We start from the raw sequence: 71,377 nt of genomic DNA, 5'->3' as shown, positions 1-71,377 counted from the left end.
TTTTTGTTTTGTTTGTTGTTGTTGTTTTATTTTGTTTTTTTTTTTTTTAAGACAGGGTTTCCTGTGTAGCTCTGGCTTTCCTGGAACTCACTCTCTAGAGACCAGGCTGGCCTTGAGCTCAGAGATCCACATGCCACTGCCTCCTGAGTGCTGAGATCAGAGGCGTGCACTACCACCACTTGCTGACAAAAAAAAAATGTTTTTAACCTTCCCTTTGTGCCAGGTAAAACCAATCCGCATCGTTTCCTACACAAATTTCCCAAGATACACAGCATGCTCTCACTGGCCCACTGACTGAAATTCTGCCTATTGGCATGTCTATGGGGTGGGGGAGGACTTTAGGTGGTATTGAATGCTTGATAAAATTGCCAGCTACGATCTTTGGCTCATCCCACACATAGTAAATAAAAATGAATTGGATAGTAAGGTATATAAAAGTTTCATGCCTAGGAAAGCCAGAAATAAATAAAATGAGTCATCTCTTAAAATTCTGTGTGAAACTGGAAGATGTCAGCAGAGATGAGATGATCTGGTCACAATGGCGAAGCAGCTCAGGTTCGGCGACATAAAGTGTAATGTTAGGGCTTTGAATAAGTGGGGGAAAGCATCTTGGAAATCTGCATTTTAAATATGACAGCACAGAGGGAAATATTTGTTAACATGAGGTGCTGCATATGTGTTATGGTAAAGGGTTTTCTGGTGGTTACGGAGATAGCTCAGTGGTTAAGGGTACTTCCTGTTCTTGCAGCGGCCTGGAGTTTGGTGTCCAGCACGCACACTCCGGGGGCTCACAAAAGCCGGCAACTCTAGTCAAGGAGATCTAGTGCCCTCTTCTGGTCACCTTAGGCACCTGCACTCACGTGCACACACCCACACACAGGCACACACCCGTGCATACGCACAATTGAAATTAAGGAAGTCCTTCTTTAGTAACAAGGGACTCAGAAGGCAGAAGCCTTCGTAGTTTGTTGACTCTGTTTGTTCCGTCTATAGATGCTTGGCCTAAATAATGCAGATAAGCATATCTTATTGAAGAAATTAAAATCTAACTTAGAACTCCAGAAGTGAGCTAAAGGCATGATTATTCGACACACAGGGTAACAGCAAGCTACGTATGCTATAAGAGATGGAAGCCCTCAATGAAACGGAGGGTTATTATTTTTGCCTACAAAATTAGCTGAGGGTAGAGAAAAAAGTCCTAAGAAAATGCGATGCCCAGATATCTACGTAGGAGGAAATAACTCCTTCGTGCCGCCATTGGTTCAAGCACTCTGGAGACGAGTAGAAATGAGAGCAATGTTTTGGTGGTGTCAAGATGGCCACTACGTGTGCTCTCTGGGAGGCTCCAGTATTGAAGGTGCAGACCCTAGTTGGTGGATACAGCTGTCATTCAACAGCACTCGTGGGAGGAGTTAGAAGCTCAGAGGTGCCGTCTACTTGGAGGAGGTCACGGAGAGCATGCTCCTGAAAAGCATCCTTTCCTCCTGTCTTGTTTCCTAGCTACCACAACCCCAGCAGCATCCTCTACCTCGTGGTCCAGGTGTCCTGATGTTTAGCATCGTCCCACACATAAAAGCAATGGAACTAGCACACCTTGACTTTGCTCCTCCAAGTCAGGTCTCTGGTGTCCGAAGGATAACAAAGGGAAGTGCTGACTTTGTCCACCACCACCACCACCACCACCACCACCACCACCACCACCACCACCACCACCACCACCACCACCACTGGGCAGCCTTTAGTCCTCAGCCTGTGAGGAAAGAAGGAGTGGTCCACTTTTCTGAGGGTGTTACAAGCCAGGGCTGTGGCTTCTTTGTCTCTAGCTATGACTCATAGGAGGCAACTCCAAAAGCCACCATGTCTGGACATGTAGAGAGTGAATCCATGCCAACAGTGGGTTGGTTTGCAGAGAGAAGCCTACAGGCTGTGCCTTCCTGGGTTCTCAACCTCAGTGAGGTCCTCTCTACGTCCTTCTCCCCCCACACAGTGACAAAGAGTAAAGAGTAAAAAGTAAAAGAGTCAGTCTTTGGTTTGCTGCCCTCGATTGGCTAGGGTGGGCCTCCTCTGCTTTGTAAGAGTCTGTGGTTAACCTCTGGTCAGGAAATGTGTAAACTGTTTGTCCACTGCCTCTGAAATCAGCTCTGGTGAAATCTAAAATAGGAATCTGAAGACACTGAAACATGTGGTCGAGGCCAGATATTTTCTATTTTCTTTCCTCCCTCCCTCCCTTCTTCCCTTCTTCCCTTCCTCCCTTCCTTCCTACTTCCCTCCCTCCCTTCCTTCCTCCCTTCCTTCCTTCTTTCCTACTTCCCTCCCTCCCTCCCTTCCTTCCTTTCCCTATAGTTAGTTGTTATAACATAAACCAGTTGTTAAACATCTCCCAACTTTGCAGAAGGAGTCCCGCCCTGGATTTTTGTCCCTAACAATCCAGAGAACTGAGGATCTGGCAGCCTTCAATGCTGAGCCCACCCAAATCTCACCAGGGTGGGGACTTTCACACTGCCACCAGTTTACAAATGAAAAGAGCTTCCTTGAGACAACTTTGGGATCAAAGGGTTTTCAGCCCGGCTCTCCTAACAAAATTCTGTGGGGCAGCCTCCCCTGAATAGCTAGCTCTGTTTGGGAGTCTTTTAGCAGGGAAAGACAGTCTCGTGTGTGTGTGTGTGTGTGTGTGTGTGTGTGTGTGTGTGTGTGTGTGTGCACATGGGAGAGGAAGAAAGAGAAAAAGAAGTGCCCAGGTTTTCTGCAGATGTTCATGATCCGGGCTAGCTCCTCTCCTGCTGCATTTGAAGATGGGCAGGAAGAAACACAACATCGCCAGCTCGATTCCTGTCCTGTGATTCTACCCGCTGGCAGAGGGGCCCCATGCATGCCCAGACTGAGGGGTGGGAGGGGTGGGGGAGACAGAGGGGCAGAGTCTGAAGACTCTTCAGCTGTCTTGGGAATTGTTTTTGGTGACAATCAGGAGCACGAGGACTACTCATACTGACGATGTCATTTCATTTCTAAAAAAAAAGAAAGAAAGAAAGAAAGAAAGAAAGAAAGAAAGAAAGAAATGAAATGAAAGGTTTATGAACAGACCTGTTTTCTGCTAGCTGTTTGGAATAGGAACAGACAACTGGAGCTCCTACAGAAGTCTAACATGCAAGGATGACATGGCAGGGTGGATTCAGTTTAAATCGGCAAGCAAACTTAATACACTGAGTGGTCATAAGACGGAAACCTGCCTATGTCACCCGACTGGAAACTTGGACTTAGGGGCCTTGGAGATGACTCAGCAGATAAAGGTGTTCACCACAAGCCCGACAATCTCGATTTTATCCTCGGACTGACAAGGTGGGAGAGAGAGAACTAACATCTCCTGACAGCTGTCCCCTGGTGGACGCGTGCACGCCCTGGCACATGTGCCCCCTACCCCTCCCTGCCCAGTAAATCGACAAGTGAGTAAGATGTAATGAAACATGAGGCTTTAATTTTATATTAAAAAATGCTGGACAGTACCTAAAAGGCTGAAGCAAACTAAGCCCCACCTTGGCTAGAAACCGGAAAGATATGCCAAATGTCCGCCGAGGTTTTCCTTGTGTGGTAAAGCTGTTCCGAGTTTTACTTCTGCTTTTCTCTGTATTTTCCAAGTTGTGGTCAATAAGCTGAAATGACGGAGCCCTTCAAGATGCATATTTCTTCCATCAGCTCCGAATTACCCCTAGTACACTGATACTCAGAGAGCTGGAGTCACCTGCCCAAAGTCACACAACTGATATACAGAGAGGAGTCAAAACTGGGAACCTGGCCTTTCTGATTTTAGAGCCAAAGTCCCCTTTCAGCCTGATTTTCCCAATAAGAAACTAGATAAATAATTTATATAAAATTATACATACAAAGAATTACATATTAATAGAGGGGCGGGAGAGATGACTCACCGGTTAAGAGCACTGACTGTTCTTCCAGAGGTCTTAAGTTCAACTCCCAGCCATCACACATGGTGGCTCACAACCATCTGTAATGGGATCTGATGCCCTCTTCTGGTGAGTCTGAAGAGAGTGACGGTGTGCTTATATACATAAATAAATAAATCTTAAAAAAAATACATATTGAAAGAAAATTATCATGTGAGCCGTAGACCCACCCCTCAGGACCAGCCCAGGGTGTAGCTCATTTTGGGAAGTTCTTCACTTGTCTCTGGACCCTTGGGCTGTATCTGTGCCATTTGCTGACTTTTACACTGTTCTGTGTTGTCCACCCTTCCTCTCACATGCAGGGCTCTCACGGGCATACCTCAGAGGTTCAGACTAAAGCAATAAAGAGCCTATCACACGAAATCAAGAGCTACTGGGCTTGGGGGCTCTGGTTCAATGGTTTAGAGCACTTGCTGTTCTTGCTGAGGATTTGGATTGAGTTCCCAGCATCCACATCGGGGTTCATAACCATCTGTAACTCCAGTTCCAAGAATCCAACACCCTCTTCTGACCTCTATGCACACCAGGCCTAATGTGTTATACATGTGGGCAAAAATTCATATAAAATAAAGATAAATAAATTAATAAAGAATTACTGGGTCTTCAGTGTTCACGCAAGTTACGTTTACACCATGCCGTAGCCCATTAAGGGTGTCGTCATACAGTGCCTAACAATTTAAGCAAGTAAGAGAACTACTATGAATCACCGGAGCCTTTTCATGTGCTAATTCTACGTTGGTGGGGATCTTGAGGCCGTGTGGATGGCTACTGTCTTATCAGGGTGGTGACTGATGAAGGTTGAGGCGGCTGTGGTAATCTCTTGGGATCCTGTTGCTATGATAGAATATCTGACGACAGCGGCTTCATGAAGGAAGGTCTCATTTTGGGCCCGTAGTTTACAGCCAACACTGTAGGAAGTCATGGTGACTCTTGCTTTTCACAACAGACACTTATGCAGCGGGCAATGGTGCCATCTTAGTTAGGGTTTCATTGCTGTGAAGAGACTCCATGACCAAGACAACTCTTATAAAGGCCAACATGGAATTGGGGCTGGCTTACAGTTTCAGAGGTTCAGTCCATTATCGTCATGGCGGGAAGCATGGCGGCATCCAGGCAGACATGGCGCTGGAAGGAGCTGAGAGTTCTACATCTTGCCCTGGAGGCAGCAACAGGAGACTCTTCCATAAGCAGCCAAGAGGACGCACAGATTTCCACAGTGGGCGGAGCTTAAGCATAGCCAACCTCAAAGGCCACACCCCCCACATCGTGACACACTTCCTCCCACAAGGCCACACCTCCTAATAATGCCATTCCCTGTGGGCCAAGTATTCAAAGGGGTCAAACCTATTCAAACTGCCAGAAGGTTAGAGTTGGCTACCTTATCGAGTGTTAACCAAGCTGAAACTGCTTTCGAAATTAGTCAGCTCTCTCGGACTCTGTCCTAGCAACTGTTTGTATAACACTCTACGTCCTTTGATATGCGTCTCCATGTCTTCTGAGCTCCTGTCAGTGTTGGTATTTTGGCATTCACAAGAGTAACCTCAAGGGGCTGGGGATTTAGCTCAGTGGTAGAGCGCTTACCTAGGAAGCACAAGGCCCTGGGTTGGGTCCCCAGCTCCAAAAAAAAGAACCAAAAAAAAAAAAAAAAAAGAGTAACCTCAAAGACTCTGACCAGAGAGCCCCACAACACACTAATGTTGATGAAAAAGTTTGAAATATTTTGTGGGAATAACCAAAGCATTATTACAAAATGAAATGAGTACATGCTGACAGAAATGGAGCTGGTGGACCTGCCTTGATAAATGCACATACCCAAACATTTCACTTGTAAAGTCACAATTTTCTACCTGACAACAAGATCCAGGTAACACTGTTTCTAAATGAGCAACTTGCCTGAACAGATACCTCTCGAAAGAAGAAATACAACTTGGGGACTAATAGAGGAAAAAAAATACTCATCTTTAGCCATCAGGGAAATGCAAATACAAGCCACAATGTCTCGGAATGACTACCAAAACCAGAAAGCAAGAAGGTAGTAAGCATGAAAAGAAGGAAGGTAGAAAAGGGAACTAGAATGGATTTCCTTTGTGCTTCCTTCTTTTCTTTTTAAAGACTTTTAGAAAATTATTATTTATTTTATGTATAAGTATACCATAGCTTTCTTCAGACACACCAGAAGAGGGCCTCAGATCCCATTACAGTTCGTTGTGAGGCACCATGTGGTTGCTGGGAATTGAACTCAGGACCTCCGGAAGAGCAATCGGTTCTCTTAACTGCGGAGCCATCTCTCCAGCCCCCATTACATTATCTTAAAAACCCAACACTTGATCTTTATATAACATAGTTTTCCCACTTCTGATTACATATCCAAACACAACTAAAACAGTGTATCAACAACATGCCCACATATCTATGTTTATCATGACAGAATTCATAACAGCTAAGTCACAAAGTAACCCTAAAGGCCCTTCCACAGATCAATTAATCAAGAAAATGTGATCTATGCTGTTGGTATCAGGAACCAGCTCTACTATGATTGGTCGCAGATTGCCTCCAAACCCCATGAGCATACATTCCCAGCATTCATTTGGTTTACCTCCCCATGTTTACCTGTGAGCGGTTCCATGGTTCTGTCAAGGCCTAAATAAAAGGCAGACCCTGACCTTCGCCTCTTCTCTCTCTTTCCCCCTTTGTCTCCATTTCCCCCTGTTGTCCCCTCCCCCCACAATAAACCTCTCGCACGTGGAACTGCATTGGCCTGGCGTGGTCTGTCCGGATGTGAGCCGTGATTCAATCACAACATGTGTTCACAACGAAATATTATTCAGCCAAAGGAAGAGTGCCCATAACAAGACGGTAAGATCCCATTGCTGAAAACACCACGCCCGGTGGTTGTGGGCATGGAGACATCAAGCTAGAACTGAGCTGGAATGTTTCCCCTGGCTGGCTAGCTTTGATAGTGCTGGGATCTGCAGGTAGCTGGGAAGGATAAAGGCCACCAACCGTGTTACATGCCCGTGTACACGATATGCTACACTATTGATCTGCCAGGTAAGGTGTGCCCATGCGGGCAATTGTGGCACGATCGCTATAGAGGTAAACAACTGCTCTCTGATTGGATTTGAGGCCTACAGCACAGGAGGAAATTCATGTCTGATACTGTAAATGAGGTCAAAAGTCTGTGGTCCAGAAGGTCGTAGGCCCTAAGGGAGAAGCTACTACAGCTGTTTTCCCAAATGAACTAGGAAGCCCCAGAGCAAGCTAGCTAGCTACCAAGGCTCACCACCACCCTTGCCTCAATGATTACAGTGAAAGAGTGTATTCTACACTCTACAGTGTAAGAATGATTCTAGACATCAACCTTAAGCCTCCACATGCATACATATACATGTGCATGTATTCACACGTGTGTACACACACACACACACACACACACACACAGAGCGGGAAAGAACAGAGAGAGGTTAAGGGAGACATGACTAGAGGTTGGGTGCACACTGCATGAATGTGTGGAAATGTCACACTGATTGCCATTAATGTGGGTAATGCATGTTAATAAAAACAAAAGATCCTCCTGGAAATGAGATTATCTTAAGAGTACAGTGAAGCGAAATGTAATAAACTAGTTGTTCCAGTCCCTCTATGCAGCCCAGGGAGGGAAGGCCACCCTCTCTTCTCTCTTCCCTCCTCTTCTTCTTCTTTTCCTTCCAGCTGCAACCTTGAGGTCATTCAGTCTCTTCACATCACAGAAAAAAACCACACTAAAATTTCAAAATCAGTGTACTGCAGAAAGTTAAGGCCTTACCCAAGATCCCCACATGTTACTTAGCAACACCTTTTCTGAAGTTTGCTCTCCTGGCTACTTCACACTCCATGGACTTATACACTGAGATGGCTTGCCTTCCGGTCTCTGGTCCCACGTGCCCACGGGGGCAATTGTGGCATGACTGCGATGGCGCTAACAACTGCTCTCTGATTGGACTTGAGACCTACACCACAAGAGAAGATTCACATCTGCTACTGTGAACAAGGTCAAAAGCCCATAGCCCAGGAGGCCATAGACTCTAAGGGAAGGAACTACTACTGTTGTAGTAGATGAAACAACAGCCATTCTTCAGTCTCATCCCTCTTGCTCACTTAGAAGGCAGTCTTAGTACATACATATGACCAGAGACTTTGGGGAACTGAAGAGAAACTCAGACAGCTTCTGAGTGAACTTAATCGTTCTGTGAAAACAAAACCAAAGCAAACCCTGGGGCATGGATGCTAGGAAATGTGTTTTCATTGGCTGCTTTGCTTGGTGGAGTACCTCCCTGGGCAGTCCCTCTCCCTCCCTCCCACTGCTTTATATGCACTCACACTCGCATGTGTGCAGGAACGTGAAAGCCTGTATCCTCTCTACTCTGTAATTCTTCCGCTCACACTGGTCCCAGCCTCCAGACTCAGCTGGTGCCCAACTGGACAAAAGGGTTATTGACTATAACAGAACCTTCTCCTCGTGCTCTGTTTATGGAGGGCAAACATCTTTTACATGATTTTATTCATTAACTTTGTGTTACTGCAATGAGTTACCTACAGCAACCAATGTAATAAAGGAGAGTTATTTGCTTAGTTCATGATTTTGGAAGTTGAACTTAAAAAAACAATGGCCCGTGTCTCTGGTAAGGGTGCCAGGTAAGTGGCCACACCCCCAAGCCAAGAAGTAAAGAGTGAGAAAGAATGGGGTGAGCCCTCACCATCCCTTTTAACTGTATGTCCCAATGACCTAAAACTGGCCACTAACTCTCACTATTTTGTACCAACTCCCAATAATGCCACCCTGGGGACAAAGCCTTTATACATGGACCTTAGTAATTATTTGGCATCTAAACTGCAGTATTTGTTTTTCTGTTACGCTTAAATGTAACATGTAATTGAGAACGTTCTATGATGACAAACAAGAACCTAGGGGGAGGGAAAAAACAACTGACAAACTTCAATACCTTAGTCTTTAAGTCCCTTAAAAACTCATAGTAAATGGAAGGAATGGCCCACACAAAGGTGGACAAAAAACACAGAGATTCAAGGGAATAGAGCAACCTATAGATTTGAGCCATTTCTAGTGGCTGTGATAAAAAAATACTCTGGCCAAAATGCAAGTTAGGGGAGAAAGTCACAATTCCAGCTTACAATCTATCACAGCAGAGAAGTCGAGGTGGTAGGAACTTTAGACATCTTGTCACACCACCTCTGAGGTCAAGATCTGAGAGAAATCAGTGCAGGTGTGCACACATGCTTGCTTGCTTGCTTGTGTTCAGTTCTATTTCTCCACTCCTATAGTTCAGTAGCCTCTGCCTAGGGAATGGTGCTGCCCACAGTGGGCAGGATCTTCCCACATTTATTGGCTTAACAAAGACAATGTTCCACAGACACGCTCATTGTAGACCATTCCTCATAGAAATCTCTTCCGAGGTGATTCTAGATTTTTTTTTCCAAGTTAACACCAGATGTCTCTTCAAAATTCAAAGGACTGTCGTGCAGACTTCAGAGTTATTAAAGCTATATGCTTAATCTGATATTTCTCATATCTTCCTTCTAAAGTTTCTTTCTGGAGGCAGCTGCCAAGATTCCTCTTATTGCTTTGCATAATATACAGCATTTGTTGACTGACACAAACCTCATAGTTTGAAAGGTAGAAGTCATTAGGTCTACACTAACTCTGAACCAACCTTCAGGGTACCTTGCGTCTGAAAGCCTCAGTGGGTTGAGCAACAGGGGACACTGAGGACTCTAGAGAGAAAGTGAGTGTGTGCTGAGATGCTCAGGAAAGTTCATTTCCAACTCAAGTTTCCTGTTCCTCTTTTTTTTTTTCCTCCTTTCAACATCAAATGTGGATCAGAGTCGTCCTTTCAGATTCTTTTAAAAGAAGTACTCTGAGGTGGGGTTGCTGACCTCAATTATCACAAAGAATGTTCTGATATCAGTTTCAACATTTTTTTTTTAAACAGAAGAAACTTGTGGCTGTTCTTGGCTTGACTTGAGCTTGAGTTTTGATCATGAAACCATTGGCTGCCAAGACGAATTGCTTTACCATGGTAGTTCCAATGTCTGTGGAGCACATGGTACGTGCTAGTTACTGCATGACTGGCTAAATAGATCTAGTTCGATTTAATGGGAATAAAATATCTTTGTTTTCTAAATGTGATTTCTTCTTATTGGAGGTTGAGTATTAAAAATCAAATATCTGTTTTTAGGATGCTATAGGAGTCTGCTTTTACCTTGGTGTAACATATTTTAAATTTAAAGTTTAAAACATAGTTATTTTTTTAAATAAGACTTAAGACTATGGTTATTTTATTTGGCTTTGACCGCGTGCCTGCTGCCACCAAACATGGGACCTGTGCAAGAGCAATATTTGCTCTTAACCACCGACCATCTCTCCAGCTCCCCAGGTTTATCTCTGTATAAGCGGACTACCTCAGTATCGGTTATAGCAATGAGAAGCATGATTTTGGACTCCCCAGATTCCAGAACTATAAGAACTGAATGTTGTTCATAAGCCACCTAGTCTGTGGCATTTTGTTACAGCATCTCAAATGGACAAAAATGCACATAACACAGTCAACAGCCCCCAAGTCTTCCCTTATAGCTCCCATCAGAATATAATGTATTTATCTTTCTGGTCAGTTACACAGTAGGAGTCATAACATACAGACTATATACTACAACTTTTTCAACTTGGACATTTTTTCCTGTGTACAAATACAGATCTATACCAGTGCTTCGTTGAGTAGCACGGATGCCTTCTGATTGTTGAACCAGTGTTGATGGTGTTTTCCAGCCTCTGTGTGTGTGTGTGTGCGTGTGTGTGTGTATGTGCGCGCGCGCACGCGCGTGCAGCCCATGGTTAACATCAGGTATTCATCTCCATAATAATCACCTTCATTTGTTTGGGACAGAAGGTAGCAGTTATTTTTCTGCTGCTGTAATAAAATATCGTGCCCAAAAGGAACTTAGGGAAAGAGTTCATTTTGACTTAACGGTTCCAATGGGGTAAGAGTCCACCATGGCAGCAGGCAAGCAGCCATGACGGCCGAAGCAGGAACCTGAGTGCTCACATGTTCAACCGCAAACACAAAGCAGAGACAGTGAGCTGGGATGATGCTATGAAATCTCAAAGCCCACACCAGCAACGTACTGCCTCCAAGGCTGCACTACCTAAACTTCCCTAGACAGCACCACCGACTGAGGACCAAATGCATGAGTCTATGACACATATTTTTTTCCTTTTCTTTTATTGGATATTTTCTTTATTTACATATCAAATGTTATCCCTTTTCCTGGTTTCCACTCCAAAAACTCCCTATCCTCTCACCCCTCCCCTTGCTTCTATGAGGGTTTTACCCCTCCCACCCACCTACTCCCTCCCACCTCCCCACCCTGGCATTCCCCTATACTGGGGTATCAAGCCGTCATAGGACCAAGGGCCTCTCCCCCCATTGATGCCTGGCAAGGCCATCCTCCCCTACATGTGCAGCTGGAGTCATGGGTCTGTCCATGTGTACTCTTTTCTTGGTGGTTTAGTACCTGGGAGCTCTGGGGGTCTGGTTGGTTGATATTGTTGTTCTTCCTATGGGGTTGCAAATCCCTTCAGGTCCTTCAGTCCTTTCTCTAGCTCCTCCATTGGGGACCCCGTTCTCAATACAATGGTTGACTATGAGCATCCACCTCTGTATTTGTCAGGTTCTGGCAGAGCCTCCCAGGAGACAGCTTTATCAGGCTCCTGTCTGCAAGCACTTCTTGGCATCCACAATAGTGTCTGGGTTTAGTGACAGGATATGGGATGGATTCCCAGGTGGGGCAGTCTCTGGATGGCCTTTCCTTCAGTCTCTGCTCCACACTTGGTCTCTGTATTCCCCCCTGTGAGTATTTTGTTCCCCCTTCTAAGAAGGACTGAAGCATCTACACTTTGATCTTCCTTCTTCTTGACCTTCATGTGGTCTGTAAATTGTATCTGGGGTATTCTGAGCTTTTGGACTAATATCCATTTATTATCGAGTGCACACCATGTGTGTTCTTTTGTGACTGGGTTACTCAGGATGATATTTTCCAGTTCCATCCATTTGCCTATGAATTTCATAAAGTCATTGTTTTTGATAGCTGAGTAATATTCCATTGTGTAGATGTACCCCATTTTCTGTATCCATTCCTCTATTGAAGGACATATGGGTTCTTTCCATCTGGCTATTATAAATAAGGCTGCTATGAACATAGTGGAGCATGTGTCCTTGTTATATGTTGGAGCATCTTTTGGGTATATGCCCAAGAGAGGTATAGCTGGATCCTCAGGTAGTTCAATGTCCAATTTTCTGAGGAACCTCCAGACTGATTTCCAGAGTGGTTGTACCAGTCTGCAATCCCACCAACAGTGGAGGAGTGTTCCTCTTTCTCCACATCCTCGCCAGCATCTGCTGTCACCTGAGTTTTTTATCTTAGCCATTCTCACTGGTGTGAGGTGAAATCTCAGGGTTGTTTTGATTTGCATTTCCCTGATGACTTAGGATGTTGAACATTTCTTTAGGTAGGTGCTTCTCAGCCATTCGGTATTCCTCAGCTGAGAATTCTTTGTTTAGCTCTAGACCCCACATTTTAATAGGGTTATTTGATTCTCTGGAGTCTAACTTCTTGAGTCCTTTATATATATTGAATATTAACCTTCTATCGGATGTAGGATTGGTAAAGATCTTACCCAATCTGCTGGTTGCTGTTTTGTCCTATTGACAGTGTCCTTTGCCTTACAGAAGTTTTGAGGTCCCATTTGTCAGTTCTTGAGTATAAGCCACTGGTGTTTTGTTCAGGAAATTTTCCCCAGTGCCTATGTATTCAAATCTCTTCCCCACTTTCTCTTCTACTAGTTTCAATGTATCTGGTTTTATGTAGAGGTCCTTTGATCTACTTAGACTTGAGCTTTGTACAGGGTGATAAGAATGGATCGATTTGCATTCTTCTACATACTGACTGCCAATTGAACCAACACCATTTGTTGAAAATGCTGTCTTTTTTCCATTGGATAGTTTTAGCTCCTTTGTCAAAAATCAATTGACCATAGGTGTGTGGGTTTATATCTGGGTCTTCAATGCCATTCCATTGATCTACCTGCCTATGACAAACATTTCTTATTCAAACCATGGCCACACAGGGTCTCACTGAACCTGGAACTCATTCATTCAGTTAGGCTGTCTGGGCCATGAGATCTCTGTCCCCGTTTTCCAACAGTGCAGAGGTTATGGAGATCTGCCTCTGTGCTCTGTGTTTTACATGGATCCTGGAAAGGGGAACTCAGGTCTTTGCTCTGCTGCAGTTCGCATGTCACTAACCACTGTGCCATCTAACCCATCCCAGCCTTGTGTTGTGGGATTTTAAAAACTGTCACAGTTCCTTCCAGAGCCTTGAATACCTGTCTGTAGAGTTTCAAGCTGGCTAGGCTTTCCCCACCCCGACAGGACGAAACCAACAACCAAGCTGCCTGGGCACACCTGTTCCACCTGGTGGTCACTACTAGGCCTAGGCTCAAGTTTTCCAAGCAGAAATAAATAGTCTTGTCTCTACAAACCCTTTTCAAGTCTACCCAGCTCCTGGCCTGCCAGAGCTGTCAACAAATCTCACTCCCACGATGAAAACTCATCACCCAAGAAAACATGTGGCCTCTTACCAGACATACCTCTTTCCTGACCCATTTCATTAATTCTGTAACAGTCTGTTCTCTAGGACACAATGTCCATCTAAACGGTCATATCCTTATACCTGGAGTCTGCCCACTCCAGTCCTACTAAGTATGCTCAACCTTATATTTCCTGTCCTCTCTAAGGTTGTGTGTGTGTGTGTGTGTGTGTGTGTGTGTGTGTGTGTGTGTGTGTGTGTGAGAGAGAGAGAGAGAGAGAGAGAGAGGTGGAGTTGATCCTTTCCCAACAATCTTGGGATATGCCTGGAATGTTTCACGTGACATTTGAAGATATCACCCTATCTGTCTCTGTCACTGAACTGGTCCCTTCCATGTGATAGCTCAGATCAGAGTCAACCCATCACAAGAGCGGCGGATATGCCTGTGGAGGATTGCCCGACTTATGTTCACTGAAGTGGGAAGAAGATTCATCCTCGTCTCGGACAGGCCCATTTCCTGACCGGGATCCCAGATTGGATAAAATGGAGGCAAGGAACTGGATAGCAGTGCTTGTTCAACTTTCTCTAGCTCCTGACCGTGGATGCGATGCGAACGGCTGCTTCAAGCCCCTTCTGCCTTGACTTCCCCACCATGATAGGATGTGTGTACCTTGAACCGTGAACCTAGAGAGGCCCTTTCTCCCTTAAGTCACTCTTGTCAAAGGTGATTTTCTTTTAATCTCAGCAACAGGAAAAGCAGCTGACACCCAGTGACCCTCCTCAATAGACTGGACGGCACTGTGGTCCTCTGGCCACGGTTTCTTCCCTGGCATCTTCCACAGAAGGCTAGAAAGCAAGAGCTAATCACCAGACATGAGGATACACTGCACTGGGAGCACCCATAACCCAGTCAAGCCTAGGGAGCATTTGCATGTGTGAACCTACTGCCCATGACTAAACAACAGGGGCGCAAAGGAGGGTGAGACTTGGCTTGCAGTTCACAGCCATGCTCCATTGTGAAGGTGACTGTCTCAGCAAACACAGACGCTCCTTGCTTCTTACTCCTGGGGCTGGGAGACTCTACGGTTGGCCTCATTTGGAAAGGAAGACATTCAGGCTTTTAGCAAGTGCCTGCTGAGGAGCTGACTAGGCCAGAGAGACCTTCTACAAAGCTATTCAATTACACTTTGTGAGCAAGCAGAAGGGCTAGTGTGTATTGGATGTCTCTCAGGCCCAAAGCGTCTGGTTGCCCTAAGGCAGCCATCTTGGCACTCCTTCCTTCATCCTCTGGTACACCTGTTGCCCTGGCATGGAGTGGTAGTTCCAAGGATGCCAGAGTCTCTAGTTCCATCCAGAGGTTTTCCTGGTGGCTTCTGATGACCCCACGTTCTTCCTCCCGTACCATTCAGTTCTGTCCAACCTTTTCAGCATCGAGCATCGGAGCAGAAAGTTGCATCTCAGGACACCGTGGGGTTTTTTTTTTGTTGTTGTTTTTTCTTTTCTTTTCTTTTCTTTTCTTTTTTTTTTTTTTTTTTTGGAGCTGAGGACCGAACCCAGGGCCTTGCACTTGCTAGGCAAGCGCTCTACCACTGAGCTAAATCCCCAGCCCCTCAGGACACCGTGTTAAGGGAGCAACATGCAGCTGAACAGCAATGGAACCCTCTAACTAAGACACTCACTGAGCTCTCTGCTTGCCCAAACTGCTTTTTGTTGTCGCTAAATCACTAATATTGACTGGGATCAGAACGAGCTTTGTTGATCTGTTTGATGTGTCCTAGAAAGCAGAAGCATTTAGTGGGGAAGGGTGGGCCTAGGAAGGCTGGCTGAAGCGAGACACTGTAACCCTAACTCTTCACAGATGTGTGTGGACAAAGAATATCGATCTTCATTAAACAACAAGAAGAAGAATAACAAAACCTCTGGCTAGTCAGAAGGTGTGTCAGTCCTCCTCTCACAACACAATGAAATACCAGAGACAGTTAATTCTTAAAGCAAAAGGTTTATTTTGACTTGTGGCTTACAGGACCCTACGTGAGGCCTCTGGTGAGGCAGAACACTACAATGGGAGATTATGGCAAACCAAATCGCTTATGTCATGAGCCAAGAACGCACACAGAGGATGGGGGTGGGGTGGAGAGTTGGTTCAGCAATTAAAGATGCTTGCTGCTCTTGCAGAGGACCTGGGCTCAGTTCCCAGAAGCACACCAGGCAGCTCACAGCCACATGTAACGCTAGTTCCAATGTGTCTGACACACTCTTCTGGCCTCCCTGTGTATCTGGATGGGTGTGGTACACATATAGACAATCACACACACACACACACACACACACACACACACACACACACACACGGGAAGAAATCTTTTATTAAGAGAGAAAATGGTCTAGGTTCTCAGACTGTGCGTCACGACCCCTTTGGGGTTGTCAAACGACCCTTTTGCAGGGGTTGCATTTCCGATATCCCGCATAGCATATATTTACATTAAGATTCATAACAACAGCAAAATACAGTTATGAAGTAGCAATAAAAACAATGTTATGGTTAATAGGGCTCACTACAACATGAGGACCTGTATTAAACGGTTGAAATATTAGGAAACTACTGGCCTAAGGTATAGAATCTTCTTTGAGGACATGTCTCACCGTGTCCTAAGGTCCTCCCACTAGATTCCATCCTCTGCAGGATCACCTCCTCCCTACAGCACCATACCAAGGACAGAGCCATCAACACATGGATCCTTGGGGGACATCTAATATCTAAACTGTGACTGGAATTGGCTCATCGCAAATGTCAACTTGCCTGGATTTAAAATATTACAGAAGATGATTCTGAAATATCTCTGAGGGTATTTTTAGAAAGTTATAAGTAAAGGTTAGCCACCCTGAGTATGGACAGCACCGCCACACAGGCTGGGACCCTGGTCTCAATAAACATCAGAATTCCTCTCTTTCTCCTTCCTGACCCCCGTGCTCATGTTCCTGCTTTACCAAGACCCCACTGCAACGAGCCGTATCCCTTCGAAACCCGGAACAGAAAGAAATAAGCCCTGCTTTCCTTGTGTTGTTTTAGTCAAGTATTTCCTTCCATTGCTGTGAAAGGCAACCAGTACCGATAATTGGCACAGACCTGTACCAATAGCAACGGTAGTCACAGCACAGACCTGTGACTCTGACCTATGGCACCTGAGGGCTTAACATTTCACGTTCTTTCAGAACTTGGGGATTACCTCTCACGAGTGTCTCACCCTACATCACATCAAATATTACCTGATTAATTAAAGAGGCATCAAAACGGCAAACTGAGTGCGTACATGCGTGTGTTGGGAAAGGCAGCCTTGTTCACTTTACTGAAGTGAGCAGTGATGGAATTAGTAGCAGACGGAGGGTAGCACGGGGGAGGGTCAGAAGTCAGAGGTCAGAGGTCAGAGGTCAGAGGTCAGAGTCAGCTCCTGCCTTCCAGATGCTCCTACTCCACAGGACCAATGAATAGCTGTGAACGGAAATAGATGTGCTCACAAAGGAGTTTCTAAACAGCACAAGGCCACTACCGCACCTGGGATGGTATTGTTCTGTCTACTTATCTGTCTGATAAATATATATTCAGGGCAGGAAAGTTGAAGCAGAGGTCCACAGGGAGCACAGAGAAGCACAGGATTCCTTCTAAATGTGGGTCTGCAGAAGCTTATGGTACTGGCCGTTGTCTAGACTGGACCTTAAACGATGAGCAGAGATCTGGGGGACCAGTGCCTGCATGTGTGCACATCATAGTAGAACCACAATTTAGGGGGCCTTAAAGTATAGCAGCAAATATGGTGGGGTTTACAATAGTTTTAACAGAGATCTGCATGCTCTTCAACGTTCTGCCCACCTAAGTTGGAGACACATTCTTCTTGAGGATATAGGCCCTAATGATAGGCTCTAATTGTGAAATATGTCGGAAATAACTGTACGAATCCGGAAGCCAGATGAGAGTGGAGGTACTACATACCGCCATCTGGCTTTCTTTCTCAGGATGCATGCACCGGGAATCCACATGTGGCCTATCCTGAAGCCATGGCTCTGCTGGGTGCACAGTTGAGGTGCAGGGCCCACTCTCCCAAGTGCTACAACCCACCACACCTTTGGGGCTGGCTCACCCATGCCTCCGCTATCGGGGCCAGTTCTAATGTTTTGCCCAGGCAAGGTGCAGAGCCTGCTCTCCCAACTGTTGCAGCTAATGAGGGGCCAGCTCTCCTCCTCTCACTACCTTGGGGTCAGCTCTCCTGACTGCCTTAGGTGGCAAGGGCATTTCCCTCTTGCCCATGTCACTTCACAGCAGGTGAGTGGTGGGGCCAGCTCTCCCATGCTTGGGCCATCAGAGCCCCCTCTACTGTGCTGTCCAGGTGCAGGCAAGAGGTGGAACCAGCTTTCCAGGGTGCCACAGCCAATGGGGGGCACGGTCAGCTCAGGCTCTGTACAGCCCCCCCCCAACCGCGGACAGCTATATGGTCCCACGTGGCAGCCCAGACCAGGGATATCTGCACAGCCTTTACTGATAATATGAGCCAAGGACATTGACAAAGACCTAGATATGCTCTTCAGTGGCAGCATGGGCTTGGACTTCACCATGGCCTCAGGTGGCAGGGCTGGCCACTCACATCAGGTCCTCACCACCCTCAAGTCTCTCTTCATAATATTCAGCCTCTCTCTCTCTCTCTCTCTCTCTCTCTCTCTCTCTCTCTCTCTCCCATCCGTCTACCACATACTTTCACATTGTAGTGGCTCCCGCTGTGGGCAGGCCACACGGCTGACAGGCTCCCGAATGTTCTCCTCTGTCTATACCTGTGTGGCATGGTGGCAGGCAGGTCTCTGGGTGTCTTCCAATACCTGCATAGCTTTTTGTGGTGGCCATCAAACTGTTTAAGCCTGGCTTTCTCCCGCTATGTATGCAGGCTATTTCTTCCTCTGAACCTTTTGTCAAGCTGCCTTATCTAGAATGTTCTGATTCCTTCTCTTCTAGAAAGCTTAATTCCTTAAGACAGTGTCAAGCCATCTAGTCCATTAATCCACTTGCAGAGTATGGATGGAAACTCAAATGTTGTACCAAATAGACAGCCATGTAGAGGATGGACAGATGCAGTTCCTATTGGACAAGGGCCTCTGGGAGATGTGGATGTATTTCGAGATGTACAAACAACACAGAAAAGGTATCTATTGCATCTGCTACCCCCAAGAAAACGGGTAACAATTGTTCCCAACATCCTAAATCAGACTGTGTAGATAGACTGGTACGTGAAGCAATCAAAGTTCAGTTTCCTGACTCTTGGCTCCTCTCCCACTCACAGGGAAAGGGGAATACATTTGGAGACACACACGGCAAAGAGTGATAGAATCCATGAGAAAGGACTCAAGTACCTGGGCTGCCTCCTGGGACCACATAGATATCCAAGGACTGTGCAGAGCTGGTGCTGGCCCTGCTGCTTACTGGCTGCGGCATTCTGGAGAGCTGGCTCTGTGGTGCCAGGGATGTGGGGTAAGCTGGTTCTGGTGGCACACGAGAGAGCTGGTCCTGCCACTTGCCTGCTGTGAAGTGGCCGTGGGCAAGAAGGAAAAGCTCCTCCCATCCCTCACCATCAGAGGCAGTCAGAAGAAGCACACCACACAGAGACATAGAGTTCACGGAAAAGGACTAAAATAGGAGCACGTAATGCCTTTTGAAAACTCTACAGGGCTCTCTTCTGAACTTAGTCACTAGGGAAGAGGTTGTAGAGAGAGAGAGGAATGGCCAGATGAATCAAGAAAACTGGAGAGGCTGTGATGTACGGAAGCTTCCAAAGGCTGTGTTTGATGACGAGGTCAGTTTCCAAACAATACAGGAACAGAGGCCTTGAGATTCAGCTCTGTGTTTAGTAACGGAGGTTTTCCAGAAGCTTCCCCAGAATTCTCAAATTTGCCTAAATGCACTTCTTCCACAGTCCCCGAGGGCTTGAGCATTTAAAACCATACTCCAATGAAATCTGCTCTTTACGTGTTGACCCTGGCTACTTAAATTCAAGTATTTAATTAAAGTGACATCAAATCCAAGGCTGTGTTCCTCTGATTCGCTTGGCCACATTTCTAGGATCAGTTGGCATCTGCGAGTGCCGAGCCTGTTGGAAGCACAGATTGTAGACCATCTCCACCACCAAAGAAAGTCCCATCACGTAAGGCTGCTCTGTCTGTGTGAGACACTCGCTGTGCTAGGTAGGACGTAACCAAACCAAGCAGCCCGTTCTTAGACATGGATTCCCATTCTTCCGCTTCCACCATCCCCGTTCCAACAAATCTTCATTCTTCAAGCAGTTTAAGCCCAATGTCTTGTCCTGCATAGCAGACCTTAGAGAACATGCCTGGCGACTAGGAGCGCTTACCAAAAGGCAGAAGACCGCTGGCAGGGGAAGGTCAATGGAATGGCAAGGGATGGGAAGAGCTTTTCCCTCTTGCCCAGGGCCACTTCACAGCAGGCAAGGGGTGGGGCCGTTCTCCTGCGCTCACCCGCTTACCCTCTCTCGGGAGCCAGCTCACCCCGCATCCCTGCCACAGAGCCAGCTCTACCGTGGCGCCAATGGAACCGCAGTGATGGTGGACTACTCCTACCGAGCAGGCCCTTCTACTGTCTCCGCGCCCTGAAGTCTCCCTCTAGCACATTCCTCCAATCACTTGGAAGCAGGAGACCCTTAGCGTTGCCTGAGTCCTCCATCTTGCCCCGCATCCCCCTTGTTAGATGAGAAAGGGCAGAATTGCCCAACGGCTTAGACTCCAGGAGCTGGTGAGAATGCAGCGGCAAGCTCACTTATTAATTCTCGGGGAGTGCCCTGTGTACCCCCATCCTCCACTCCCCCACCCCATCCAACTGGTCCCAAGTAAGCATGTCCTCCAGGTGTCAATTCCCAATTGGTTGTCATTGTCTGCATCACTAGTGTCTAGGTTCTCCGGCAGGCTTTAGTTGCCCCTCCTGGGTAAGTTGGGCTGTGGCCCCATTCACTGATTACCTGTGTTTGTGAGGACGGGGCCAGCTTCTTGTCAGTGAGGCCTGCCTTTCCTCTTACACCTTAGCAAGGGAGAAAGACAAATAGCGGAGTCTTGGCCTCAGCATCACAGATCAGAGCTTTGGAAGGTCGGGTAGAGTTACAAATCAATCATTTACTAGCCGGCTGACCACTAAGAGATCTTCACACCGCCCACCTCCTTCGCTGCCCTCCCTCCCTCTTTCCATAGCCCCCAACTGCCACCTAAAGTCATTACATATATTTATTTATGAGTTTGCCTGTTTTCCCTCCTAACCTGTCAAAGTCCTCGGAGACAACCTTGACTATCCTATCCCCAGTGCCTAAGACATTGCCTGGCTCATGGTAACTGTTCAATAAAAACACATTTTAGTGGGGCTGGGGAGATGCTCAGTGGGTAAAGTGCTTGCAAGCATGAGGACCTGAGTTCCCAACCCCAGCACCCTTAGGAATCCAGGTATGGCAGCATATGCAAGCCCGGCCCTGGGAAGGCAGATCCAGGGAAGAAGGATCCCTGGAACTCACTGGGATCCAGGTTTCTTCTGTCTCATGACTTTTAGTCTCTAGGGCCACTGTAGCCAGAGAGCACAACATCTAAGGACCAGAAAGTGGCACCTGCCACCTCCTTCCCATTCATCAGGCCAGAATCCAGCAGTTCTTGTCATTCACCGTGTGTCAAGAGAAAAAAGGAAGTGCATCTGATGCCACACATTCCTACACCACACACACACACACACACACACACACACACACACACACACACGATTTAATTTCTAATGTAGCACTGCCATCCAATTTTTTAGGCAGGTTAATTGACTCTTTGAAAGGTTAAGTAGTTCACCCGAAGCGGCTGCCAGGCAGTAATGCTGCAATGCCAGACCTGGCTAGTGTGAACGGATCCTACTGTGCTAGCCTGCCCCCCACCCCCTAACCGCCTCCTGAAGGAAATGCTTACACTGCTATGCTGCTATGTGTCTTTACAAACAATTACAGTCATTCGAACCGCTGCTTCATCAAACTCCGGGCTGTACTAGGTTCTGGGATTTGTAATGAATCCTTCATTTATATTTGGTTGGTCTGGCGCATGCTGCAGCTTATCCCGCCTCCGTATGAACTGTCTAGAGTTTCCTCATAAACCTTTGTTCTAAGTGTCTGGGTAGCTTTGGATCTTTAAGAGAGGTTGAGCATTCCTCTGCCATTTAAAAAGACATAAAAGAGCGAATCTCCCTCTCCTTCGTCATGGCTCTGATTCTGGCCACTGTGCACGTTTCCTATTTTAAGGTGAAGCAGAAAGAAAGAAAAGAAAAAGAAACCTGGCTTCAGTTACTTTCCCTCCCTGCCTATTGGCTCTCTGTCCTCCCATCCGGTATTTGTAAGTTTCCCTTTAATTCCTTGTGGTCAATCGTGCACTATAAAATCACAACATATAATTTGCACACACCCACATAATGCTCTTCTGTTTAAAAAAAAAAAATCCCTTCTAGAGCGCAGCTTCTTAAACCGTGGGCCGCCACCCCATATGGAGTCATACGGATGGGTGCTTGTGCACACATGTATGCATGTAGGTGTAGGTCTGTAGGAGCCGAAAGTTGACACTATCCAGTTTTTAATCCCATCTCTGTATGGGATTCCCCCTCTCACAGCTTCTCCAAGGCTGGGACCACCACTTCTCCATGTGCCACTGTGTTCGACTTCTGCATGGGAGCTAGGATCCAAGTCCAGGTCCCTTCTGCTCTTACAGCAAGCCCTTTACCTCTCCAGCCTTTCATACAGCATTCTTTAGAGAACGACAAAAAACAAAAACAAAACAAACAAAACAAACAAACAAACAAAAAAAACCCTGCACGTGTTAGGCACAGGCATTTTTTCTTTTGAATATTTTTGATGCCAGACTTTCAGATACCAAGGCTGTATCTGCTATTTCGCAGATGCCGTGTAAAGGATTCTTTTGAACATAAATACAGGTTGTCTGATAACAGGTTTGAGGCAAACACCAGCCAATACTGCTTACTAGGCCGTACCACACAGTTGCAAAGAGCCCCATCTTAGTTAGGATTTCCATTGCCACTCTTAGAAGGGATAACATTTAGTTGGGGCTGGCTTACAGGTTCAGAGGTTCAGTCCATTATCAAGGTGGGAGCATGGCAGCATCCACAGTGATGGAGGAGCTGAGAGTTCTAGCAACCAGGAAAAGACTGTCTTTTGAGCAGCTAGGAGGAGGTTCTCAAAGCCCCGCCCACACCCACGCACTGGCGCACTTCCTCCAATAAGGCCAAACCTATTTCAACAAGGCCACACCTCCTAATAGTGCCACTCCCTGGACCAAGCATATTCAAACCACCACAAGCCCTTATTGGAAGAGGGCAGAGAGGGGGCATCTGAAGGAAGGCAAGGGTATGTGTGTCCAGGCTGTGGTGCAGGAGAACCCTCGTCTTTGGCTTTCCCCCTTCAACGGAGCAATCGCGAGACCAACTTTCCCTTGGAGACTTGTGTACTCACATACCAGGCAGTTTTCAAGGAAGAGTTGTGGGCAATCGTAGACAACACCTGGAGTCATGAACACTGAGGAGAAGCTAAATTTTGGCACCGCCCCCTCATCCCCCCACCCCCCTGCTAAAGGAGAAGAAACTCTCCAAATCCATCAGCCTGAAGTTAAGCAACCTTAAGTGAGACTTGGAGCGTCAAAGCTTTCATCTCCATGGCCATGAAGATGAATTCGTTCTTGAACCCAAGGAACATAGAGCCTACGTGAGTAGCTCCTGTGTAACTTCCAACACCGCAGGGCACATGTGTTGTGTGCTACATATTTAACATCTTTGGGGCTTGAGGAGGGGCTGGAGGAAGCCAGACATCGCTGAGGTTGCTGTGAATGTCGTGCCCAGTGCCAACATTTGGGTCCCCTGTCCTTTGCAGACTCCGTGAGACACATCCCTGCCTTCTAGTGCTGGTCCACCTCTAATGGTACCTACTTAAGAGTTCGTGTCCGGGGCTGGGGATTTAGCTCAGTGGTAGAGCGCTTACCTAGGAAGCGCAAGGCCCTGGGTTCGGTCCCCAGCTCCGGAAAAAAAGAACCAAAAAAAAAAAGAGTTCGTGTCCATGTAGCTGTTGGTCAGTCTGTGAAGAGATAATGTTCCCATCTCCAACAGTAAAATATCGGTGGGCTCACCACACCATACACATGTTGGTTCCTGTAATACATGAACGATGTAAATGCCTTTGTATGATGTTATTATGGTCAACTCCATGAGGTTTAGAATCACCATGAAAACAAATCTCTGGGCCTTTTCGTGAAGAATTTTCTAGATTATGTTCATTGAAGTGGGAAGACCCACCCTTAACATGAGTAGTACCATTCTGTGGCCTGGACTGAATAAAAAGGAGACCACCAGATTCCTGCCAACATACCTTCCCTGCCATGGTAGACTGTATTCCCCTGAAACTGTAAGCCAGAATAAATCCCTCCTTTCTCAAGTTATTCTTGTCAGCTATTTTGGCATAGCACTAGGTGAAGTAACTATATACTGTGGGGCACTGGATAATTTCTCTGACTTGGATATGACGTCAGCAGATCCCTGAAGGTGAGGTAGAACAGGATAGAAAAGACCAATTTTTAGATACGGATTGATTCAATGTTTTTGATGATTTACTTGCTTTACTGCTCATTTCCAAGCATGGCTTCACCTGCCACCTGGTACAGAATGATGCCGAGAAACAACAGGCCTGAGAAATACCTGAAACAATGGGCCATTGCCCTTAACAACCTGACCACAAGAGCGTACACCTGTCAGCTCTAATATATGCCTTAAAAAAAAGAAGGCTGACCGCCAGTTTTGCTTCTGTGAAAACCTCGCTTGCTGCTTCACTCCGCCTTGTAGTTTTAGAGTATAAAATGACCTGGGACTGACACTTTTCAGGAGCCTCTCATTGGGGTCGGAATAATTGTTTCAGAAAGATTCCTGCCACAGTGTTCTGTATACAGGAATGTAATCCCAACTGTGATGCTTATGGTTACAGAGACATAATCAGACCAGTGGCTCAGGGGGTGAGGGGCTTTGGCGGCTAATTAAGAATAAAGCCACTGGGGTGAAGCCTTTGTGAGTGAATTCGGACGGCAGAAAGAGATCAGCGGGAGCATTTTGTGTGTTTGACCTTGCCCTTGAAGAAACGTGAACTAAAATAAGCCTCCTTTGTAACCCATCCAGTCTGTGGTGTGATGTTACTGGAAACAGAAAATAGACTAAAGTAGCAAATTGTGCCCTCAGTCCATCCCTAATGCCACCTGACACCTGTGAAGATAAGGACAGTGCGTGTCGAAACCTGGTTATGAATTTGAAGTGTAAAACCCTCACCCTATCCCTCCATACCGCACTTCCTTTTAATTGGGTTTGTTCGTTGAGGGAAAAAGAAAACAACCTGATTATCTATGCTTATACATTTTTAAAAAGTCATTCATAAATTTTACATGCACGCTCTTTTCCAATAAAGAATTGGGCTTGAAGTCTAAGATTTGCTCGTAACTGGGCCCCAGCATGCAGGTTTATACGCCATCTGCTGAGGGAAGCTAAGGCTGCAGCCCCCTGTCTGAGTTCGCTGTGAAAACACTGACCAAAATCAACTTGGGAAGACAAGGATTTATTTAGCTTACATACTTGGATCGCAGTCCACCATCGAGGGGAGTGAGGGCAGAAACCTGGAGGCAGAAACTGAAGCAGACGCCCTGAGGAACGTTGTTTATTGACTCTTTTCCAGGATCACTGTTAATTACCTTCCTTACACCTCACAGGACACCTACTCAGGGACAACACTGACCCACACAGGCTGGGCCCTCCCACGTCAGCCATCAATCAAGAAAATGTGTCCAGCACTTCCTTGTTTGAGGCTCCGTCTTCTAAGGTAACTCTATGGAGTCTGTGACTAGTAGGCCAAAAACAAAACAAAGCAGTACAAAACTCAAGTTCAAATCTAGCCTGGGCTCCAGAACGAGTCCAAAAGGCAACACAGACAATTTGGGGACACCCTGTCTCAAAGTAGAAAATGGAAGGAGAGAGCCAGGTACCCAGGTCAGATGTACAACACAAACCAGCAGATACGAGGTCTAGATTGCAGTCCCTACGACTGAGAAAGAAAGAAAGAGAGAGAGAGAGAGAAAGAAAGAAAGAAAGAAAGAAAGAGAGAGAGAAAGAAAGAAAGAGAAAGAAAGAGAGAGAGAAAGAAAGAAAGAGAAAGAAAGAAAGAAAGAGAGAGAGAGAGAAAGGAAGAAAGAAAGAAAGAAAGAAAGAGAGAAAGAGAGAGGAAGAAAGAAAGAGAGAGAGAAAGAAAGAAAGAGAGAAAGAAAGAGAGAAAGAAAGAAAGAGAAAGAAAGAGAGAGAAAGAGAGAGAGAGAAAGAAAGATAGAAAGAAAGAAAGACTGAACCCCCAGTGAACTAGATTGTTGAGGGGAGGGTGGCAATGGGGGGAGGATGGGGAGGGGAACACCCATAAAGAAGGGGAGGGGGAGGGATTAGGGGGATGTTTGCCCGGAAACCGGGAAAGGGAATAACACTCGAAATGTATATAAGAAATACTCATTAATAATAAAAAAAAGAAAAAAGAAAGAAAGAAGAGAGAGAAAGAAAGAAAGAGAGAAAGAAAGAAAGAAAGAAAGAAAGAAAGAAAGGACAAAGAAAAACCATTTGTACACCTGTGTTGTAGCCTGTTGTGTGAAACAATGTTAAGGCATAAATTCTTCCCCCGTGAACCATTCAGAAGTGCCTTGTATGGCTCTTTAACCTCAAGTTTCTCAAAGCAAAATTTAGTTCCTTTTCTTTCTCTACTTCATACGTACACACACGCACATAATACATACGTGCACACATATGTATATGGGTGCCTTATGTGTATACGTGTACATGCGAGAGCACACAGGCAGTCTCCTCTTGTAGGCTGGTTAAGAACATTCCATTCTCTTTGCTTTCCTGTGAGGCATGGTCACCTGGGTACCTGGGCCAGATACTCTGCCAAGTCATGGAATGTGGGCATAAATATTTCAAGCCCTTAGTTGGCATGGAGGCTGTGTGCTGTTTTCATGTCACCACGGAAACGTGATGGTCAAGAGGTAAAGCTCTCTCTGCATGTGACACTGCACAGGAGTGTTTATGTGTGTGCCTCTGTGGAGGAGCCATGCAGTGAGTCCTTCTGGTTTCTATTTTTGATGTGCCAGCTTGGTGAGTCACCACCGCCAAGAATGTTTTTGTTCAGTCATAAGCCCTCACTGTCCTAGTGTGATGGCTCCTCTCCCGGGTCAGGAACTCTGGGAAGAACTACTGTGAAATGGGGCTGAAGGGTCAGGGCTCTTCAGAACTGGCAGAATTACTGAAGTAGCGTAATTATTGAGCCACCTCTGGACGACCTGCAACTGTGTTTCAAATGCTTTATACCCTTCTGTGGAAAAGGGTACTTATCCAGTTTATCATCAAAGACTTGATGCTTGAAAGGAAACACCATGTAGTAAGAGAAGCCTTCAAGTCAACATCCTAAAAGAATAAGGATCAATGACCCCCCACACCCCCCATCCCACCACGCATAAAGAACTTTTAGCATGCTATACAGAGGGACCTTTGGCAAATCCCTTCCTTTATATGGAAAGCTCCGTTCGTTTATGTGACTTTCAGAGATGGGAAGGCCATCATTTGTACCGTGTGTCTCTAGTCAGGGAGTTTGGGAACTCGGAATGATAAGACTAGCATTGTACGGTTCTGTGAATGAACACGCGCCCATTGAAAACAACATGAACTGTCTAGATGTGTAGCAGAGCAAACTGGAGCTCTCCCCGACCGCTTTGACCAAGGCACTCCTCATCGATCAGGTTTCTTCCATTCTTTTTGACCGTGTTTCAAAAATACTTGGGCAGGGTGTACCCAGGAGGGAGGAAACCCTCTCTGGCATAAATGGCAACACCTTGCAACTGCTGCTCTGTAACTTGTGTTTGGGAGTTAAATGCTATCCTGAGACTCACATTTCTCCATGTTTCCCTTCTGTCTTCCAGGTTTTACAACTTATTTTCGAAGCTTTTGGGCACTGTTGGATGTTTGATTTAAAAACTGAGGGCCTGGGGTTGGGGATTTAGCTCAGTGGTAGAGCGCTTGCCTAGGAAGGCCCTGGGTTCCCCCAGCTCCGAAAAAAAGAACAACAACAACAAAAAAAACTGAGGGCCTATATGTTGACTCACAAAAGCATTTAGAAAACAATACCCCGGGTTAGGCCAGAGGCCCGCAGGAGACGAATATCCTGGAGAGGAAACCAAGCCAAGCATCCCTCCAGGCACCGCCCATTGGTTTTCCTTGGCCCCGTCCACTTCCGAAGCTGCTGGCCAAGGCACTCTCTTGGCTTTGCTTCTCATTCTTTTGAGTCCCATAGGAGAGCCACGTTGTCCAGGTAAGTGGAAAGACGGTGGCGGGGACGAGGAAAGCTCTGAAGCTGTTGGTGTTTTTAGTATTTGTCAGGGTCAGGAGCGGGCTGTGTTTAAATATGAGGGGAGATACACTGGGTGTGAAAAGTGATTTTGTGCGCATTCGGTCCAGCGGAATCCAGAGAAAACTGATCAAGGTATTCAGTTCAAAGTTATGAATGGTTGGCAACTTAAACCTACCTAATCTTCAAAGCCAAAGGAAAAATATCAATATTTTGAGAAATGAGAAATAAGGTAAAGGTAATTAAAAAAAATTTTTTAGAGCATGTTTAGGTTCATAACAGATTTGAACAGAAGGTGTGTGATTGAGGTTTGAGCACTCAATGCCTTATTCTCTAGTGCCTGTATTAGTCAGATTGCCTCCTTCCCCCTGCCTGCAGTAGCTTGTCCCCTCAGTTACTGACTTGTTCCCAGCCCCCTCTCTAGTGCCTTAAGATGGATGAGAAATCTGATTCCATTTAGCTTTTCTTCGTTTCTCAATGGAGTCATATCTTATATAGATCTATAAAAGGGAAGACATAAGGCCAAGATACTATATATTTTGTATAGTCATATTTTTTCTTGCAAATTGCTTTAATGAGCTATTATAAAATCTGAGATGCTGAAATAATAGACTAGCATAGGGAGTAGATTGAAGGTCTTCCTGGACCACAGAACAAGTTCAAGACCAGCCTGGAAACCTTAGCAAGGCCCTGTATCAAAATCAATCAATCAATCAATCAGGTCTGGGAATACAGATGAGTGGTAGAGCACTTGCCTAACACTCAACAAGACCCCAAGCTCAATCCACAGCACTGGAAAACAAAACCAAACCTAGACTCAGACTCTTCTGTGGTGAGACCAGGACCAGCTACATGATTTGTGGGGTTCAACGCAAAATGAAAATGCAGGGATCCCCTTGTTCAGAAAGTATTAAGAAATGTCAAGATAACAGCAATGGGACATTAAACCAAGCAGGGCTGGTGGTAGCGATGGAGGTGGTGGTGCTGGTATGATTGCCAGTAGAGCCTTTTGCAAATGCATAGATAGGTCTTAAGGAACTGAGGAAAATAAGAAGCTTTGAAGTCAGGTCAACCCAGGCAGGAGGAGCTTCCCAGCCCCAGCAGAGGAAGACTGAAGACTGACAGTGTTTCCTCATTCTTTGGGGCTTCTACCGCCCCTCCCACCCCCACAAGCTGTGAGTGTGATACAGCTGTATTGGGGTCCCCTTTAATTGACCCAAGATGCAACTCCATCAGCAAATTGGTTGACAAGAGTTGTAGGCCTACTTATTACAATGCTAGGTTTTGGATTTTTTTGGTTTGTTTTTTCCTCCAAGAATTCATTGTAATTTAGAACTCAGATGTCAAGTGTACTGGACTTAAGAGTTTATTCATGGCTTCCCTCTCCTAGCAACATTAAAAACAAAACAAAAAACAACTCACAAAGTGGACCCCACCACCACCACCAAAAAGGGTGTGAGGACTAAAACTTTTCAGAGGTATAAAAAAGGAAATATGTGAATTCATGCAAAAAGTTTGACCTTGTCTTAGCTGGCATTTTGGGTTTTTTGCCAATGATATCAGATAAAAATTTGTGATTTTTAAAACAAAGTGTACTTTAAGGGAAAATAAGCCTATTACCACCAGCTTTTCCAATGGTTCAAAGCAGGTAATTTACAAATACTAGGCACAAAGCTGGGTGTCATGGTACCTGCTTGCAAACACAGTACTCCAGAGGCCTGAGGAAGAAATATCAAAAGTTTGTGGCCAGCCCAAGATATATATCGAGGCCCTGTCTCAAATAAACAGATCCAACTCCCACACGAGATGCAATAATAAGATTTCTTCAACTAAGGAATTTAATTTTACTAAAGTGGTTTTCTTTTCAGATATTGCCCCCCCCCCAAGAAAGTCATACACATTACCTAAGCAGTGAGGACTTTATCTTATGTTTTGATCTGTGTGGCACGGACGTGACACAAAGCTTTTGGCAGGTGGGGGTGGGGTAAGAGAATCTCCTTCTATCTAACAGCACAACCCAGGCAGAAAGCAGTTGGTCAGAGACTCTCCGCTGGGCTTTCGAATAAGAAGTTATTTAAAGGAAAGCAGGAGAAGACTTGTTTCCTGCATCTTCTGTCTTCATGGCTTGGCTCTCCGAGCCTCTACCTCTTCTATTCCCCTTGGAGAATCTCACAGGGCAACAGGCTGCAAATGGGCTCATCTGCTTCGAGGGAAATGGCTCCTTTGTGTTTGCAAGGGGGACATATTTGAGCGTTTAAAAAGAAGTGTCAAAATGAGTCCGTCACCCCGGGTGACTGGACAACTGTGTTGACTTACGCTCACCTGCTCCTAGCTGATGACACAACACGACACTTAGCAGGCTAATAAGACGCTTGCAAAGCACACACTGTTTTCATGTGTCATTGTCACATGGCCACCAGGAATGTAGAAATATTTTTAGTTAATCTTTTCGCTGTGGAGGCTTGTAGGGCGGGTTGGGTGGTGGCAGTGATCTGGCAAGCCTTGAGACTGGAGGCTTTTGACATCTGTTTATCACAACAAGTGACATAAATAACAGGTTTATGGGATAAGGCCTAGGTGACAGTGGCACTTTCTCTTTAAGTCTCTTGATCTGTATCAGGTTGTATATTTTACCTTTTTTTTTTTTTTTTTTTTTTCCCCCCGGAGCTGAGGACCGAACCCAGGGCCTTGTGCTTGCTAGGCAAGCACTCTACCACTGAGCTAAGTCCCCAACCCCTTACCATTTTTTTAAAAAAGATTAATTTTATCATTGATGTGAATGTCCCTCTCTGGGGAGGAGTGTACAAGTGCTTATGAGTGTGTACATATGTGTACATGTACTTATTATGAGTGTGCGTGCATGTGTGTGTGTGCAGGGGGTCCAGAAGACAGCATTGCATTCCTTAGGGCTAGAGTTACAAGTGTTTGTGAGCCACGCAATGTGGATGCCGAGATCCAAATTACCTGTGGTCCTCGTGATAGAGCAGCAACTCTTAGCAGTCATGGTTCCGGCTTTAGGTTGTGTAATTTCTAGAGCGGCAGATACAAATCGCTAGGTAGCTTTGTTCAGAACTAATTTCAGTAGCTAACACTGAGCATCTGAGTCTGCTTTAGTTCCATTCCAGTCCCGCTGAACAAGAGCTCCTGGATAGATAAATGCTAGGGACTGGGTTATAACCTCAGACAAGCCCACGTTGTACAATTGTATTTCTACCTTGCTTTAAACTATTGTCTGCTTTTGGGAAAATCCTTTCTAGAATGATGGTAGACAATTTGCCTCCACAATCCGATATCATTTTAGCCCTAAACAGAAATATTTCTGCTTATATGAAGAAATGCTTACTTTTTTTTGTATGAAGTAACCCATAAGGAATAGCAATTTGCAACTGGCAAAAAAAAAAAAAAAAAAAAAAGTGGTTCTGTCTCTTTATGCCCAGAAGCAAGCTCACAAGAAGTTATGCTTAGTAAGCCTGACCACACAAGAGCCCCTCCCAGCACTTATTTACATTAACTCTGGTTGAAACTTCTCCCCAAGATAAGCGCTGCCAATGAACCCTTAGAAGAAGCAAAACTCTTTATCTTTGCACCCAGGCGAAGCCCTCAGAGAGCTTCAGTAGGTGTGGCTCCCAGAAGCCAATCATCCAATTCAAGGGGCAAATCAGGACCGTGTTTACAAGAAAATGTTGACACGTGTGGATGACGCGGTTAGCCGCCGATGTGCGTGGGACAGCGGGTTTGAAACGTTGATGGCTCGCTTGGCCCCGTGTGTGTGGCCAGTGTGAAGGTGGGCATCTAGTACTTTTATATTATTGCCGCGAGCCGACTACCAGCAGTTTGTCCGCTGAGTTGGAGTTAGTTCGTTTGACCCCATCTGGTAAACTGAAAGAAACAGGATTGGGGGCGTCACCCTCTGCACTTAGGCCCCGCCCTTACACAGCCAGGCCCCGCCCCCGAACGCTTTAGGCCCTAGAGCAGCCCTAGCGCTCCGGGCCCTAGGCTGCCCCAATTCCGTGTTTACTCCTTTCCCCGCCCCTGGCAAGCATGGACCGTACCACTACTGAGCATGGGGGAGCCTATCTATCTTCTCGTGTCCAAATGGCTTTCAGTGCGAGCCTTCTTCAGCCTTCACGATAGAAACCTGAGGAGAACATTTTTCTGTAGACAGACTATGCTAGAGTTTAGGGATCCCTTCAGAGTTGCCCTGGATTCTGGCGCCACGGCGCCATAGTTCCCCCCAGTTCCTTCCCAGATGGTCTCGCCCAGGGAGTACCTCTGGGCCCTTTAAATACCGCGTGCGGTTGCGGGAGGGCTCCAGAGTTGACAGACTGCTGAGTCTCTCGGTGCCTGTGACCCTGGGTGAGGGGGCTATACACAGAGCCCCGCGACCCCGGCCACCTAGTCTTCCTCGAGTCTCTGCGCGGGATCCGGGGGTGCGTACCCATCCCAGGGGAGGGGCCGTGGGATCTGAAGGGACCGCGTCTCCTCGGGGTAACGGGAGGGCTCCTGGTGCCCTCCGAAGTCAGGACATTTGACCTCCGAGTCAAGGCCTGAAGTGGGGCACGGTGGCGGTGTTGGCCCAGGCTCTGCCGGGGCCCCTTGGCCGTGATGACAACCCTTTGGGTGCGTGCCAGCGACTGTGCTCTCGGGCGCGAGACGGACTGGGCTCCCCGTACGACCAGGTCCTGGATCCCTCCGCCCTGGAGGAGTGGAATTGAGCCGCGGTGGGGCCCGGCCGGGCCGGACCGCGGCCTGTGTTTGGGTCTTGTTGCCTGGTTTCTCGAGAGCAGGCTTCTGTCCCGGCAGTCCCCTCCCCCAAACGTTTGTTTTGACAGGAAACGTGGTGCTGCTGGAGGGAGGGGCAGCAGAGAACGTGGGCGAGCGGGCGGGACTCCTGGGACTTCCGTTGGATTTGACTGTCCAGGAGGCCAGCTCAGGTCACATCTGGGTTCTTCTCAAGGATGGCTTTCCGTTCAGGGAGGCGCCACAAAACATAGCAACGAGATTCGGTGGCACGTGGATGACACAGTTATGTGTTTACGTTAGTACTGTGGAAAAACTTCCATTAAATGAGCGATTTCACAATGTTTCCCTTCTAAAATGCGTTTATTAGACTGGGAATGTAGTTTTGTGGCAGAGCACTTGACAGGACTGTAGGTTCTGTCCGCCCCCAACCACAAGAAGCCCAAATCAGGTGTTTAAACCCACAAATCCAGCCAACGAAGAAGCGTTTGTTAGACTACCGTTACAAGCCGAGTAGAAACACTTCAGAGAGGTTCCAGTGTGAATGAAGTGAAATACACTCTTTCATCGTTGTCTTGGTACCTTAACGGTAAACCAGGCAACTTGTCCTTGTCCCTTAGAGGGCTGCTTAGCACTTAGTGGTGTTCAGCTCTCAGATCTTCGTTGTCCTACCTTCCAACTGACAACGAGGTTCTTCTGATAATGAGGTTCTTATGCTGGTTCCTGGGTTAGGAGCCCCCGCCCCCACCCCAGCCCCATCTAGCCCCCACCCTTTTTTACTACCCTCACGGATTTCATACATTGCTCCACTTGAAGTGACCCAGGGCTGAAGGGCCCCGGAGTGTGCAGCACAGGTTGTTAAACTAGGCGTCAGGGATGTGGGGATCAATGCTTTCTAGGACAAAGAGTGCCTAGAAATCTTTCCCGATGCTGTAATGGCACAGGGAGCATAGGCATCTGCCTTTTAGACAGTGGCTGGCTTGTTGGCTTTTGTCTGGCTCTCTGCTCACTATGACTTGATGAGGACCAGTATTGTTCTCTCATACTATGGCTTTTGCTTTACTCTAGGCTGGTGCTAAAGCAGTGTTTGATGGACTATAGACATTTTCTAGCACCTGTGATTTTTTTTTTCCATCAGAGCTCAGTCCTGCCTTTGACTGCTCCCCTCCTTCCATCCTGTGACTTTGGTAAAGTCTTGGAAGGGGGAGGGTATCCACTAAATGCTTCTTGCCATCTCATTTTCCCCACAACCTAGCGTTAACTTGGTGGATCTCATTCCCCAGGCCATGTTGGATAACCTGAACAATTTACTGCCAGATGTATTTGACTGCTAGCTGTAAGCAGTTAGCAGGGCGTAAGGAATGGCCCTCTAATAGAGGGGTGGTCGAGTGCTATTTTGTTGAATGCTCTCCTTCAGCGATGTCCTTCACGGTATAGTGTCCCAGGGTAAGGTCATCTTGCTCCCACATGTGCAAGTGTCCACGTGATGACGGACAGATCAATTTGGAATGGAAAGAATGATTAGCAACACACTGGGCTCCAGCCATCCTGACTACCATGCACGGGCTTCAGGGCTACAGCCTGCTGCCTGGCTTTTGAGTTGAGCCTCTGCACTGCTGTAACCTTCGGGGAGAGTAATGCGGTCTCTCTGATCCCTGGGTTCTTATTTTAAACAAGAATAACACCTACCTGACACAGTTGTATTGCAGCTTTGAGGAAATAAATGATCTGAAGCACTTACAGAGTGTAATACTGAGACCATGATAAATGAACGCTCCATAACTGTTGCTTCTAGTTGCTACTTTTTTGTGTCATTGAGTGTCAGAAGAGTACAGTGATACAAGAACAGTGTTCTTTAGGCTCCTGGGACTTGAGGCTTTGCTAACCTTGGAATTGTGTTGAGATAGGCACTGGAGACTGGAGAAGGGAACGCTTCCTACATGCATTTTAAAAGTTACTGGGAAGGCAGAGATAAAGACAGTTAAACTACTATATTGAGTGCCTGCTTAATGAACAATGTGATACAGGCAGAACAGATCGGAAACTCTAGCTGTTTCCTGAGTAGACTCGGGGCCAAATTTGTTCATGTAAGGATATTCATTGGGTCTCTGTCTGTCCTGGGCGGTGGTCTGAACTCTGGGTGGCTAATTTCCATGAGGCCCATGGGGGCTTCAGGCACGAGTACCTTGAAATTTGTCATTTCCATTTGGGAATGTACTGTCATAAGTGGGGTGGTTGGCATGGCTGCTAATCCCCCAAAAGTCTGCTGTATGCAGAGCCTGGGGGACCTTATCAACTACAGTCAAAAGTTGTGGTGAGGATAAGAGTGAAAGATGAACTCGTGGCCTCATACTCTTCCATAGCCGCATTGATTGGTTCTTCAGTACAGAACCCTCGTGACCTAAGCCTCTTTAAGTGGGCCTTATCTCCCAATACTGTCAAACTGGGGGTGTCGTTTCTGGGTCCTCTGCAAGAAGAGCAAGTATCCCTAATTGACAAGCCTTTTCTCTAGCCCTATGTCATTACATCTAAGGTAGGATTCAAGCTTCCAAGTTCTTTGTATAAAGCTACCCATTGTGGCCCTGTTGACATAGCCACAGGCTAGACACTTAGACTGACTGCTCTCGTCTGGAGAAGTTTCATCTACTGGCCTCCAGCCCTGACTCCATAGTTCACTAGGCATTGGCCTTCTACAACTTTCTGTCTGGATTCCAGGGCGTTTAGTATATCCTATAAAGTCAAGGTGAAGGTCACCATGGTCTCACAGATCTTGCATTCTGTGAGATTCTGCAGAATTAACAGCATCTGGACTTGGGCAACACTTAGAGTTTGTATCTGTTGTTTGACAAGACTTTTCCTGGGAAGACACAACACCCTCAGAATAGGAAACCCATAACAGACTTAACTATAGATACCATCAGAGTCCAACTTGGTAAGCCATGAGTTCGTTTGTATGTTTGTTTGGTTGTTTGGTTGGTTGGTTGGTTTTTGATAGTACTTAAAAGCAAATGGGTGAGGGGTGGCTTACAGGAACAGAGATGACTCAAAGACAGCTGCATCACCAAAACCTGCCCCAGATGGGTGACGGCTCACAAAGCTGGGGCATGCTGCATAACCTGCAGGCAGCTTTGAACCCAGGCTATCCCATTCCAAAAAATCAGACCTAGAGGTGTATTTGGTCCAAGGTCTGTTTTTGCAAATCAATCAATCAATCAGTCAATCAGTCAATCAAGGCAGGAAGCTATGGGATGCACATCTATGTTATGTCCACAGTAACAGGGACCTTATCAACTACAGTCAAAATCTGGGGGATCTTTACAGTCCTCATCAGTACAGGGCTATTTAGAGGAAGTTTTCTGTAGAGAGGAAATAAGATGCAGAGTCAAATATAAACTGAAGAATCACAAGCAAATTAAAAGCTGATGTCCATGCTCTCTGTGTGGTGGGACAGCTGTCTGGCTCTCTGTATCCTTTCCTTGTCTCTAAAATGTTAGCAGTAAACTTCCATAATGCATCCATGTATTTATTCAACAGTACATCTCTACCTGCTGAACTCCACTTATTGCGCGGAGAAGGAATGGCATAATGCCATATGTTAAAAAAGAATGGAAGGATACATAAAAATGATCCAGTTTCTTTAAATAATGACCCAGTGTAGTAATATTGGGAGCTCTGCTTGGAGGTATCTTCTATCTTTACCTTCAACCAGTGAGACCTCAGGTTGGATGAATGTGGTGTTCCTGCAGGATTGCTTGATTTACCTATGTTGTTTTGTTGACCAGCTAGGCAGATGCACGTTTGTTCATATGAAAGGCATTGTGCTTCTTTAAAACAATTGTTACCAGCAGACTAAGCATCTAATAGTTGAAGCAGTCCAGTTACCCTCAATGCCTTTTGGGTCAAGTTGATTTGTCCCCAGTTGACTCGTGTGGAAGTTGAAGACTAGGGAAGGATGGTGAAGGCACCTGCAGACCATTTACACCGGGACAGGCCATTGGATTTGGGGTTTCATAGTTCAGACGAGTATGTGAGTTCTGTCTTACGGTCAGTGCCAGCCTTCCTTGTTTCTCTGTAGGGAAACGTGATTTGATAATAATTGTTTTCCTGGTTTAACGCCCAAGGTGATTTGACAAAGGAAAGCACATAATACCCATGTCCTATTGTCTCTGTGGCAGACACTGCCCCAAGCAACCCTTTCCTTAACTAAGTGAAATTTCACGCCAGCTCTACTAGTTAGGCATTCTTGGTACACCCGTAGAAGAAATAGACGATCTCTTAAGGCAGTAATGAGTGCCTTGCTCCAAAGACAAGCTTCTGCTTGGATGCAGTGAATCACAGTTGTGACGTGGGTGCCTTTGCCAGCTGAAGAGCATTTAAGCAGTGTGACACTTTTTAGTTGTCTGTTACAGCCTCATGCCTCAGATCCCACCTCCAGTGACATGTTGACACAAAACTTAATTCCACACATTAAACATGCTCACTGTACATGCATGTTTTCTCAGAATACTTTGCGCTATGTCATGGAACCCTTATCTGCCTTGGAGGAGCATCTTAGCAATTTCCCACAGAAAGGATATGTAATTAACCCACTTCTCTGCCACCCACCCCCTACAGAATGCAGCTGTGCGTGAAGTCCCAGAGTTAGCTGGTGACATACTGGGCCTCAGACCCTGGGCTCTAGCTCTTGACCTTTTTTTTTTTTTTTTTTTAAAGCCCTTTGCATTTGGTTCCCTTTCTGTGTAATTAAGCAACCTACCAAATGTGCTATCCAGCTGGAATATCAAAAGAAATGCACAGTTATAACTATTAAACCACTTGATAAATTCCCACAGATGAACGCTTTTATTCGCTTTTACTTGGAAAATGCGTGGTGGTGTGAGCCCACTGCGGTAGAGAAAGAGCAGGAATCAGTCAGGAGCGACAAGGCCTGGGGATTTGGAATTTACATCAGATAAACCAGGCATAGATGGTAATGTCTCTGCTCCAGGCTTTCGCTCAGCGGCAGCAGGCTGTGATTATGTAGGGCTGTCAGTTTACAGATGTTCTAGTTGAAGCTGTACCAAGTGGGATTCGATGACTGTGATTCAGCTGACACTGAGGACTTGTGAACTTGGTACAGATGCTAGACAAGGCAGTGTCTGCCTTCTTCGGGAGATTCAGAAATACTCACTGGAAGAAGACAGCCACAAATGCCTCCTTGTGGGTGTGAACACACATGTCCATATCGAGGGTCTGCTTTATCAGTCCCTAGTTCCTCGAGACAGGGTCTCCCACTAACCAGGAACTAGGTTGGAGGGCAGCCAGCCCTCTATCCTTCTCCACGGTCATGGGATTGCAGGAACATACAACTGTGCTGGGGACTTGAACTCAGGTCCCTTGCTGAACCATCTCCTTAGTCTAGTGCAAGTCTTTTTGTAGAGAAGGAAGAGATGTGCGACAGCTGTACTGAGAAGGGTAAGCTGATGATGAAGGATGGAGGGAGGCTTTTGGGGGCGAAGCATTTTCAGGCAATGCCAGCAGTGGGAAGTGAATTGTTGCAGCTCACTTTCTCCTAGCGAGTTCTGCCCACCAGTGGACTGTGCTGCTAGGCGCTTCCTCAGTACAAACCAAACCACACTCCCAGAGTGCTTCAGTAAACACTCAGGACAAAACTACCTTTCATGCATAAGAGGAAGCTGTCTTGCTACTGAAGAGCCAAGAGCTCAGGACTGTTTTGTAGCCCGTGTCTATGGTTGTTGGCTTTGGGATTGTAAGATAGGGTGAGTGCTTCCAAGTGGCCAGTCCCTCCTACTCCTTGCCCTCCCATCTGCAGAAGGAGTTAACAATTCTCTGTTTAGTCAGGTTTCGGCTTGGGCAAAGGTGCACCTTTATGAGTGTCAGGACTAAAGTTGATCGAGACTGTAGAGATGTCCTTGGACTGTCGTCCCCACCACCACCACCCCATGGCGCAGGTTTGCTCTTGTCCCCACTCGCTCCCAAAAGGTGCAGCTTGCCTTATATCTTACAGTGATGTCTGGATCTCCCCTGGAGGTACCTTTTAGTTCTGATCCACCCCCTGTTTTTCGTGTGCTTGTCAGAAAATCCTTGTTTCTGCTTCTTACATCTCTAGCATCTGGTGCACACGGTTTTAAGTAACTGGATTTGAGAATAGGGTTATGTCTGTTTTGTGCAGCTACTTTTCCAGTGCCTGATGTGCAGCAGGTATTCTGTAAATATTAACAGATTCACTAAAAAATGTGGAGACATTCCCAGTCATATTATGCATTGCTAAAGAGTTTCCTTTGTTTTAGCCTTTGTGAAAGTACCCCATCCCTCCCTGCAGGGAGTTCCCTCATTCCTCAGTCTCCATCCAGGGTTGGAGGGGTCTCCTTTGAGCAAATTTGGCTTTTGCAGTCAGCTGATAGCTAGGTTCATAGCAAAGCCAATTTCCTCATAGCCCTGACTGGTGCTCTCAGGCCCAGGCCTGGCATTCATGTGCCTTGGTCTTTCTAGATTGTGCCAGGCATGACTTCTTCCCTGGGATGCTATGTAATGTCCCAGAGAAAGCACTTGACTTTAGAGTGCAGGGACTGGCGCCATGGTGCAGTGAGTCTCCTTGTCCCTCCAAGTATGCATCAGAACCCTATGGTCCTCGGTGCTCAGCAAGTTCGTGAGTACAGACCAAACAAGTCTTCGTCTTCATGCTTCGATAGTTCATATGAAAATGGGGAGCTAGTCTTGGCGACCCGCAAAATCTCATCAGCCTTTGCTTCCCGAGACAGGCTCACAAACGTACCAAGAGTTTGAGTTTGAACGTCCTTAATGTTTTTTAGACTTCCATTCTCTAGCTATGTCCTGTGTTTGTGTGTTCACATCTGTGCATGCCACCAGCACTTGGGGGAGGTCAGAGGACAGTTTGTGGAACTAGTTTTCTCCTGTCATAGCAGGGTTGAATTCAGGTCATTGGCTTGGCACCTAGTGCCCTTACCCACCGAGCCATGTCACCAGCTGAACTTACTTCCTTTCAAACAAGGCAGTAAGAACAGTTACTACGGGGTTGGGGATTTAGCTCAGTGGTAGAGCGCTTGCCTAGGAAGCGCAAGGCCCTGGGTTCGGTCCCCAGCTCCAAAAAAAAGAACGGAAAAAAAAAAAAAAAGAATAGTTACTACAGTTGATGCTGTGATGAGGTTAATCCTCTTCAGTCTTCACAAAGCTGTGGAAGTTCAGTCTGGGAGCCCAGTTTCCCCCATGGAGTCAGGTGGTTAAGTGACTTCTCCAGAACAGAATAGAGTCTGACTGAGGAGCCCACTAGAGCTTCGTCACAGCAACCTAGGAGAGCCTGTTTGTGTACAGTGTACATTTCGGAAGGGTCTGCTATCACCTAGAGCTGCTCCACATTTCCCCTGAATATGGCTTCAACACGCCTTTTGTGGAAGGCAGTCTGGGTGATTTTGCAAAAGTCTTGCTCAGGGTTCTAGAAGGGTGAGGTAATTTGTTGGGGACAATTCCCACCTAGATTGTCACAGCTTTGGGCATTATTATCCATGCTGGAAAAAGCACGTTGGAAGCAGGTGTAATAGGTATCCCAGAATGATGTTGATTCAGGGTCTCTCTGTCTGTGCAGGTTCTCTCTGTGTGTCTCTCCTCTCTCTCTCTCTCTCTCTCTCTCTCTCTCTCTCCTCTCTCTCTCTCCTCTCTTCTCTCTCTCTCTCTCTCTTTCTCTCTCTATCCATCCATCCATCCATCCATCCATCCATCCATCCATCCATCCATCCATCCCCAAGGTGATAAAGGATGCCTTTCAACGGTGAGAAGCAATATGTGAACGAGGACCAACAGAGTGATTCAGAGTCTTCTCGCTTCTCTGAAAGTACGGCTTCCCTCAGTGACTACGGGTGTTCCAGACAAAGCTTCACCAGCGATTCCTCCAGCAAATCCAGCTCTCCTGCCTGTAAGCAACGGGAGCAAGGTGGGGTTGGTTGGGTGCTGGCTCTGTGTGCAATGGCTTTGAAAACTCAGCAGTGCTGTGAGCAAATCACACACTTCCCCATCCTTTCTAGATGCATCAGAATAGTGTGTCAGAGGCACTGTGGTAGTCTTGGTGTGTTCTTAGGGATAAGTTTGTAACCTGCTCATTGTATTTTGAGCCTTGTCTCTAACCTGTTTGGTTTGAGCATGGATCTAAAACCCCCTCCCCTAGCCCTATCTTTCTTGTCTCCTAAGTGGTAGAAACACCCCTTCTTGAGATTATCTTGTGCATTGGTCCTTCTTGTTTCACATGGAAGGAAATTTTGCCTTGCCGGAAGGGTGGGCAGGAAGTGTAATAATCTGAAGAGGGCTTGTCTGCTGATTTCAGTGTTGTGCAAATCCTACTCAGATGAACCAGCAGGGAGAATTACTCCACTGTGGGCTGTGAGAAAGCTAGAAGAGTGGCCGGCACTTACTTACTTACTAACTTATTTATTTATTTATTTATTTATTTATTTATTTATTTATTTAGTGTCTGTGGACACAGATGTTTCAAGTAGGTAGTTTTTGTGTGGTTTTTTTGTTTTTGTTTTTTTTTTTCCTCCTTTCCACAAAATTTCACTCTGCAGCCCAGGCTGGTTTTAAACCTGTGGCAGTTTCCTCCTCAGCCCCCGGAGAGCTGCAGTTGGAGGGGTGAACAATATGCCTGGTTGTGCCTTTTGTTTGTTTGTTTGTTTGTTTTTTAAGTTTTGAATCAGCATTTTTGTCTTAAAAGTCCATAACATCTTAAACTGGCAAAGCTAAGGTGGGAAAAGCACCTGATGTTAGTAAGATCAGATCCCCACTTCAGCGGTTCTGTTGATTTAGATGTTTTTGTTTCCATGTTTAAGATTCGGGAGACCTGTGGTATAGAGGAAAGAGGGGATTGCCTGCAGTGTCACCCAAACATGCCAGCTGCTGGCACTTTGCCAAATCCGCATGCTTCTCATTGGATGCTTGCCCTTAGCACTGTACCCAAAACATGCTAGACTGTTTCCTAAACACTGGCCTTATGACCACTACTGCATCATAAAGTAAATAGACCGACACTTACCTACTGACTTGTCATTGGATAGCCAGTTTCCATCTTGTTTTGCCTGTTTATAGATGGGGTCATGGTACCTAGGCATGCTGAAGAAGGCCTTGCCAACCCCCAGCATCATCTGCCTTTCTCATCTTACTCCCCCTTGGCACCTTCTCCCCTAAAACAAGCGAGGCATTGCCTGTTGTGCCATTCTTTGAGGTCATGATTTCTAATTAACCGAAGCTGAGATTTTTCTAACAGTGGTTTTGTAAGCTTGATTACTTAGAACAATTTCTTACAATGATATCTAGAAATAACTCAAATTCTCTACAAGTGTCCTACTGAGTACGTAATGCAGCAGCCTCTCAAATATATTTTGTTTGCTTTAATCATGTACTGAGTTTCTTGTATGTTCTTGCTTAAATCACCCAGTAGTGGTGGCACACACCTTCACCATCAGCACTTGGGCGGCAGAAGCAGGTGGATCTCTGAGTTCAAGGCTAGTGAGTTCCAGGATACCCGGGGATATGCAGAGGATCCCAGTCTTAGAAAAAAAACTAATAATAAAATAAAACGGTCTTAATCACCTCAGAGTGAACCTATAAGGGCTCGCATATGTGTCAGTGAAGTCAAGTAACACATGGCGGAAATCGGAAAGGGATTTCAGCTTTTGCTACTCTGCCTATAGAGGAAGAATCTGGCCCTATGTATCTATCAATCTACTGTTTGTACTGTTTTACACAGATAGGTGCATATCGATAAGCACTGAGAAGTTACAACCAGCCCGTGTTAAGAGTTTGTCTTAGGAACATTTGAAAATTCAATATCAAATGTGGCGACTGAAGCTTCAGAAGAAGTGCTGACATATTTGAAATCGTTACCAAGCCCACTCTTTTAAAAGTGTGCATCCTTTATACAACCCTGAGATTGACGGGTGTATGGGCCTGACAACACTGGGAGGCTTTGGGTGACCGCAATAGCTGACATCATTTTTCTTTCAGCAACAAGCCCTCCCCGGGGCATAATGTTCGATGACGTGATGGCTGCAGCAAAGAACTTATCAGACATGACTCTGGCTCACGAAATAGCTGTAAACGAGAACTTCCAGCTGAGGCCAAACGCTCTCCCAGAGAACAGGTAACCTAGAGGCCTGTGGCGTGTATGTTGTGCATTCTGTCTGTCTTTCTTCCCTGAGTGTGTGTGTGTGTGCGCGTGCGTATCTGTGCATCATGTTTCCTGGAAGTTCATGTACAGTATCCATAGAGCATACATATTATTTAGCTCTCCTGCAAGGTCTTCTTCTTGTTTATTAAAAAGTTTATCCAGAGTCTTTAGAACTCAGTTTATACGTCACTTTCTGAGAAGAGTTGTCTTGATGTCCCTGAACTTCCAAGACTGCAATTACCTCCTCACTGTAGTCTCCACCAACTCCTTATTGTCAAAAAAATACTTTTTAAAATGTTTATATATGTGGGTATTTTGCATAGATATACATATACAATATATGCATATAATATACCATATACATATATAATATATGTATTATGTATGTATGCCTATGTCCTGCATGTGTGCCTGTTGCTCAAAGAGGAGATGTAGGCAGGCTCCCCTGGAGCTGGAGTTTTAGACAGTTGAGAGCCTCCATGTGGGTTTTGGGAATCAAACCTTGATCCTCTGGAAGAGCAACAAGTGTTCTTAACTACGGAGCCATCTCTGCAACCTTGGAATTTATACCTTTGAAAGTTTAGTTGACACATTTTTATTAGCTTTGTCTTTAGGGGAACCCTGGTGAAATTAGGTTTCTGACCTATAACAGAAGTGCTTATAGATGGTTTGATTGACTGCCCTGCCTTGCCACTGTCCTCACATGCTTCTCCCGAAAATCAAGAAAGTAAAACATAGACTTCAGCTTTTTGTACAAACAAAAACGCAAGCACTGGTATTCTTTAGGGAGCTATGAGTTGCTTGCCTTGTTTCTTCTTGGCCTATTCCAGTCAGGTAAGTGTAGCCTGTACAGTCAGGAGTCCAGGGATGTTTGTCATTGTCCTAAAACTGTCTGGGAGAGGGCATTTCCCTCACAGAGGTCTTCCCAGCCACCAGCATGAGCTTCAGTATTTAAAGTGGCTACATTGACTATGGTGTGCTGTTACAGGGATTTCTTTAACTCACGCTCCACAGAGAGCTTAATTTTCATCTCTCATGGCGCTGCTGCATATTAGAGAGACTCGACGGCTAATTGTTAACTCACTCAGTAGGCATTCATTGACTGCTTACTAAGTGGCAGGCACGAAGGGTTAGAGAATGCCTAAGAAATGCGTTGCTAGCAAAAGAGGCTCGTTGGTAGTTACAGTGCAGGAAAATACATGATTTTCTAAGTTTGGTATCATCTCAGTGAGTTCCGTTGGGACCACAGAGATGTGTCAGGTTCCTGCTACCACACCAGACGGCCTGAGTTAACATGAGTTTGAGCCTTGGACCACATATGCTGGAAGGAAGGAGAGAATCAGCTTCTGGGAAGTGTTCTCTGACTTCATGAATGCTATCTGTGTGTGTGTGTGTGTGTGTGTGTGTGAGAGAGAGAGAGAGAGAGAGAGACAGAGACAGAGACAGAGACAGAGACAGAGACAGAGAGATTAAGCAGCTCTGTGGGAATGTATTGACTTAGACCTGGAGCAAGGCAGTACTTTCCTGGGAGCTCTTCCTGGGAAGTCTACTGTTTCTGCAGTTTAATCCTGGCAACTTTAAATGGGATTCCTGAGTAGAAGATGGCAGCCATGCAAAGGCATGTGTCCTTGGACCAACCTGTCTGTCCCTTGTCATAAAACTTCAACTGTTAAAGAAAGAGCACTGCTGTTGTTACCTTATCCCCAAAACATAGATCTGTATTGAAGACCGTCTACTAAATGACAGATCTTAGGACAGAAGTTTCTGAAGTTACTGAAAAATATGCTATGGAAATATGCTTTTAGAGTTTAGGGGGAAAACAACATAATCTGTAAATTAAAAAATATTTTATATGGTGCAGATTGGGTATTTTTAATATTTATATTTAGTGTGTGTGCGTGTAGGTGTATGCATGAGTATGTCTGTGTATGTATGTATTGTATGGGTGTGTGTGTATAGGTGTGTGCACTAAGGCCACACGAGGGCGTCTGGCTCCCTGGAGCTGAGTTCCAGGCATGTGGAACACTGCCCGTCTTGTTAAGGAGATTCTGATATCTGGCTTCCGGTCCTCGTGATTGCATAAGTGCTCGCTCGCAACCACTAAGCCATGTCTCCAGCCCACTGTTTTTTACTGTGTGCTCATTACAAGAAAAATATGCTAAAAGATTAATCATGGGCCTAAGGGTAAGATATGTTCTGGGTTTTTAAAAGTGCATTTTCTAAGAAATCTGTTGTGAACATGTATCTCGTGATGCTCATTTTAAAATAGTCCATTTTGTTGCTGTAGCCTGGCTGGTCAAGTGAAGCGTGTTGTTCACCAGGCCTTCTGGGACGTCTTGGAAGCGGATCTCAGTGCTGAGCCTCCCCAGTATGAATACGCCATCAAACTGTTTGAAGAAATCAGAGAGGCAAGTCGTGGATGTTTACACCATTATTGCCTTAACTCCCTGGGATCAGCATAATAATGGGTGCCCGAAATAAATAGCTTATAAACAGTAGACTTTCCTCACACTCTTAGAAACAGAGACGTCTGAGCCCAAGGCATCAGATTCGCTGCCTCGTGAAGGCCTAGTTCACAGAGTCCTTACATGGCAGAGACCGGCAGAGGAACCCTCTGCAGTCTTTTCCAGAAAGGCATGAGCCCATTCATGACAACTCTGCTCTCGTGACCTAATTACCTCTAAGAATTGGGTTTCAGCATACGAGTGTGTGTGTGTGTGTGTGTGTGTGTGTGTGTGTGTGTGTGTCACACGCATGCACCCACAAGTACACTGTAGCGATTATGTTTCCTCTCCCAAAGACTTTGATATCTGTGTCTTCACTATCTTAGAAGCCTGAGTAGTCAGTTCCCGGTAGATTCCTCTGTGCACTTTGTCTAGCCAGGTAGAATCTAGGAAAACAAAGCAGCAGACAGAGCTCAGGGCAGTGCTTTGAGTACAAAATAAGACCTCAGAGTTAGACCTGGGTTAGTGATGGGCTCACCCTCTGAAAATGTCGGTGTCTTGAAACTTTACAGGGTAGATCTGAGAGCTAAATGAGATAATGGTAGCTCTTTTCAGGGACATTTACAAGACTTGCTCTTTAGCATGCACAGCAGGATTATTGTTAGGTATATAGTGCTCTAACTTGCCCAGGTCAGAAGGATTTGATTTGAAACTGTCAGGTCAGACTCCGAGCTTTTTTGTTCCCCAGCCATTATATGTATGTGAGCTTGCAGTCTACTGTATTAAGAGTACTCAGTTAAGCACTGGCTGGTGTGGTATATGTGAGCAACGTATTCTTTGTAGACTTCACGTGGGAAGTTGGGGGGAGGGGTCATCTGCTGCTGAGTATTTTTGGAGCCGTGATGGGCAGCCTCCCTGAAGGCTTTTGGAAGTGTCCAGGTTCTGCTTCCTTGCCACTTGTTTTCCTTCTGAAACGTCAGTTGTTCAACACAGCCAACTGAACTTTCTTCTCAAGGTTGAGACACTGCACGCCTCTGATGTTCTTCCAGGCAGAGGCCTGGCTTGTGGCACTGGGGACCATGTGGTGTGGTCAGGGAGCATCTTCCTCTGTGACAGGGCTGCTGATTCTTCTTTCCCTTTGCAGATTCTTCTCTCCTTTCTCACTCCTGGCGGGAACAGGCTTCACAGCCAGATCTGTGAAGTTTTGGACATCGATCTCATTAGGCAGCAGGCCGAGCACAGTGCTGTTGATATCCAAGGTCTGGCCAACTATGTCATCAGCACGATGGGAAAGATATGTGCTCCTGTGAGAGACGAAGACATCAGAGAGCTGAAAGCTACTACCAACATCGTGGAGATGCTGAGGTTAGCCCTTTTGCTGTGTGCATTTTCTTAGTGTCTTGGAATTCTTTGACGATAACTGAAAGTAACAGGAAGCATAGATGAACTGGCCTTCCAGAGGAGCTTGTGACGCCAAGAGGAAAAACAAAAACCAGGAGGCAGTCAATATGCCTGAGGTTGAGAGCAGCACTAATCTATGAACATAAACATAAACACTCAGAAGGAAGCGTGACATGCATGTATTTAGCTAAACAATAACAAGAGTTTCCCCCATATCCTATGATCTCCCAAGTCATGGATTTTTGACTTAACGTAGAGTACCAGGTGTGTATTCCGTCCTGTGAAGCAGGCCTTAAATCCAATCAGAAGGTAGTTGGTTGGTTACCCCATAAACAGTCATGCCACTGTTGTCCAGCAGGTCTGTATTGTAGCATTCAGGGTTCTCAGCTAGATTAAGTCACTGATGTTTTCTCCCAGCAGCCTGGCTAGCATCTTCTGACACTGTGTACCCTAACAGCCAGGGGAAGCCACCATTTTAGTTCCAGCTTGATTTCTCTGTGTCTGACAATCAAAGTATATAGAATCTTTAGCAGTAGAGTCTTACTGTCCAATACTGGTGGACACCCAAGAGCAGTATTGTTTTGGGGGGAATTTTGAGCCTCTCTGGGGAACAACTCAGAGGGCGATATCCCATTCCTGACAGTGGGATTTTTGCTTAAAGACCCATGTCTTCTAAGAGCAGTATCACCTGCTCATACAGTGTTTCTTCATTACAAGCTTTAAAAACATGCGGGCTCCTTGGTTAGTGTGTACAGCAGTGGGTTTTTGTGTGGATCTTTAATACATCATTTTCTCTGTAACACACCCTGCCTCCTTCCCTTTTAAACCTTTCACACATCACAGTTCTTCCTCCTCAACTCTCCTGGTCTACATGTTTTGCTGTCTCACCCTCTTAAGACCATCTTCAACCTCCCGACTTTTTTCTTGTTTCTTGACCCTTACAGACACCTGTACAATAGGAATGCATAAATCTGAAAAGTCTAAGCTAGGATCATCCCATGAGCAAACATGACAATTGTCTTTCTGGATCTGAGTCAGGTCGCTCAGTAGAACGCTTTCTCATTTCATGCATCTTCCTGTACATGTCATAATTACATTTTAAAATACTTGAATAAAATGCCAGCATTTCTCAACTTGTGGATCACAACCCCGTTGGGGTCAGATGACCCTTTTACAGTGTCTCCCTACGACCATCAGAAAATACAGATATTTGCGTTATGATTCATAACAATAGCAAAATGAAGTAGCAATGGAGATAATCTTATGGTTGGGGTCACCACAGGGGAGGAACTGTATTAAAAGGCCTCAGCATTAGGAAGGTTGAGGACTGCTGTCTAAGTAGACTGCATTTTCTTTGCCCACTCATTGGTTGGTAGATCTCTAGGTTGACTGCACTTCCTGGCTGTTCTGTGTAGAGCAGCGATGGACACGAATGCTCCTGAGCTTCTGTCTTCATTGTCCCCCTTCTGTTCATCACACCCTTCCAGGGGGATGTTCTTTTGGTCCTGAGAAATGGAGGCACAGAGAGGTCGAGGAATTGTGCAGGGCCACAGTTCTGATCCCCAGAAAAACTGAATCTGATCACTGCTCAGCCTGAAAAGCAGCTTCCACTTAGTGCCCCTCCACCCTCCCCGTCCTTTCATTTACTGGGGTGTTTTTCTTCTTTCTGCAGTGGTAGAGTCCTATGTGCTGTTTTCAGGCTCATTAGAATCCCAATAGGTTATTGGGGGTGGGCGAGCTGCTGGTGCTATCGATATTTGCCACAGTAGATGCTGGTGCAGTGTCTGGAGGAGACACTTGGAATACACATGTGTAAACTTCCTTGAAAAATGACCCTGGGAAATGACTGTTGACACCCCAGGCCCCTCAAAGGTTTATCCAGCCTGTGACACATAGGTAGTTGTCAGTTTCAATGTAACTTCTTAACTACTTCTTTGTTTCAATTCTAATTAGACAAATCTTCCGTGTCTTGGACCTCATGAGAATGGACATGACAAATTTCGTCATTAGGAATATTAGACCGCACATCCAGCACCATTTGGTGGAATACGAGAGAAACAAATTCCAGGAAGTTCTAGAAGAAACTCCAAGTATGTATAATATGATGTGTGCTAATGTCCAACTTGGTTCAAAAATGAGGTCCTGTAACTTCTGCCTGTGCGTGCTGTGTTACTAAAGCCAAAGTTCTTGACTTTCCTGTTAAATATGTCTGCATCCGCTTCAAAGTTGACATCGCAGACTTGCTGTGGATTGTCTCAGGAAGTGTCCTGAGCACGTGTTAGTCTTCCATCTGCTCCAAGTATCTGAGAGACTCTTTTGGGAAGGCAAGATGAGCAAGCATGCGCTGCCAGATACACTATCGTGCAGCCACAGAGACCGGACAGGAGCTGGAGGTGTTGATGGACGGGATGAGGCGAGGCTTCTCTAAGCACAGAGCATTAGAGCAGAGTTTGCCAAGAAGTATGGGCGGGGTAGCCACAGGTTTAGGGAAAAGGACATTCTGACCACAGAAAGCTGCAAGATCAGAGAGCCTGAAGCAGGGACCTGCTTTGTGTGTGACACACACAAGGTAGATGTGACCAAAGGAAAACGGTAAGGGAAGGCGGGATGGGCTGTGGGCTGAGAGAGACGCAAAGGCCGAGCACATGGGAGGATTTAGAGCACCCCAGCTTTAATGAGAGTCTTGGAAGTCTCGATGGAGGAAGCAGCATGTGATTGCTACTTTAGAGTATGTCCTGCACGGTAAACAGACTGCAGAAGAGGGCAAGAGTTGTCAGCTGTGGTCATGGAACCTCTCAGACAACAAGAGTGGGGCTTGTTCCAGATAGCAGTGGTGGAGGAGTAAGGTGGGTCCTGAAGATTGAGGGCGCCTAGTGAAGGCTGGAGGAAGGAAAATGGAGGCACCGAGGACGACTCAGTAAATATGTTTAGACCAAGCATTGGCTCAGTCGTCAGAAGGGGAAACCGGGGAAAGGAAGGTGGGAGTTTTTGATACATACGTTTTAAGGTACGTTTGCTGTTAGTGTAGAGATGCCAGGTTGGTATGTGACTGTGAGAACGCAGTGTCGGGAGCCGTGGATACACACTGGGGCTCCTCAGCCTGTTTCTACTGTATAAAGCTAGAGAAGTGGGTAATTGACACTTAAAATGTGTTCTGTACATCCTAACTACTCTGCTTCCGTTAACTAAACCATCACAAGTACATGATGTTGCCTCCCACTTTCTACGTGGGAAAATGAGGCATAGAGAGGTTGACTGTGTGGCAGCTTATGAAGTATGGAGCTAGACTCACCCAGGCAGACTTGCAGAGTCAGTGCTCTTGCCGCTCTTAGTCATGAGGCCAGACAGCCTAAGGGAGTGAGTGTAGATCTGGAGGGAAGTCAAGCGGAGGGCATCCTGCAGGGGAAGTAGGGGAAGCTTGAGTGGACGTGACAGGAAGTTTTCAGTAGTCAAGAGAGAGGAAGGTCAAGATTTGACCGTTGGATTTGACCAATGAGGATTATTGGTAACTTTGATGGGAGCACTTTCAAATGACTGGTTTATGACTGGAGAGGAGGCAGACAGGGATGGGATTGGTAAATACCGCTTCCTTCAGTCCAGCACCCAGAGAGGTCTGTCCTGTTCCCCTTTATTTTATCTGTGTTACCCACAGATGAGCTTGAGGTGCTGTGGCCATCACTGGCATCTGTGTTGGTTGGGATTTTATTAGCTGTGATCTAAGGCTGTTGGGTGGTCTACCTTCCCCCTGGACCACCTTCCACAGACTGAGCCTTTCCATCACAATGACAGCATTGTAGCAATTGTGTAAACGGTGCACAATGGGTTCTGGTTTAAAAGGCTTCTATAAACTGGAGCACACCCAGGGCAGCCCATACATTGTGGGAGGCACATGAGCAATGATCATGAAACTAAGTGTGCTTTTATGCTTGTTACCAAGGTCATGATAGCATCTTCCCGCTGATAGCAATTTAGAGGCCTTTACCTTACCTCTGTAGGGCAAACTAAAATCTTCATGGGGAAATAGTGGACAGGAGGTTTGACCCTCCCTATAATTGGAGTTATTTGAATTTTGGGATGGGCTCCTCTCCACTGCTGGTGGTGATACCTTCTTTGTGAAACTCTTTCACTGATTGGTCATTCACGTCTGTGAGAGCCTGGCCCTGTTCCTCCTATTTACATAGGAGGAAACTGAGGTTTTGTTATGGGAGAGCCTGTGGATAACCCGGATGTTTCTCTGCTTTAAATCATGCGTCTTTTTCTTTTTTTCTTTCGGTTTTTCAAGATAAGGTTTCTCTGTGTAGCCTTAGCTGTCCTGGAACTCAGAGATCTGCCTGCCTTAACCTCTCAAGTGCTGGGATTAGAGGTGTGTGCTTTTTAACACATATCTGCCTCTCCTGGGACAAGGCACTGAGTGTCGTGGGGCATACTGCAGAGGGGTCTATGGTATCAGCTAATGGATGAGACTAGATGATCACTAAAGACTTCAGTAATCAAAGCTCCATGACTTCAAGGACTCTATTTTAGCTCCACTGGGAAAGGGATTGGAATTTAAAAAACAATGTCTAAGCCCGACTCTGTTCTCAGCATCAGCTTCCTGAGGCTCAGTGGTCGGGTCCTGTGTGCCTGTGTGTCCACATGCAGTCATGCCTTCAATCCAGACAGGTGCAACTCTTGTGAAGACTACTTAGCACGTGGCTGACACTAGTTTTGTTTATCTCAAATTATTTGCTTCTTCTTAAAATTTAGGTGACCTTATTTTCACCTCTCATGTTGACTTGGCTCTTTCCCACAGATTTAGGAATGGAGCAAGGCCAATTATACTTTGCCTAGCTAGAGAAATCTGGAGTGCAGGAAGCAGCGTGTATGTCAGCTGTTAATTATATCCCGAGTCACTCTGCCAAATAGTTGGTCCCGGCTCTAATATCAAAATAAGAGTCTCACAAGAAGTATTAACACAGGAGGAAGGACATGAGTCTTACCAGAGTTTGTGGTACACACACACACACACACACACACACACACACACACACACACACACACACACGTGTGTGTATGTATGTGTACATGTATTTGTATACATAGCACATATATTTTCTCTTCCTGTTGCCTGTGGGTCAGGGTATGAGCTCTCAGCTACCTCTCCAGCAACATGTCTGCCTGTGTCTGCCATGCTTTCTGCTTTAATGATAATGAGCTGTGAGCCAGCCCCCAGTTCCATGTGTCCTTTTTAAGAGTTGCTGTGGTCATGGTGTCTCTTCACAGCAACGGAACGTCTAACTAAGACAAAGTCTAAGCTAGATATTGTCATGTATGCCTATAATCCCAGAACCTAGGAGACAGGCAGGGCCGGAGAGGTGGCTCAGTGCTTAAGAGCACTGACTGCTCTTCCAGAGGTCCTGAGTTCAATTCCCAGCAACCACACGGTGGCTCACAACCATCTGAAATGAGATCTGGTGCCCTCTTCTGGTGTGTCTGAAGATAGCGACAGTGTACTCACAAAATAAATAGAGCTAAAACATCTACAACAACAAACCCAAAACAAAGCAAGCAAACAAACAAACAAAAGCAGGCAAAACAACAAAGCAGAAGGAGCACGCACTGACACACCTCGAGAATTGTGCCCTAAGGAAGGAGCGAGATGGTGGAAGCTGGTGGAAGCCGGGTCTCCCAAATCCATGTCCAAATTAACCTGTGACTTATCTCTTTCTGTGGATTTTTCCCTTTTGTGCTGTATAAGTTGGGTTGTGTTACACCAAACAGAAACCAACTAACTCTAGCTAGCATAGTGAAGAAAAAAAGCCTGAGCTGCACCAGGCAAGGAAATCAAGGAAAGCCAGACTACGTTAACAGATGGGTTAAGATTGCTTCAGACAAGGGCCATCCTTGAACACTCTGGTAACTATGAGTCCCCCAAAAGAGCCCAATGAGCATAAACTTAGCTGGGCTAACCTCTCGTTAGGGAAGTTGGGCCTCTTAGTTAATAATCTGAAAAGAAGACAAGAAAACATGGCAGAAAAAAGTAGTAGAAGTCATGGGTAAGGAGATGTTTTTCTGACTGAAAATTGGACCACTTATCTCGATGCCCCTGCCACAGCACTGCATGTTCTGTGTTTCTGCTTCCTGCTGCTCTGGAAATGCCTCCAGAGCCTGGGCTGTATTTGTTCATCTCGGAATGCTCAGGACTTGGTACAGTACCCATCACATAGGCGGTCCTCGGTACGTGCCATTGCACAGAGGAGCAAATGGAGAAGCTCTCACTGGTCCCCAGAAGACTCAGGGAGGCTGCAGGATTCCTCAGCCAAGGATCTTACATATGGAACCATATGGAACGATCAGGGGACCAGCTTTCGGGAGTGAAATCTCAGCATACAGCATAGAGAAATGCAAGCGTGCTTTCTGCTTTTCTGGACCTGTACAATTCTGACTATGTGTTAGCATGGCCTGGGGCATTTCAACAGCCAGACCCAAACCTGACCTCAGACTGATTAAGTTACAAACTCCAGGAGCTGGGAGCTGTGCCCAGAATGGCTGTTTTTCTTTTCTAAAATCCCTTAGGGTGATTGTAAAGGCCAAGCCACACTGCTGCTTTACTTGGAGATAACTAATTGGGCATTTACTATGTCCACTGTGAGTGAGTAAACTCGCAGGCTAAATGCTGATTAACCACCATACTGTATATCTCCCTGGATTTCCACTGTTTTCTCTGATGGCTATCTTTATAAGCAGAGCAAGCAAACCAAGAAAAGTGTTTGTTGCCGAGAAGAAACAGCTGAGATTCTGGGGTGCTGTGGCTACAATATAGGAAACAGCACCAGTCATAAGTTACCCCCGTTGAATTACCGGACTCCAAGGAAGAATTGCAGTGTGGTCTTTATTTTCTGTCTTGTTGGCTTTTTTAAAATCTGCGTCTGTATTTAGTCTGCTCCTCTTGGTAGCCGCTGCCTTATAACCTCCATCAAATGGGTGCTTTTATGAGAGCTGTGAAACAAGAAGCAATTTGCTTCTCATGGGAAATCTTAGAACTGGGTTCTAATGTAAAACAAAGTGAATTTTGCTCTAAGGCTGTCACAACCCAGTAGAAAAATTGCCTCTAAACCTATAAAGCCTTCTAGAATAGTCTTCAGTGTGGTTTCATTTGGTTCAGGATGTAAGAGATGGGGGAGTCACAGTTGGTGGAGAATCTTGTGAACAGAATGTAACTGGGTACCTCTAAGTCAGTGCCCTTCATCAGTGGTCGCCTCTGCCTGCCTCTCCCTCCGTGAATCATGGCTAGGAACTTCTGACTGCTCTGTTCTGATGGTAGGTGTCCTGGTGTTCGGCTGGGGTCAGGAGTCAGGGGTCAGGAGTGCCACTGAACATCCCAGAGTGGTCAGGACAGTGCCCCAAGCAAAGGGTTACCCAGACTAAAATGCCAGTGGTGTTGATACCCCATCTAAGTCAAGAGTTGAAACGAATCCATTTCACGATGACCTAAAGAGACTGCTTTGTGCTTTAGGAGAGCTGGGTCTTCAGTAAACAAGAAAATCTAGTGGCGACTGAGGCCCCTTGGGATAGTTTCCTGTCATCTTGTTTCCCTTAGTAAAGGTTGGTGGTGAATGCCTCTCTCCTCCACCGTCCGCTGTCTGCAGGAGGCAGCTCCACAGAGGCAGCCCGCGGCTCTTGCTACAGCACTTTGGACAGTTCAGTCAGGGGGATGGAGGCTCCCTGACCAGCTCCACCCTTACGACTTCTCTCATCCCCGCTTCTGAAACAGTCCATGCATGGCACTAAGAATTGTGCTGGGTGGCTGGATTTCCTGTTTTGTCAGATTTCTTACATAGTGTTCCTGTGGAGATCTGAATTTTCTTTAAGGGGATCTGCTGAGATTACACTCTTTGAAGCAAAAGCCCTAATTGGTACCAAAGCCAAATCCACATTCTTTATGTCTTTGAGATCACACTGTCTGAGGTAACTTTAGCGTGAACTCACACAGCTGATCCGTGACAGAGAACCTGGTTCAGAACACGTGTGCTTCAAATACTAAATCCAGTTCAGGTAGGGACAAGTCTCCCCACTCCCTCAGGTATCTGGGGAGCCAAATGGTGACGATCACAGTTGCTAACCGTTATTAGGCATCTCTTACTGCCAGAGTATGCATGTCTTGAATTCTTACCCCAGCTGCAGGAAGGGACTGTTGTCCTCTAGGTCCAGTCTGCAGAGGTGGAGGTAGAACCACCATTGAGGAAAGTAAGTTAGGCAAGGCACAGTGCTAACAAGTGGTGACAGGCTGACTTGAATAAGGCCGTGCTTCCAACTAACTCCCCCAGGGGAGAGTGTGTTACACACCCCGAGTCACGCCCGGATTGCTGTGATGTTAGGTTACCCTTTCTTGTGTGTTAATCAGCAATGTAGGTTTGACTCTGCAGTCACGTGCTTCCCCATGCTCTGTGTGGTTCTCTGGGCTCCAGGGCAGCAGGCTATTGCTCTCCAGTTCCTCTACTGGAAGGGGCATTTGTTCTCACCAAATCAATTGCAAGGAATCGGGGGGCTTTCTGCCTGCTTCTGTTTGTGATTTTAGAAACGGGCTATAGTGGATGTGGGTGGCTCCGAGTAGGGAGCCATTTGATATCTGCTGGGGTTGCATTTGATGGGGGTGCCACCACCATGCCCTGTCTCTGGAGAAGTTTCTTCTTAGCTTTCAGATACCCATCTTCTTTTTAAAAATGACATTTTTATTTTATGTGTATGGGTGTTTTGCCTACACACACACACACACACACACACACACACACACGCACGCACACACACACGCACGCACACACACACGCACGCACACACACACGCACGCACACGCACACGTCTGTGCACCACATGCTTGCCTGGTACCCATGAAGGCCAGATGCCCCTGGAGCTGGAGTTAAAGATGGCTGTGAGCTGCTGAGTGGGTACTGGGTATCAAACCCAGGCGCTCTAAGAGAGCAGACCGTGCTCTTTAACTGCTCACCGCTTCTCCAGCCCTTCACACACCCTTCCTGTTTTCCATGTGTCTGTGTTTGAGAGTTTACGTGAAGAAAGTGAGTGAGCTGACTTGGGTCTCCGAGAGAGGCACGACACTCACTGTCTGAGTTCTCTACCCTTGTGATCTCATCTAACTTGAATTGACTTCCTAGAGGCTTCACCTCCAAATGTCATACCCTGGAATTTGAATTAAGACTTCAAAATACAACATTTGGAAGAGAATGAAGACTCAGACATTCAATCTGTCATGGTGACTTGTTGCTTGATTCACTTGATCAGTGGCTGCCAGGGAGGAGGCCTAGAGTGAGAGAGCAGCTACTAAGAGGCAACGTGAGGGAGCTGTGTACTTCCTCTGAGGGTGGGGGGAAGAAGAAGAGAGAATTCAGGAGGGGTGTCCACAAATGTGACATTGCCACAGAGTGGAAAAGGAGGGTGAGATAAACATGGCAGTAGATTCGTGCTGTGTACTTCCTCTGAGGGTGGGGGGAAGAAGAAGAGAGAATTCAGGAGGGGTGTCCACAAATGTGACATTGCCACAGAGTGGAAAAGGAGGGTGAGATAAACATGGCAGTAGATTCGACAGCTGGTAGCTTTCAAAAATGTGAGGGAAGACTGTCACATCCTCTGACCTATACTTTGTATCTCAAGAAAGGACACAACCCTCATTCAGCTGCTCTAGATAGGGATATGGAAATGCTCCTACAAGGCGTCTATAGTTTCTGCATTTAAATGGTCCTCAAGGCCCACGCTGACTATCCCTAAGTAATAATACTTCTTTGCCATGATTGCTCTCCTCCTGGCCTTCACTCTCTCGACTGGCCTCCATCTGCCTCCCATCCTCTCATCACCTAGCCTTGCTCTCAGTTATCTTTCTAACAGATAGATCTGATTGTATCAGTTCCATGTTGGAAAGAGTTATGCAAGGAATCCTTCCTACCCATAGCCATTGTGTGTAACATAAATCTATTAAGAATGAAAATATGGACTATGGGAACATGAACTCGCCCATGGATCTTGGTAAAAGGATAGCTCTAAGTGGACACTCAGGTTTGGCACCCAAAGGGTTCAATGCATTGAGTCCAGCTCAAGGTCATTTGTGAGCGAGCTTGAGGTAAGCTGGTTTCTGACCACCAAACCAGTGCCATCAGGAGTTGTTCTTCTTTTCTCTAGCCCCTTGTGGACCAGAAGTATGTAGATGAGGGACAACTTCCAGACGACCGTCTGCTGTCGTGGTTAAGTCTTTGCGTGGTATTCTCATTGCTAGCACATCAGCCAGCCTTCTCTCCTGTGCCTTCAAGTACCACTGTGAAGTTCTACTTCGTGAGCACTCCTGAGTATCCCCTCTCTCTTGTTCCTCTAGAAGCCACTGTATTTATTCCATTACAGGCATTCGTTATTTATAGGTCTGTCTCTCCTTAAGGATGTAGGGCCATGGCTGTGTCTTTTCATTCATCCCCAGGACCTCCATAGAATCAATCCATCATGTACGAAGTATGAGCAAAAGGACTGCTCAGATAACTCTATGGCTTTTTTTTTGCCCCTAGATGCCCTCAGTCAAACCACGGAATGGCTAAAAGAGTCCATAGATAAAGAATTATTTTCTGAGACTGATGTAGCTCCTGGAGCTGAACACAGCTCCACACCAAGCCTAAGCCCTCTGACGGTGCTAAACAATTGTTACTTGAAACTCCTTCAGTGGGATTATCAGAAAAACGTCTTACCAGAGGTGAGTGGCTTTGTCCATCCCCCCGTGGGTGTCCAGTGTGGGATTCTTGTGTGTGACTTTGAGTCAGATGGTCTGTCATGTTGCACATGTACATTAACTAAAATCAGATTGAAATGAGAGTGTGGATATGCATTGCTTATTCTACATTTTCATGCCAGTGGGCTTCCCTTTCTGTTTGTACATTTTAAATATGCTAGACACTCATGACAGATGGACCACGGCTTCAGGAACTGACAGAAAAGCTCAATCAATTGAAGATGATCGCCTGCGTGTCCCTAATTACCAACAACATGGTGGGTGCTGTTACAGAAGGCCTGCCTGAGCTTGCAAACAGGTTAAAAAGGATCTCAGCTGTTCTGCTCGAAGGCATGAGTAAACAGTAAGTTCTTCATGTATGTACCTGCTCCCCAACACATGAACATTCTGCGTGTTTCCCAAAACAGGCAATGACTTTGCCCATGGGGACAGAACAGTCACCTCTGGCTTTGATGTTTCTCACACCGTCTCTTTCCACAGTGTCTTTCAGCTTCTTGAATATTCTAGATGTCCTTTCATAGGAAGGCAGAGGCGTGTCCCTTGACACGTGCCAGGATAAGTGTCGTGTTTCCCCTTTCGGTGGCACACACGAGAGCTTTTCTATGAGAGTGCAGTGGGAAAGCAGAACCGGAAGTCCACAGAGCCATGTGCAGAAATATTTTGTGAGAGAGGGTTTTCCGCTCTACCCTCCCTTTTTTTTTTTTTTTTTTTTGATGACTTCAATGGACCCAATGTATGAAGGTTTTAAAGCAGGCAGCTGTGTCTAACATGAGCTGAAGGAAAGTTTTGCTTTTGGAACTCTGTGTCCAGTATTGCTCTTTCATTGGCTGTTAGATCCCACGTGGATTTTTGCTTTTAGTCCATCCCGAGACACTGTCCACGTCAGAAGACAGGTCTTGTCAGTGTTTCAGTGGCTCTCATGTGGGTCAGCTCTCCCTGCTGATTTGCCTTTTGGGTGTTTTTAGGGCTGTGTCCTCTATTCCTGCCACTGAGGCGATGCACCTGTCCTCCCATCTGCTATAAAGACCATGAGCTTCGTGCTAAAACCTACAGTAGGAATCCAAGTGGCTTGGGATCCACACTTCTCATTTTGGGCTGAGGCTCAAAGGAGAGGGATTTGGGGCTGTATGGCTAGACATAGGCAATCTAAGTCTCAGCGCCTCTGTCTGTATGAGGCCCTACCCTTTTTGCTGACTCTCATACTGACCTGACAAGTACCTTAGTTTCCTATTTCAGGGCCCAAGACCCACCAAGAAACAATACCTTTTTCTGTCCTTGCAGACGGTCTCTCTCTGCACTGCCTCGCAGTGGGAACCATTGCTTTCCTGGAGTCTTTCTCATTAAGTGTTCACTGAGCACCCAGTGCTGCCAAGTGTTACTATGAAGTACATAGAAACAACGTGTAGGAACTTCAGAGGACAGGCTTTCAGATCAGGTGACCAGGCCAAGCTCACCTCTTTAACTGTCTTGTTCTGTGATTGAACAAGTTCCCGAGTCTCTCTGAGTGTTATTTCTCATGTGAATGCAGCATAAAAGGCTGGAGAGATGCTTGGTGGGATGAGAACCTGAGTTTGGATCCTGCAGCAGCCATGTAGAAGTCAAGCATGGAGGAACGTGTCTGTAGCCCCAGGGCTGGGCACGTGGGCAGAGAGACACAGATCCAGATGCTTGCTGGCCGCCCACCTGTGAAAATAGCTAGTCCCACGTTCAATGAAAGGCCCGATGTCAAGAAGTAAGGTAGAGAGTAGTGGCAGAAGGCGGCTGAAGTTTATGTCCCCTTGACATGAACACTCATGAGTGAGCACACACCACACCCCATGCATGCTTTTTCCTCTACTCTGGAGCTGCGAGAATAAATGATTAATGTGAGCCCCTGTCTTAGTTAGGGTCTTACTGCTGTGAACAGACTCCATGACCAATGTAAGCTTTATAAAGGACAACATTTAATTGGGGCTGGCTTACAGGTTCAGTCCATTATCAAGGAAGGAACATGGCAGCATCGCAACATCCAGGCAGGCCTGGTGCAGGAGGAGCTGAGTTCTACATCTTCACCTGAAGGAAGCCAGGAACAGACTGACCATCCTCAGGCATCTAGGAGGAGGGTCTCCAAGCCCACCCCACAGTGACACACTTCCTCCGACAAGGTCATACCTTCTAATAGTGCCACTCCCTGGGCCAAGCATATGCAAACCATCACAGCTTCTTGACGTAGGTGTCAGGCATCGGTATGTACTTGATGAGTGTTAGTTATTAATAACTGCTGAGGTGTTCATTCATCCTCCCTATAGTTTTATTCACCGTTTACTGGACATTTCACACATGTAGAACCGTTCCTTTATAGGAAGGGAAGCATTCACTGCCCAAGTCCTCGCCTTATAGATGGAGTAACAACATTCAGAATATAAACGAATAGATTAGATGCTCTCAGATCACCTGTAGGCCCAGATGTCGTCTGCGTGTGGCTTGGTGATATGTTACAGAGATGAGCAAGGTTTTGCTTTTATTGTGAATGGGAGCTTTGGCTTATATGGAAATTAAATTTTTCCTACAGCCTAAGAACTTGCTGAGTGAAAGCAGGGGAAAGCTCGAGCACTGCTCTAGAGGGGATTACAACATCAAAGGGAAAGCCTTTATCCAAACAGTCCACCCTTGGGCTGCAGAGTGCCAGAGGCAGGTCCAGTGTGAGTGCACACAGACTTCGGATAAGGCGGAAGACCAGGGACACCACACCACGCACACGCTTTCCTCACTCAGCATTGACTGTGCTCACACGACATTGTGCCAAGAGTTTACACTGGCAAATAGCAAGAACCTGGATCTGAACCAAGGTCATCACCGCGTCAGACCTAAGTCCCGATTTACTCCGTTGAGCGACCTGCTCTCACTAGGTCACCTCTCATCTCAGTCTTGGACTCAAAGGTTTGACAACGATACATAAGAACCCTTTGTGTAGGGAGATACCATTTCAGCTACTCTTACTAGTGCAGATATAACAAACACTCTCACTAACTCTCCCTTTCCTTATTGGTTCCATGACTTGCTTCTTAGTGGCTGTTTATAACGTCTAGTCTGTGTACTTGGAGTATTTGTTATTTACTGGAAAGTGGTAATGGGAAGTTCGATGCCTTTGGTCACTATCAGTCTACTATTTCAGATAATTTGGCCTCTTGCTATCTTGGTTGTTTTTATTGGTGTTAAAGATTTACTGCTATAGGCACAGGAAAATTAATTTTTCTACTCAACTTTATAAGCTCATTAAAAACTGTCTATGATATGGCTGAAAGCACTGGGCTGCTCTTGCAGATGACCCAGCACCCACAGGGCAGCATATAACTCTAACTCCAGCTCCAGAAGATCTGATGGCCTCTTCTGGTCTCCATAGGCACCGGGCATGCATATGGTGCACATAGGTACATCAGGCTAAACCCTCGTATATGTCAGATAAATCTTTCAAAAACATATATGAATGAGTCTCACTAGTGGGTTTAAAAAGTAAATGGCTATTTTCTGTCCCTTTTGCCAAACCTGTAAAAGTAGGGTTCTAACGTACACCCTGGCTTTTCTGTCAGATACTGGGTGCACAGTGCATGGTTCTCGGCATTTGAACTCTGTTGAGTGAGGGCATTGGCAGTTGGGAGAGGTGTTATTCTCTGTTCACTCTGATAAAGTCAGTTACTGTTGCTTCTAAGAGCAGACTGGCAAACATCTGCAATAAGTTAACGAATTCAAAAACTAAACCAGACTCGGCCTGATGCACTTTGTTGTGTTCTCCAGGACCTTTAACTTGAAGGAGGCCCTGAACTCTATTGGTGTTCAGACCTGTGCTGAAGTTAATAAGGCCCTGAAAGAGAGAGGCTCGCCCACCCTAAATGCTGAGGTTCAAGCTAATCTTGTCGGTCAGTTCACAAGCCTTGAAGAGAAGGACAATCCAGTCTGTGCCTTGATGGGTGAGTTCTTTATGTTTAAACCAGTTTCTGCTTCAGTTCCAGTCTGCTCTAACTTGCTGTATTTGACAATGTTTAAGTGCCAGTCATATTTTAGTATTACACACAGTTCTAAAGCATCAAGTCCTCTCCAGATTCTATAATAAAAACTTAACAAAAAACCCAGCAAAGTCTTCAAATGCCTGTGATACACTTGGAATTTTGTCTTATTATAGCTGTGATGAAACACCATGACCAAAGCACGCTGGGGAGGAAAGGGTTCATTTCACTCACAGTTCCATATCACAGTCCAGCCTCTAAAGCATTGGGGGCAGGAACCTGGAGGCAGGAGCTGATGCAGAGGTCATGGAGGGGTGCTGCTTACCTGCTTGCTCCCCATGGCTTGTTCAGCCTGCTTTCTTATAGAACCCAGGATTACCAGCCCAGGGATGGCTGAACCCACAATGACTGGCTCTCCCCTATGAAATGTTAATTAAGAAAATGCCCAACATGCTTGCCTTGGGCCCCATCTTTTGGAGCCATTTTCTCATTTGAGACTCCCTCCTCTCAGATGAGTCTAGCCCGTGTCAGGTTGATGGGTAGCCAGCACAGATGTTTAGCTTTTCCTTTTGGATGACAACTATTAAAGCATAAAGAGCTACTGCTGGTCCTACGTCCCTGTTCATATGAGCTGGGGTGGTACTTCATAGCCTGTCACAATGATCCAGCCCGCAGACGTTATGAAGGCAATACATGGTGGTGTGGAAATCCTGGGGGAATGCACCTCAAACCCACTCTGAGCACACTCACAGAACGAGGCTAACGGTTCTGCCGTGAGCATCCCTGAGATGACTGAGGTCCTCTTCTTGGTCAGGGTTAAATAGGTAGAAAGTGAAAGGCTGAAATTGGGAGGCTTCTCAGTGTCAGGCCAGGTTGGAGAGTTGGCGGTATGGAGAAGTTCAGGACTCCTGCTGTTGTTACCTGTGACTAGTAGAAAGGAGAGTTGTTTTTCTCTACAGCTGAGAGGGCAGAGGTGGGGCTGGCTGCTGACAGCATTATTGGATAGTCTGTTTCCACACTGCCATCTCAGTACCATCTTCTTCAAGGCTCAGCGCCTACACAGTAAGGTGGCATGCTCTACCACCCTCCTCCCATGTTTAAGTCAACCAGAGCTCAGTCTTCCCGCTGTTTGCTAACCAGTGATCTAGCATGGAGTCCTGTTGGCTGTAGGCAGCCTAGCTGTACAGGTTCTGACCTTGAATTGGTCATGGTGATCAGTGGCAAAAGAATTCGATCTTGAAATGTGCACTCACATCCTGGTCAGTCTGCTGACCCAGAGTATTAGGGAGAGAAGGGGAGACACGGTTCTCTTACCCCAAATCAGGGTGACGTTTCCATTAATGAGGACAAAACCAAGTGTCTTTAAGAGAAATCAAGTCTGGGAGGAGGAAAGAGTGTGGAATTAGAACGGACTAATATTCCAGGGTTAATCTATAATCTTAGCAAATACAGTGTCAGCATCCTGATAGCGTAGACACATTTTTTTGTGGGTTGGGGGGGCCCTGGAATGTTTTTTCTTATTCTTATCGCTGGGGAAATAGGGAACCAGAAGTTCAGGCTACTTAGGTGGGCCAAAGCCTCACCTTAGCCCCAGAAAGAACCAGTGCCAGAGTTCAGCATTGTAGGTGACAGTTGACTGAGACTGCTACCTAGGGGAGACAGTTGATAATGACAGCTGGCACAGTCACTTGCCACAGCCCTTACCCTTATAGCTCATGTCTGACCTCTTGGTCTCTTGAGGAACAGTTGTAATCTGAGCGCCTGCTCCTGACGGAGAAACAGACATGCAGGCTGCTGGCTTCCCACGAGGATGTAGACCTGTGAGCACAGGTCCATGCTTGCTGGCTGCTCTGTCCTCACAGTGCTTAGTGTGTAGATGGCATTTGATACACGCCATACAGTGCCCATAGCTAAGTAACTGACAGGGGCACACTTGGGATTCTTCCCTGCCTGTGGCTCCAGGGCTGGCACTCCTCACTGCTGTGATTAAGGCAGATCTGGAGCCAGGTGGCCTGAACTCAGTGTGTCTGTGCCCTGGATGCCATCAACTGGGAAGGGGGAGGGGCCGGAGATGCCTCTAAAAACCTGGTGAAGCAGCTTTCCTTCCCAGCTCTGCCCAGGGCAGCTTTGCCTGTTGTTCTGCACACTGAGAGTATGTTTTAATCTTATTCAAAGTATCGTTGCCTTAGCTACTTGACTGTCTTGAGTGTCTCTCTTTTGACTCTGGGAGCCAAGGACAGGCCTTTGGCTGGAACTCCACTTGGCTGCTTCAAATGAGCAAATGCCTCTGTAGAATTGGCCTAAAAACTTGACTGATCCGAAGAGGAGGCAGAGCCACCAGTGGGCATAATGACCATTCTGAAAAGATCTCACTTTTAGGCTTTCTTGTGGTAAAGTGTTCACATTGTTTTTGTGCTGAAGTTAGGCCTGGGTCTAAAAGAGCCACCAGTCGTAAGGAAAGGTCACTGGGTTTTTCGAATGATGAGAATGTAGCATAAATTGAGCACTTCGATCTTGGCATTCAGAAAAGGCTCTGCCGCCGGCGGCTTGTCATGGACTCTTCCTGTGCATGGCACTCGTGCCCTGCCATGCGCCTCACTGACCTGAGTGCATTTGCCAAGGGCATTACACTTCTCACCTTGCCATACCTTTGGAAAGTAATTATAATGGGAATTTTCTTTCAAGCCAAGCCCTTTACACACACACACACACACACACACACACACACACACACACACACACACGGAAATGTATATATCAATGTATATATACGTGTATATATGTATATACAGACATGTAACAAGTAGAAAGTATCTATGGGTTATCTTCTGTGTCTATGCATGCTCATAGCCATTTACATTTTTGAGAGGTAATTTTTTTCAGTAGCGCATGTGATACAGGACTAATTTCTCCCTGCTCAGACCCACAGATGGGAATGTATTATCTGTGAGTGCCTTCTTCAGGCTCCATTCCCAGGCTTCCATGGTTTGCAGTTTGGTATTTCATTCCTCTCTCATTTTTATTTAGTCAGGATCATTGTACCGTGTATCATCAGGCCAGGAATGCAGAGATAAAAAGACAGAGCTCCTCCCCCATCTCCACCCCCGGCCTGAGCTTCCTCTCTCAAGATAGGAAAACCATTCACACTGAGAGGAAGGCTGTAACCCGTGGTCAGGGTGGCCCCGGAAAGAAGCCACTTAAGACTCAGCATCGAAAGAGATCTGGACAGAGTGGAGTGGGATGGGATTAGTAAGAGGAAAATCCTGGCAACTTTGGAGTTCTGGGGTTAGTTCTGCTAAAGTGCAGTCTGTGGAGAAAGATGATTGAAAATAAGGGTTTTGTAACTGTCAAAAGCCAGGCACATGTGGTGCCTGTAAATCCCACTACTTGATGTGGGGGCAAGACGATCCATAGCGTAGCCACGTCGCATGCTTGAGGTTCATGACCTTTTCTCTGAAGGAGGGAAATAGAGGCTTTCATTTAATGTTAACTGCCTACGCTCAGTGGGCTGTGTTAATAGTAAACATTCTTATTTCTGAGGGTTTTGTTTCCAAAGCCAGAGAGAGCCCTTGGAGCTGCAATGTTGTAGTGGGTCTGATTGGCACTACTTTATCTGATGTGACCGTAGCCAAGTCCATGCCTTCTTTTGCTTGTATACCGTAGTCACAAGGTCAGACAGTGAGGACACAGCTAGGGTCAGTGCCTGATACAGTGCTGTTGGAGCAGCCCTTCCTCCATGTCCCCTGTGCAGAGTGACTGGATAACTACCCAACCAGGGTGCCTTAGAGAGTATTGTTTTTACCTATGTCAGAGCAACAGATATGAACTTCAGCTGTCTCTAGAAACCTAGGCGTGTACCCAAACACCCTGTATATTATGTTGAAAGCCCAGGTTTGCTGGGTTTCTGGTTTTTTTTTTTTTTTCTTGTCAAACAAAAAATTTGGATTTCAGTATGAAACCCCTGATTTTAAATTTTTTTAAGATTTATTTATTTAATTTATGTATACAAGTACACTGTAGCTGTCTTCAGACACACCAGATTCCATAGATGGTTGTGAGCCACCATGTGGTTGCTGGGATTTGAACTCGGGACCTCTGGAAGAGCAGTCGGTGCTCTTAACCACTGAGCCATCTCTCCAGCCCCTTAAATTGCTTTTATAAAAACAAAACCCCAAGGAAAAATGATCTTGGCTATATGATCGTGGATATTGGTCATTGACTTTTGTAAAAGATTGTAGCTCAGAAAAGCACTATTTTTTCTAACCAACCATCTCTCTGTAGAGGTTACCACTCTAGCCTGAGCACCGTTTATTCCTCACAGTCCAGAGGGCAGCGGAGAAGGTCTTCGCCTTGTCAGACTCATCCATGCTTCCATGGTTAGCTGAGGCTATGCCCGTGGGTCTTGGCTACCAGGAGCTGGGGAGGCATCTTGCAAGGCTCTCCTTAGAGCTAGGAGAGGGGTTTCTGCCTCTTTGGTCTCATCCTCGGTAGTTTCATCCTTATTTGCATGGATGTTGGAAGGCAAAGTGGATGTCAGTCGGGCATCCTGAGGCTTGGGCCTGCAGCTGCCATCCTGGCATTTCCATAACATTATGCATTAGCGAAAAAACAGGCCACAAAGCCAGTTCAGACGTGACAGATGACAAAGTACTCTTAATCCTTAGTGGGAGGAACTGTAATGCCACTCGAGCACAGGCAGGGGTAAATGGAAACCTTACGGCTTATTGCTGAAGGTTATGTACTTCTGTAATATAACAGGTAAAAATACCATTTTTTCCCTTTAGATAAACGGATCCAGTTGTACATGAAGAGCCTGCTCTGTCTTCCAAGCACTCAGAAGAGCAGGCCTCCTGTGCCAGGTGGCCTTGATGTCATTCAGCAGGAGCTGGAAGTGCTTGGCTGCCAGTATGCAAACATCGTGAATCTCAACAAGCAGGTGTATGGACCTTTTTATGCAAATATATTCCGAAAGCTGCTCTTCCGGGATGAAGCCATGGGGAAGATAGATGCTTCACTTCCTACCAACTAAAGAGAAGCTGGCCCTGGAGACCAGATGGAGGCCAGCACTTGGTGCACGGTCCATTTACACCAATGGCATTATAGATGTGGTACATTCTCAGCACTGTTCCTAGAGCAGTGTTAGACGAATCTGTGTAAGCTGGTAATGTTAGCACCACAGAAGGGCCACATACCCCTTTCGTGTCTAAAGCAGATAGTTTTATGAAGAAAAGTATTTTGTAATGAATTATATTGCCTATATAATACTGGTGTTTTCTTAAACATTTATATTGAGGTGTTTGGGGAGTTTGTATTGTTTTGACAGCATGTCTGTGTAACAGCCCTGGCTGTCCTGGAATATATTGCACATTTCGATGTGACTTGTTCATTCAACCTGAAAGGTGACTTTGTTTAAATACTTGATGATACTGCCATTGCCTGCAGACACACAATGTGCAAACATTTAAAAATACATTGAAGATGAAGGGCATTCTGCTTCTTTTTTGTTAAGTGGCAAAGTAAATTTGTGTCTTGGGTCTGGATGTAGCCGAGTGCATCATTAGGATTTTTAAGTCATAGCTCTTGGCATGTTTATTTAGTTTTTACTTAGACATTTACTTCTACTTTTGTGTCTTTCCTAACATGGTTGTTTTGTAATAAAAATTTTATTAAACAGAGGACATGGTAATTTTTTCATTCTTTTATTGCTAGCACATGTATCGTTCATACTAACTGCATCTTAAAATGTTAAAAAAATACTTCAGCATAACCAGTGCTTCTGTTTTCAAACCCATCTTGGCATCTCAGAGTGGAATATTGGGCATTTGTTTTTTCTTTTTCTTGCTTTCATTTTTGAGACAGGGTCTTAACTCTGTGGCCCTGGCTTGCCTGGGATTCAATATGTGTACCTGACTGACCTTGGACTCACCGAGATCTGCCTGCCTCTGCTTCCTGAGTGCTGGGATTAAAGATGCACTCAGTCCTTTTTATCATTTATTCGGGGATCACTCTGTGCTGCTCCTCAGAGCTTTACAGACGTGGTATCATTACTGTTCATTCAGTTAGTAAGCACCTCTGGAGCATCAAGGAGGTAGTACTCACTTCAACAGTAGAGATACTAAAATTATACCATAAAGATTAGCATAGTCCCTACACAAGGAGGGTGTGAAAATTCCCGAGACCATCTGTATTTTAAAACAAAGTAAGCCATATCTGTAAAATACCATGTTTCTTCCTCTCATGCAGAACCTGTGCTTATACTGAAGACATGAAGGGAGGAAGACTATTGAATGACATTAAAGAGGGCGGGAGTCGTGGGATGCAGGGAGGAGAGTGAGTGGGTAATGGTAGCATCTGTGTGATCAAAGTATATTATATACGTGGATGAAGATGCTATCATGAGGCAGGCATGGTGGTACAATCTGTATAGTACAAGTATCCAGCAGGCTGAGGTAGAAGGATCCCAAATCAAGGCTAGCCTAAGGTACAAAGACACTGTCTTAAAAAAAAAAAAAAGGAAAAGAAAAGGAAAAATTCGTAATGAAATCTATTATTATAATTCTCTTTGTAGACCAGGCTGGCCTAGAACTCAAGAGATCCACCTGCCTCTGCCTCCCAAGTGGTGGGATTAAAGGCATTTGCCAGCACCACCCGGCTAAATAACAAAATTTTTAAACACTCCAATAGAAAGAAAGTTGTGAAAATTAGTAAGGGCTATAAAATAGATTTGATTCGTGCTGGTAAAGTTCAACTCTCCCATGTGGAGGATAATTCTTGGTCTAAAACCTGACATGTGCATAGGAATGGGCCAAGAACCAACAGCATTGGGAGTGGACACAGCAAAGTCTGGCTGGACAGTGCACACAGTGGTGAAAAGAAGCAATGGGTCCAGGCAATAGCAGCCAAGAATGACGTGACGAAAGCAGGACAATGGCAAAATGTTTCTTGGGTGCCATACTCAAGTTTTGTTTTGTTTTGTTTGTTTTGTTTTGTTTTGGGTATTTTTTTTTTTGTCCTGAAAGGTTTGGAAATAATCACTGAATGTTTGTAACAAGAGAAGGTCACAAACTTAACTGTGGGAAAGTGTCTTAGTCAGTGTTTGTATTCCTGCACAAAACATCACGACCAAGAAGTAAGTTGGGGAGGAAAGGGTTTATTCAGCTTACACTTACACATTGCTGTTCATCACCAAAGGAAGTCAGGATAGGAACTCGCACAGGGCAGGAACTCGGAGGCAGGAGCTGATGCAGAGGCCATGGAGGGATGCTGCTTACTGGCTTGCTTCCCCTGGCTTGCTCAGCTTGCTTTCTTATAGAATCCAGGAATAACAGCCCAGGGATGGCACCACCCACCATGGGCTGGTTCCTCCCACCCTTGATCACTAGTTGAGAAAATGCCTTACAGCTGGGTCTCATGGAGGCATTTCCTCAAGGGAGACTTCTTTCCCTGTGATAACTCCAGCTTGTGTCAGGTTGACACACAAAACCAGCCAGTAGAGGAAGATAGCTCTTGAGGTGGGGCATGGGGGGGAACACGACTCCAGGTGCTGATGTAACAGTCTTGCTTGCGTGTGTGTGTGTGTGTGTGTGTGTGTGTGTGTGTGTGTGTGTGTGTGTGTGTGTGTACATGCTCACATGAATACGTCTTATAAGGAATAAAATTCAGAAACAAGTGGTGAAGGAATTTATGAGACTTAAGTACCTCACAGAATCAGTCTTAAAAGGGTGGGAGCTAAAGCAGTGTAATTAGGCAGGCATCCAGCCACACTGACCATTTCCGAACTCCTCTTGCTACTTTGCCTCACTGAAGTGAAAGCTGAATCCCCAGATACCAGCCTTCTCTTGAGTGAGACTAGACCAAGTACCCAGCCCTAAATGGTGAGGCAGAAAGGTAGTAGTTGTTCCTATCCCTGGGGCCCCACGAAAGAAATGCTCTTGGATAGAGAAATGGCATGAGGTGATCACTTTGCAGCCTGCAGCCTGCAGCCTGCTAGCTTCGAGGTGACTGAAGGACATCTGAGAATCCCAGCATATTGGGACAAAGAATGAGCATACTTTCTCTTCAGAGAATCCTGATGTTCTGCCAAGTAAGGTGCATGCCTGAGGAAGTGGCCTTCATGTTCCTTTTCTCATGAGAAAGTAACTTGGTTTTGATTATAAGAAGTAATACATCTTAAGAGTTGGGACTGCTGACAGATTTCTAAGTCTGCAAGGGGGTTTGGGTCACTTTGAACCAGGTAAACTATTGCTAGGGAAACAGCATCTGGTGAGAACTAGATACTGGGAAATCTTTATTCTGCTTCACCTTTTGAATAAACTGCATGGGCTGACTTGGCTGTGTACCCCCTGTGTCCTGTTAATGTGGCTCTATCCTTGGGACCCCAACGCAGTATACATTGACACTCTTGTTCTAATGCTGTTCAGGAAAAGTAGTGTAAGTCTGAGCCCACAAAATTCAGGTTTAAATCCACCCCAGCAATCCCACAGCTATGAGTTCAAGCCATCTTTTAACCTTCATGAACCAGTTACCCACCTCCCTTTCCACCAGACCTACTTATGTACCTCACAGGATGAGGCTCAAGCAAGATTTGTTTGAATGATAGTTATGGCTATTCCTGGTTGTCAACTTGACTATATCTGGAATGAGCTACAATCCAGAAATGGAGGGCACACCTGTGATCCAGATCTTGAGGCTGGAAGACACAAGTTTCTGACCTGGATTTTGACATGGAGATCTTGAGGCATAGTGGCCATGAAAAGCTTAGGACCAGACAAGGTAGTACCCACCCTTAATCCCAGGAGTCCCAGGCAAACAGATCTCTGAGTTCAAAGTCAGCCTGGGACAAAGCAAGTTCCAAATCCAGGCATGGTATGCACCTTTAATCTGGGCCACACCTCCTGCTGGAGGCCTACATCAGGTCATTGGAAGAAGTAAGACTCAATTCTTCACTTACTTGCCAGCATATCTGTTGGAACCAATTCTATAGAAGAGCAGCTGAAACAAGTACCCTCTTGGGACTGAGCAACCACTAGATTCTTGGCTTCCCATTCACAGCTGCCCATTGTTGGGTTAGTTGGACTACAGACTGTAAATCATTGTAATAAATTCCCTCAATATAGAGGGGAATTCTGTGAGTTCTGTGATGCTAGAGAACCCTGGCTAATACAGTCTGCCAAGTACAGCATGATGTAGCCAGCACACATTACTAGTAACTGTAATTTATGAGTCCTAAACCTCTTTCAAGCTTCAAGAGGTTTTAGTGTTTTGAGAAATGATGGCTAAGTGCTTAACTGCATAAGAACAAAATTTGTCATAGCTCATCAGAACCACGGCTCATTAGGCCCAATATTGTCATTGGCAGAGAAGACTCAAGGGTATAGAGAAGGCTGTGGTGGTTGTCCTTGATGGTAACTTCAAAGGCTGATGACAAAACTCGACATGCCCTTGGTTCATTTAGCAATCTTTAGTTTAACCCATGAGTTTTAACCTTCCACAACAAAACAAAACAAAAACAGACAACAACAACAAAACAAGAACAAAACAAAAACACCCTTTAATGATAAGCTTTCTCCAAAGCTGTCTCCTTTGCTTCCTCTGCAGTGAAGCCTCATTTTCACTTCTAAGCTTAAAGTGGGAGCCTCTTTAATATTTCCAGGGACTCAGCACATCACCTTATGGAGAAGTAATACCTTGGGACTGTCTCAGCAGCTAGTCTTGCAGATGTGCCAGAACAGCTGGATGTAGTTCTTGGTCTCTGGGAACATGATACAATAATTACCACTGGGTAGTCATCGTTTGGCGGGCGGATCC

The 71,377-nt window shown here is 46.0% G+C and overlaps 1 protein-coding gene and 1 long non-coding RNA gene across 5 annotated transcripts; one reads left to right on the top strand and one right to left on the bottom strand.

Annotated features, from left to right (window-relative positions):
- Window positions 1-31,625: 31,625 nt before the first annotated feature.
- LOC102552828 (uncharacterized) lies at window positions 31,626-32,497 on the bottom strand. 2 transcript variants are annotated; one of them, XR_593354.4, is made up of 3 exons: window positions 32,359-32,497; window positions 32,122-32,207; window positions 31,626-31,948 (listed from the first exon to the last, which is right to left on the bottom strand). It is a non-coding gene; the product is annotated as an uncharacterized LOC102552828 (long non-coding RNA). The 2 variants fall into 2 exon arrangements; XR_005486793.2 differs by having other exon boundaries at window positions 32,340-32,477.
- On the top strand, window positions 32,343-67,245 carry Tcp11l2 (t-complex 11 like 2). 3 transcript variants are annotated; one of them, XM_039079034.2, is made up of 10 exons: window positions 32,343-32,499; window positions 40,413-40,739; window positions 42,821-42,956; window positions 45,271-45,391; window positions 46,572-46,792; window positions 48,782-48,918; window positions 57,370-57,551; window positions 57,749-57,930; window positions 61,362-61,534; window positions 66,355-67,245. In XM_039079034.2, exons 2-10 carry the CDS (start codon window positions 40,583-40,585, stop codon window positions 66,597-66,599), a joined length of 1,554 nt encoding a protein of 517 aa, XP_038934962.1. In that variant the 5' UTR covers window positions 32,343-32,499; window positions 40,413-40,582; the 3' UTR covers window positions 66,600-67,245. The 3 variants fall into 3 exon arrangements, with proteins under 3 accessions (XP_038934962.1, XP_006241236.1, NP_001017458.1); XM_006241174.5 differs by having other exon boundaries at window positions 32,348-32,499; window positions 40,573-40,739; NM_001017458.1 differs by lacking the exon at window positions 32,343-32,499 and having other exon boundaries at window positions 40,519-40,739.
- The last annotated feature ends 4,132 nt before the right edge of the window (window positions 67,246-71,377 follow it).

This window comes from Rattus norvegicus, chromosome 7 (assembly GCF_036323735.1).
Source record: "Rattus norvegicus strain BN/NHsdMcwi chromosome 7, GRCr8, whole genome shotgun sequence".
In the NCBI taxonomy this organism is placed as follows: Eukaryota; Metazoa; Chordata; class Mammalia; order Rodentia; family Muridae; genus Rattus; species Rattus norvegicus.
The sequence above is the reverse complement of the archived record's forward strand: the minus strand, read 5'-3'. Positions and strand labels throughout refer to the sequence as shown.

Coding starts and splice junctions, on each gene's coding strand:
- Tcp11l2 (XM_039079034.2), top strand. CDS start 40,583: ATGCCTTTCAACGGTGAGAAGCAATATGTGAACGAGGACCAACAGAGT. Junction 46,793..48,781: donor AACATCGTGGAGATGCTGAG/GTTAGCCCTTTT, acceptor AATTCTAATTAG/ACAAATCTTCCGTGTCTTGG. Junction 48,919..57,369: donor AGTTCTAGAAGAAACTCCAA/GTATGTATAATA, acceptor TTTTGCCCCTAG/ATGCCCTCAGTCAAACCACG.